We start from the raw sequence: 58,282 nt of genomic DNA on the forward strand, positions 1-58,282 counted from the left end.
AATATAAATATTAGCAACTACCTTAAACGTATGTAATTCATCATTACATATATAGGTATCTACATAACTCAGTATTATAAATCAAGTCGACCAAACACAGAAGCGGTCCTCCGAAATCCGTCATTACCGACATGTGCTAATTATAAGATGACCCGGGAGGGACGGAGGTAATCCCCAGTTTGCCGACGGCTCTGTCGACTTAGAGGACATTAAATGGTCCTCAAGCTAAACACTCGGGTCCAGAGAGGCAATCAGCTATGAACATCTTACAGGGATCTACCTGGATTGTTCGCTAGTACATTGAAACTGAATTAGATTTTTGTTTCAAATTGACAAAATAAGAAACACATAATATGTGTCATAACATAACGTCATGCTTGTATCTCTGAAGGGGTTGAGGAAGAGATGTGTATAGTATATCTATTCTTCGCCAGCTACTAAATTATGAAGTGGGTAGGTATCGAAATATTAATTTTGGCGCAATTTTTTTTTTGAGGTGCCCGAATTTTCAGCGATTCGCGTTAAAGTGTGTATTATAACTTTTTTATAACTTGCATCGTTTTGTAATATTTACCTACAGAGCAGGAGCATATTTAACCCTTTCATCAAGATTTCCCCGCATATCGTTTACTTTTTAAATCCTTTTACCGAGGCTCGTGCATTATTTAAAGATTTTCTCCATTAAAAATACCTAGTTGCCGCATAATATGGAAACAAAGGGGCATCCCGTGAAATCCACACTAGGTGGCTGGACCACCTCATTAACCAGTCAAAGGGCAAAAAGTCCTCCCTTGGCATGGAGCTTTTTGTAAAAAGGCTTAATTAGGGCTCATGCGGCTACCCTACAACCCCTGTAACTTTTAATAAATGTTCGAAGAGAGCTATTTTGCATAGTACTTACCTACCTATAGTTGAAGGTAGGTACATGGGATGGGGTGTTACGTGGTGTTTTTACCCGACTAGCCCTGAAGGAGGATAATGCATTCTGTTGATATAGCCAAGTTTTTAATGTAATGGTTAAACCGCGCCTAGGTACCTACTATTGATTTACTTATAAGAAAAAATATTCTTATTTTGAAATAAATATTAAATTCGGATGCAAATTGTTTTGCTACGATTATGGATCCATTTATCATGTGAAGAGATTACAGACTTAGAGTCGCTGTCAGAATCGAAAGCACGTTAATAATCTAATAATTATAGAGCTTATCATCATTAGGGGGCGCTTCAACTACATGTAGTTGATTCGCATAAGCATATTTCCCCCGTGAGATCTGTACCGAGCTCGTGGGAAGGTATTAGTCATTGCGAATCACTGCACACCCTATAGATAATAATCTGATAGTTTTTGATCACCCAACACCATAATACCAAGATCTTCCCCGCCTCCTGTTTGAAGTTTTACTGGTTGAGGTGTCAGGGGGAGAAATGAGATGAAACAGAGTTTAAGTTATAATGGGCTTTGATTGGGGTTCAATAGTGAATAGTGAAGTGCTTTTTTAAAATGCATAGAATAATAATGACACATTTTATAATCAGTATACAATCAGGCTGTTGCTATGTTCAAAAGAAATATGTTATTAAATTACCTATTAAGTCATACCTACTTACTATAGGTACCTATGAAATTGCCGTTTTCTAATACTAGCCAGTTTAAAGTTCGATATCTAATAGCAATAGGAATTCCAAATTCAAAGTAGTTTTAAATTAAAGTCTAGGTTAAAGCTTAATAATAAAGACTGTTTTTTGTTTTCCGTGTTTTGTTTTTCTTGAAGCATGGAAAAAATCAAGTAATGCGTCGTCGGCATATGCAAAATGGAAGTGTTTATTTACTTTCCATCTCTTTAAATCTGGTTTAAGATATTTATTTCCCATAAGAATTTTACAATTCACTTCTCAAAAATATTGCGACGAGAATACAAGCGGACGAGTTGTTGATCATAACATAACTTAGGAATACTTAGCTAGTTCACGATGCGGCAAAAATACACAGATCTGCCAACGCAGATCTGTGTATTCAACAATAGATATGGCATGGCAATCGAGTTTTGGTAGTTATTTTATTAATTTATTTGAGTAACTATAATATTTATAGATGCATTTTTTTTTTATTGTTATGTATATGTATTGTATAATGTTGATTACTTATTATAATGTTTATTAAATACGGAACCAACTACCATATAAAATAGACACACATATCCCATTATGATATGCTCTTATCAACGCCATCTGTGTCCGTAGCGACGCAAGGACGGATCATCCCGTAATACCGACTGCGGGAAAAAAGTGCCATTGTCGATTTTTTGCCCTCTACCATTGTGCCTTGTTTAATTTCATGGGGCTTTTTAAGCAAATGATACGGTTTTATCTCCGCTCATCGCTGATTGAAAGATAAACAAGTAATAGTGGTACCTGAGCTTATGAAGTTGGTATCATTTTCCGTTTGTAGATTGAAAGATAGGTTGCCAGGGTTGAATGGGTGCGGTGTAATGGTACAGGTAATGTGTAGTAAGTATTAGGAGATTACTGTATGAACGGATATCTTATTACGTATCAAATTTCGTTCTTTGCAAAATGAAACTATAAACTGGACAAGCGATGGAATCAGATCAAACCATTTTTATGATACACTTTATTGACCGATTCATTTAGCCCGTAGAATTTATCACTCTGTGGAAGTCCTAAAGTTCTTTTTTGACCAGTTTAGATGACTATAGGTCGAAATACGGTAACACATTTACCTAAACTTGATGGTAGTCTATAATACAGGAATTACCGTTCACCGCCTTAGGTGCATGACTTTTTAAAATAGTGCCTAATTATTATATTCATTATTTTCTTATATAAGTACTTTCATTAAACAATGTAATAATATATTTTAATGTGCGTCCAAAATATGTTATAACGAAACTAGATAACATTGAATTCGTTATTTTATTGTTCTAAAGAATTCAAAATCGAATAAAATCGAGTTGAATGTGCTAAATAGAGGAACCAATAATGGACAGCAGCTAAGTAATTAAGTATGTACTTAATTACGTAACCAGCCCATAACATGTGATCCTTCGACAATATCAATGACAAATGTGGAGGCTGCATTATTTATTCGCCAAATATTCTGTTCGGAACCTATATGCTCGCTTAAAACGCCTCTATCACCTAAAAATGTACATAGGTAGATAATTAAACCCCAACTAGAAAGAACCATCCGTACCGTTCTCATTATTCTTTGAAACCAAATGTAACCTATCAGTTTACAATCGTCTGCAAGAACAATCGTGGAGCTATAAAGGCGCTGCCACATTGGCGACGTATCAGCCGATCGCCGTCAATGGCGGTTATTTACATAGCAATAAGACGATAGCGGCGCTTTATCTCTCTTATTGCTGTGTGCCCGCGGCTTAAGCGGTTGCTCGACTTACGGCGTTGAAGCGATGAGCTTTGATTTATGTTTGCATTTGAGAAACGTAAATATTATGAGCATAATGAGGTATGTATTTAGACCTTGAGCATGGGTTGTCGTCCCCTAGGTTTACTTCAGCTTTCTTCTTTTTGTGTTGCTTTGGAACTGTGATATCTGAGATATGAACTGTATTACGATAAATGTTAAATAAACACGCAGCTTCCAAGAGAGAGTTTTATTTAACTTTCACCAATATTCTATAACATGGATCAATAGACGTATAACAACCCAAAATTCAAAGCGTTGTCAGAAAAACGACATAGCTTATATCTGTGTTTGTATCTCATGGTGCAAAGTATGACTGTGATTTGTGCGGAATAATGTTCATGTTATATCGCGTGGGTTGTAACTTGTATGGTCAACTGCATCAAGCATAGTGTCTGGTTTATTGTCTAAGGTAGAGAGAGATTGCAAAAGTTATCAGACTTCAGTCACTCACAAATAATACCCGCTAAAGTAACATAATTATACATCAATCTACTCCGCTACTCGCTTCCAGTCGGACAAGAACCTTATGACTTTGTACACGCGGCTTATTGTCAAGCGAAAATGAAACGGGGATGGAATCTTTTTAAACAACTTGATTTACTCATGAATGGCGAATGGCATCGTAAGAATTGATGAGCGAGTGTGGGGAACCTCGGTTGATAGCCACTTGTTTATTCCTCGCGCGATGCGGAAAAACAAAATGAGCTAATTGCAGAAACTTTGGAATGCTGGTTTGATGAATAGACTTCTTCTCTATTTTGGCCATCAGTTGACGTGTAAAATAATTTCCAGCCGCTTCATTTGTGCGTTGTTGGTATACCTATACCAAAAGTTGGACGATCAAAATTTTTTCGGCTTTTCATCGGCATTGTTTGGGAATTTGATGCCTATCCGTCAAACTCATGGTTTAGGCAGAGGAAATTTGTTCGTGGAAAAAAATTGAAACTTTCTAAACCGATAACGGTCGGCGCGATAGCCTGCTGGTGAATAGAGTTGGTTTAAAAAAGAGCAGGGTTTTATTTAGAATATCACGTGACTACGTCCTTGTAGTTCCAGTTATCAGCTGATTTTGTATTTAGAAAACGTCACCGTAACACTTTCGTTGCTCCGTGGCTTATTGTTTTATGCACGAATAATAATTGCATTTATCAATTTTAATATACAATGACAGCGCAGAAATAATTAAATAATAAACATTTTATGTACCCTTTGTAATGTGTACTCGCGAATTCAGATTGAGATATAAAGCACCCCTGACATGAGTATATTAAGATTGGTCGCACTTTTGCAGCGGATTGATACGAGGCCGGTACAGGGGTGAAGCCAAATATTAAAATAAAAATTTATGAAGTGTGACTGCTGGGGACGCGGTGGTGTGGCGAACCGATTTGTATGGTAATCTGGACGTCTCACTGGGCGGCTGTCGACAGGGTCAGCTGAAGGTCTCTTGGGGCCCCAGGATCTTGCGAGGAAATGCTAATCTGCCTATGGCTGTGCTAGTCTTTGTAAACAAAAGGGTTTTAATGATTTTACTCTAAGAGTAATATGCTTCCTAATCATACAAATGTACTTTGTTGTACCAAAATAAAAGGAAATATTTACAAAAGACTCTTTAACTAGGTACATGGCCAATGGCGGCCTTATAGCTTAAAGCAATTTCTTCCAGACAACTTTAGGCCAACAATAATCATCTGCTCCGTTGTAAAATAATGTTTTTATAAAAAAAAAGCCAGTTAATAGCGAATCGCACTCCCGCACCGAGAAAATATTCGTAATTTAGGGAGGCTGTTGAAAAACTAATTGTTTCCATATATCGACATTGGTCGCGATTCGTTTACTAATTCCAAATAAGTAAGCAATCGTAAACAAATTATATTTTTTTGTAACATTAGTGTTTTTGGTAAAATAGTAATAAAAAATATTATTTAATATATTACGTAATACTGCCGATTTACCCGAAACATTGAGTAAAGTGGACAAGCTACAAGTATAAGAATACAAGCAAGCAATTCGTTTCTAATATTAAAACAACGGATAGAATGGATGATACCTTTAAAGAATAAAGCCAGTAGTAAAAGTCTGACCGAAAAGTATTATTAGACGGAAGGATTATTAGACGTGTACTTTTCTTATAAGTTTTTTTTTTTTTTAATAAAACAGGCTACAATTAGTTTCTAATCTTAAAATAACGGCTAGAATGACTGAGCTACCTATACAGAATAAAGCCAGTGGTAAAAGTCTGACTGATATTACATTATTAAACTTGTACTTTTCTAACAAGTTTTTTTTTTAAATAAAATAGGCTCGCGATTGACCACAGACTCACCTGATGGTAAGTGACTATACTACTTAAAATACTACTACTACTTTACATTTTCTTTGACCCCGTATCCTTCATGAGGTTAGCAGCGGCTCTGTGGCGTAGCGATGGCTGGAGGTGCCATTTGCCGGTATAATTTGGGCCAACGCACGTAAAACGTCCAGATTTATGTATGTTTGTACGACACTTTATTGAATGTTGCGGGAGGGCCACCGTTTTATTGACACGTTTTACATACAATAATGCCCAGGAGGGACTATCCAGGCTTCGTTCCCAAAAATACAGATGGCGCTGTTAAGATTTAACGTGATAATTACCACGGCTCGGGTAAATAATAATAAAAAAATATAATGTAATGTATAATTATATTATAATGTATAATTATTGGAAATGTTTCTAAACTGTAACAATATTTGCATGCTATTGTTGAAAGCTGATAAGGAGGGACTTTTATGAACATCCATCTATTAATGTACCCTTTTCAAAAGCAAATAAAGAGTATTTCTATTTCTTTTTTAATGGCAGTGGCTGCTTTGATATATGGATCAGATGTGTATATAGAAATATGTTGCTATACCTACGTATATTGCTTCTCTTTATTTTGATCAGAATAATAATGGGTGGAAGATGTGTTGTCCCTAGGTGTAATAACAAGGGTCATCATTTATAACCAAAATCAAAGATAAATGATGCATTTCTCTGTTATCCATGAAATAAGAAGGTTAAACAAAGGCAACATCGCCAAAGCCATCTACTTTTTTTAGACACAACAAACGTCACAACAATGGCTTCTATACTTTGACAGACTTCATTCGTACTAAGTATTGAAGCTATTGTAAAATGTTACCTATCTACTGCCGAACCAGTCGTTCTGTCTAATACTAGTTAGTCTTATTTGGCAATACAAATCTGTCATAAACATGAATTAAGATCATGAAAACTCTCCGACTATGTGCCTATCTTGGATATTCCAGCTATTATTTTTAATCTTCTCTTGAGAGCTCAATGTAAACCTAATTAGTCTTGCGCACAATGAAATTTCTGTTTCTGTCTGATTTTCCAACCCGCGAAAGGAAAACTAGCCCAATACAAGTTAGGTCACACATCTCCAAAAATGCATTTCTCGGAAATGTGGGTTTCCTCACGATGTTTACGAGTACATGATAGTCATTTATTATCCAAACATGACTTCGAAAACAAATTCAACAATCATTTTCAATTCAATTCAATTCTTTATTCATAATAAATATTACACGTCAACAAATATTTCGATGAGTATGTACACATTCTATAAATTACGTTACAATATTTCAATATTATATTGCTATAAGCCTGTGTTGGATTCGAACCTGCGAACTCAAAGTGAGAGTCAAGCGTTTTACCAATTGGGCTACCACGGCTCCGCCAACTCCAACAAAGGTTATTTTCTGAAGTTTATATGTTATACGGAAAAAGAATATTCCAGTCAAGTAGTTAATGTCATCTGCGGCAAATCTACAATAAGTCAAAAAAAAAAAGAAATTACAAAGAATACCTAGCTATTGTAGTTCTTGTCAGTAAGTGGGCAATATAATAAGCGAGGCAGCGGGTGACAGCGACAGGCTTCGACGGCCGGCTTGTCAGTTACAATCACTCGGGCAGCGTTCCACTGTTTATAATTACTCGCATGTTCTACTATACTTCACTATTTATACCATATACTTACACTATTTATTAATTATTACACTCAAGTAAGTAAGTACAGTGTACGTAAAACATACAAGACAGGAGAGTGTGTTGCTGATAGTTTTTTGTCATTCGTTATTTTTTAAATATTTTTAAGGGACTAGCTGGTAACTATCACTAGCCGAGCACTCGTTTTAGTTTTAAATTTAAAATATGTTTATTTTTAAAATTAAGAAGTTACGTCAAGTCTTAACCTAAATAATAATTTTGTCTATCTGTCTAAAACATCAGATCATCAGATTGCTTCAGAGCAATAAGACTGCCCATTTGTACTGTTGCTAAATGTTTGTATGTTTTGTTTGTGAGCAGTAAAGTATATTTTATTTGATCAGAAGATGATTGCCGGTGGGTACTAATGGCTGTGGCTGTTTTGTAGCTACTCTTGGTTTCGATTGCTATGGTAAAAACTATTTAGACACTGGTCCACTGGTTGAGCGTTAGGCTCACGATCCGGAGGTCCCGGGTTCGATTCCCGGTGGGGAAATATCACAAAAAATACTTTGTGATCCCTAGTTTGGTAAGGACATTACAGGCTGATCACCTGATTGTCCGAAAGTAAGATGATCCGTGATTCGGAAGGCACGTTAAGCCGTTGGTCCCGGTTACTTGCTACTTACTGATGTATGTAAGTAGTCGTTACATGAGTCATGTCAGGCCTTAGGCGGCTCAATAGTAACCCTGACACCAGGGTAAAGAAGAAGACTAACTTACATTAGATAAGATGGAATGTTCCTCGGATACTCAGTAGCATCAATGTTTATGAAGAGGATAATAATAACGTAGGATTTTAGGTAATATCACGAGTTGCGAAGCATTCCCAACACAAGTACTCTAGTTACTTACTGGAAAGTCTCGACAACAAACTTCGTTACAATTATGAGAAATAAACTTTTTTATTATTATTATCACGATTGTGACGTGTTACAAGCTCGCAACATAACCGTCGAAATAAAGGTATGGAAAACTCCATTCATTTTAACATTAACTACACAGATTCCGTAAATATTTAACAAGTAAACTACTACTTCGATTACAATTAAAACCAGCATAGTGCTCTATACAAACAATTGAAAAAAAGCTAATAAGAGTAACGTAAAACGTGGGCTGATCATTACTATTGGAGAACATACATCAGCCCACATTCGCAGTCAGAATCAAAGCCGTTCGCAGCTGTATGTAGCGATGCAAATGCGGGGCCCCTCCCCTGGTGCATTGTCCCCCCTCGTCCCGCGAGAGTTTGTTTTTCGGGCAAATAGCTATAGGCTTGATAATGGCCCCGCGGATCACAATCGGGCAGGGTAAGTTGCTCTATTATTTTATTTTATTATCGACATATAATATTACTTGACTATCATTCTCGGGGCCCGTGAGATATGTGGTGGACTTTGATTATATAGGTACTGGTCATTTATAAACTTACTTAGCATTTAGCAATATACTAAAACTACTAGTAAAGTGAAAACTCTTTTGAGCCTCTTGTACTAGCTACGAGTATTTTATCTGCTACGCGCCTACCTGCTACGCGTAGGCTTCTTGCTACGTAGACGTAGCATTGTGGTTGTGGGTGTTAATTATAATTTAGCTACCTCTTATATGTTAGTTATACATAAACTGCCTATATACGTCCCACTGCTGGGCACAGGCCTCCCCTCAATCAACCGGAGGGGGTACGGAGCATACTCCACCACGCTGCTCCAATGCGGGTTGGTGGAGGTGTTTTTACGGCTAATAGCCGGGACCAACGGCTTAACGTGCCCTCCGAAGCACGGAATCATCTTACTTTTTCGGACAATCAGGTGATTCAAGCCTGAAAAGTCCTTACCAAACAAAGGACAGTCTCACAAAGTGATTTCGACAATGTCCCCATCGGGAATCGAACCCGGACCTCCAGATCGTGAGCCTAACGCTCTAACCACTAGACCACGGAGGCTGTTAGTTATACGTGGGTATTTATTTTCGTATATTTAGGCATCTGTATATAAAAATGAATAATATATTAGTTGGGGGAAGATTGTGCTCAGTAGTGGGTCGTATTTAGGTTTATTTTATGTTTATGACTTTGATATTTTATACTCAAAACATCCTTTTACCAATAATCATTGCACCACAATGTTTTGCTGTTGATGCTATGATCAATGAACCTAAAAACAAAGTAGAGCTACATCCTTGTCAGTGTCACTATACCGGAGTGGCGGATGGGTTTTGATTTTTGTAGTTTCGTATTATTTGCGTATTTATCCGCCCGCCGCCCGGCGGATACATTTATTTGCGCCGTAGCCCCCACCATTCCCCCTTCGTTCGATTGATCGCGATATCATTGCGATAATAGGAACAGCGCGATCGACGCGTCCTACCGACACGCAGCGAAAAATATGGCCGACGCTCCGAACCGTAATGTCCAAAATATTGGCCACTGCCTCGCGGGTTTATCAGCGAGTTGATTTATGACGCTCCTATTATATTTCAATAGTTAGTAAAATGGTGTTTGTTATTCTTTACGTCATTCAATTTGTGCCCTTCGTATCTTTTCCAGCAACGATGATTCGGCACTCTTTCATTATACACTCAAGAGTTTAAGAAGTTTAAGTTTAAAGTTGATTGTACTTATGTATAAAAATGACGAACAGCTCACTTTCAATAGGTTTTCTTTTTGTTTTGGAACGATTGATGATTACCCACAGATTAACGCAGACTGACCGATCCTTTCACCACGATGGCGATCCAATGTTATCGATGGCCATCGACTCGCAAAGAAGAGGAGAAGAAGCACAGATTGATAAAAATGCAACTTTGTGTCACTAGTTATGTACAACAGCACCCTAATTTCGACTCTTTGTGACAAAACTCTATTGGTTTCGTTAGATTGCTACGTGACTGAAGAAAAAATAAAATACATTGTCAACTACCCAGAAAATAAATCAGCAAAGTTGCCGCGACAAAAGACGAGGACGAACTTTGTCATGTTTATGAAGTGCGAAATGCCGCAGGCGCAGTGGTACCGTCAATCAATCTCGGCCGACTTCTGGGCACATCGGTGGCAAACAAACAAACTCACAAAACATGCAAATCGTTCCTTCACAATACAAACCTGACGGACTTCTATGTAAATTAGCTGTTTTTTATTAAATAAAGCGGCCTTTAAACGGCGATACGGTTAAACTTTTAACCAAATAATATTGTTGAATGACAGAAATAAAAAATAAGATTTGTCATGTAAGGCGCATGCATAGTTATCAATTTAGAAGTCGCATTATCCACGAGGCCGAGGGGCGAAATAAAACATTTCAATTTGGAGATCCGGTTACGGCCCCGGTTCAAATCTGCATTGTGGGTCTGTGGGACCCCATACACTAGTAGTTTTGGGTACTGTCGCGCACAACGAGCGCATTTAGATAAAATAAGTCACAACATTTCATGGCCCATTATCATATTACCTAAACAATAAGAAACTTTTGATTTCTATTTATTCTTACTATCAATTAGTTAATTGATATTGAGTAACTATTCTGTAATCCTGCATTGAAAATAAACGATTGTTGATTTGATTTTGAGTGATGTTATAAATCAACATGACATTCATTTTCTCCCTACCCGTGCATATGAAACTTACCTAAAGTGACCAAAGAAAATAATAAAACAGATGTTTTGGGCGTGACTTATTGTAGTAGGTTTGTCGCGAGTGGCATTACTATTTGGGCTATCCCCCGTTACATAAATTAAGACAACAGGGGGGGTTAAAAAGGCCACATCGAAGCAATTCATCTAAAAAAGCAATATTGCAATTTGACATTTGCGCATAGTAAATTAATGCAAACAAATGTCAAATAACAATGGGCTTAGTGCATCATCTGATAGGAATATATTTGAGGAATCAGTCGAATAAACCTACAGGGTGTCAGTGGTACCGTATCGAAAACCAAGGAGGGTGATTCTTTGAGTTAATATCAAGTGGAATTTGCCGTCACAAAATTCATGTTTTTTTATAATATTTGTATGTATTACAAATATCTACAATGCGTTGTGATCCCGCCAGTACCCGCATGTGTGCCGGGTACGGCCAGCACGGTTGGTTAGCCCCGCGCCTCCCTCCAACTAGGGTAGTTAGCTGCCATTGTCTTCAACCCTAAACCCTGCGTACTTGCCTACTGCCGGAGAGGTAAGTGACAAATTGTTGCATCTACTGTTGGAAATATTATGCGAATTTATGTAAAATGGGCCGATAATATTTTTTCGAGTTAAGTAATGTATAAATGGAGTATAGTTCAATGTTAAAATGAGTAGACATACCTAATTTAATTTACTACTTTTAAAAACAAGTTTACATCTTACATCATAAAGAGTACTTAAGTAAGTATTTAAACAGTTTTATGATTAATATTGTCTTTAGACTGTTTGTTACTCCGTTTATTATTTTTATTTTATTTTATTCGGGGTTTGCCGATAAGCAAAAGTGACTGTTCGTCTGATTTGTAGTTCTGTTTACTTTCGTATTTGGAGGTTGTTAATAAGTTTGTTTGAAGATACTTGATTACTTACCTGCACAGATATAAATATAAGTAAGTACGTAGACTTGCTCTTATACAAAAAATCGTGTGTTGGATTAAAGTAGGTTCCTTTTTTAAGTTATACGTACTTACAGATGAGAAATACGGTGACTGACTACATAAAAAAAAACACTTCATTGCACACAAATTTACAAGACGTTTACAGGATAAACTTATTCTAAGGTGTCGCTAAGAGCAATCTCTTCCAGATAACCAAATAATACAAAACAACAGACAAACAACTACATAAAATAACTTTATTTAAAAACAGCGCATCTTTTACATCTCTTTCCCAATAGATCTTTATTTCAATTCCTAGTCCAATCTCCAGTGTAGTCACAGCTTATCCTCCGTGAATGGTCCCCTAACCCTCCCCACAAGAAGAACACGGGAAACACTTAGCTGTGTTGACACTACACTTTAACGCCGAGTCTCCCGCACGGGACACCTCGGTTTGTCATTCAGAGAATCCTTAATCAAATCAAATATACTTTATTGCACAGAACTAAATTTCAACAATCAGAGATAACACATGAATACAGTACAATTAGGGCCTTAATGAATCGCATAGAAACTTTATTGAACGTGTACGATGAATTCAATACTTATAAAAATGATTTTGTTTACGTCTGCTTCAAACACTAATTGGAGTTTAAAATTGCGTTTGTTTACATATTTGATATCACACTTCTGTGTTATTAAGAACACATTATACCGTACAAACTGCTCTCAAATGGTTTTCAATGACATAAAACAAATGCAAATACTTTCGAGATTAGCATTATCTTATGTTTCTACATTAATACATAGGTAGGCAGGTAATATAACGCGGGACTACACATAATAATGCAGTGGAAGCAGTTTAACGACTGTAAGTAGGTATAATAAACATGTAAACAATGATAGGAATTAATCTTTTTTAATCTATAAAAATCTAAACAATCCACATCGTGCTAGGTGGACGGCGCCGTAGACACTCATGTCATTTAAGATTAACCCTTTAAAAAAATATACTTAAGTTTCAAAACTAATCGGAGATGTCTCTAGAAAAGGTTTAGTGCGATCTACTCTGAACTGGCGCGCGTGCGTGTATGAAATGATTGACGAATGTGGAGGAAGCAAGTGTGTCAGGATCGAAGCAAATGGAATTCCATAGTGTCTGCTTATAAATAATAGGTGTGAGTTTATGTACTTATATATATATATTTTTTTTTGCCTTATATGTAAGTTTAAAAAGTAAAACCCGACTACTGAGAAATCACGCTCTATAAAGTATGAAACAAGAAAATAGGTATATTTTCTGAAATTTTTGCAAATTGTGATAGATAGTTACACCTCATTTGTTAAATTCTGAAAGGTGGTTTAGAAGTTAGGTTGGAACAGACGTACACATATACATACATATATACACAGCGGTCAAACACATAACCCTCCTTTTTGCTTCTCCGCAGTCGGGCAATAATTCGCTTGCCAGCAGAGGTCATACACAGTGTAGGTATTGTGTGACCCAATATATTAATATTCTTAAAGGAAATATTACGAGATGCATGTTAATTATCTAATTATGTTAGGGCTACGCGTTGCTCTTTTCATTCCAACGTTGTTTTCTTATTCTCCAAGCGCGTGCAATTCATAATCAAATCTCAAATACCTAATCTACAATCAAATCTCAGATCTGAAACAAACTTCGATAGTCACAATGTATAAAACTACAATACCTAGTATAATAATACGAAACAGTAGTGCAGTATAATGAATGGGCAGCGTATTATAACCGGCTTGCGAAGCTAGTCCGAGGGGATGCGGCAAGTATGGTGAGCCTCCATGGCCAGACGCTCACCGCACTTCGGCGTGTACTGTTCCCCACCACACCACCATCTGAAACGCCTCAACTCCACTCTAGCTGTTAAACAAGTTTAGGTTCTATAGACGATAGGATAAATTCGACTTTTGCACGCCAATTTACAAAGGATTTACGATTTTAGCCCGCGGCGGCTAAGCCAGATCGCTATAACGTGTTCTTTGTCGCTTTAGCCCGCGTCCCTCTCACACAATGGCATACTTATTAGGGATTTAGTCCAGATATTAGTTGGGGAACGTCATTGTTTGGGTTTTAATAGAATCCAGCGCACCCCAGGCGGTTGGGTATACTACACTACGTTGTTTTATGTCGCGTACACATGGCGAGGTCACATGTGCTGATAAGTATTTCAACAATCAAGTTTGAGTCCGAAATCTTCGATCCTGGTGGGTTTGATTCGGTACAAAACTTATGCTATATAGAGACTTACGCTTGTTTTGAATGAGAAAGAAAATAAAGAAAGCTTTTATCATTTTTTGTTTTTGTGTAATGACTTTCTATTGATAGAAACAGAAATGTTGAAAATACAAAATTTTATTAAAGCAATCTTTTATCATCTGTAAAAGAAGAAAGTAATTTCACACCCTGAAGAAAAGATGCACTTAGGTTACGGTCGATTGACGTTCTGTGGGTAGACGCAAAACTTTTAACTGACAAGCATACGCGTAGACCTGTCGTCCAGTTCTTTCGTACCACGTATTCGTAATGTCACATGTTTATAGTTGCATGTACAAGGATGCTGCTGATGCATCCTGCTTAATGTAATGGTAAGTATACCATATGAGGTACATTCTCTTTATTTGACATTCTTATTATAGCAAGTAAAGGAACGCGCAAATGTGCGATCGTTTTTAGACAACGTTTAATTGATAGAAGATTTTTTCAGAACATAATTTAACTTTTAGACCTAAATGAATATTTATTTGACGTGACGTTTTCTTCAACTTCTTCGCCTTACAAATGGGCAGCGCTGAAAGCTCTCATTCGGTACAAAACACAATTAATACAACATAGCACATAACTTAAACACAAACTTAACTTAACTTAACTTCAACTTAAGTTCATGCCTGTGTTCTAATTGGGGTAGCCAAAATTAAATTCATCGCAAGATGAACTAAGTACCCATATCACACTGAGCTTTCTGTTAACCAATGTGATAGATGGTGAGAATTATTGTTGGGTTTAAAGAAATGCATATAATTGGTAAAGAATATAGATTTACGTTTTGTTGGTAAAGACGCAAACTTTAACAATCTTTTTTTCCTATAAAGACAGACACAAGCGTGGCTCTGTCATCCAGTTCCTTCCTCTCCCGTACGCTACAACTGACGTCAGATGTTTATAGTTGGATGCACACGGATGCTGTGATGCACCCTGCTCAGTTCGATCGATGCCCCTCGATCGCGCCCCTTATTGAAAATTATAACAATGGCACACCGCTCGGCAGCCGCCCTCTTAACACTCACTGATTTCGGCAATGTTCTGTGGATATGCCCCCGAAATATATGCGTCGAATTTGTTTAAAAAAATATCCAAATTTTACTTATCTATAACTTTCATTATCCCAATGGCAGTGGTACTTAAGCGCAATAAAAATATAAGTTTAAAAACTAAAACTCGACTACGGAAATATCGCGCTCTAATAAGTATGACAAAAGTAAAAAGAAAATACGTCTCCGAAATTCTTCTGAATAGTGATGTTTAGAAGAAGCCGTGTTTGTATGCCAATCTGTCCACAGAATTCCCTTACCAAGGCGTACGACTACAGCTGTCTCCTAAACATTCGGAAGAATTTCGGGAAAATATTGTTTTGGTTCATACTTTTTAGAGCGCGATTTTTCCGTAGTCGGTCTTTAGTTTTAAAATTTGTGTTATACTTACTTATTTGTTGTTTTTAAAATACAGTATGTTATTTCTTTACCAAGAAAGTAAGGCCGTATCCACATACACCCGCGTATCATGTGGACGTGTTAATATATCGGTCGAATCGTCCCAGTACGGAGGGCTGCAGGGATTATAATGAGGCGCGGCCCCACTAAGTATTTTCGACATGCGTCGCCGTCACCCGACAAACATGCAGGGTTCGCAGTGCAACGCAAATTACGCGCAGGCGGGTTTTGATGCTCGAAACAAACGCACAGATAGAAGCAAGCTTGTTGCGTTGTATTCTTCATCGTGATAACATGTTTTGGATAGAATTTGACTAAGCATCGTTGTGAAAGGATTGCCAATTTGCGTTAGATGTTTTGATGAATTTTATAATCGGCATCAAACTGAAAGTGCAATATGAATATCGTTGCCTTATACTTTGTTTTGTCTATAATGAAAACCTCCATAAGCGCATTTAAAAAAAAATACATTCGCATGCGTTTTTTGATAACAAAACTTCACAATAGACAAATAGTATCAATACAAGTAAAAAATTGTAGTCTCAATTTTTACGTAGATTGAAATTAATTTAAAGGAATCTAGGTTTTGTGAAGAAACAAAACATACAAACCATAATTTGATTTGTGGTTTTTGCTATAAGGCGACGGTATTGTGAAATTGGTGCTCATTTCTTTAGTTTTTCCAAAAATAAAGACGTTTCTAATTAAAATAATGTAAAATATACAAAGGAAATACCATTAAAATTGGACTTATCCCTGGCAAATAAGAAGTCAAACAAGGGTTTCACTGACTGCACTAAAAGAATACACAACGAATATACAGTGTCACCTGAGACTGTCACTTTTCTATCATACTAGTTTCGCAGTGCAGCGCATATTACGCTCGCTGTCGTATTTTACGTCCGCTGCCCACCCGCATATAAATACGGACTGTCGTTCCCAAACCGAATAGTGAGAAAAAAAACTGCACTTGCTGTGTAGGGTTTCATAGCAGGTCTAGATAACTGAGAGCTTGGGGTTTATCTAGAGTCTAGACAACTTTAGGTACTGTAGTAAAAAAGTCATACGCATGGCATGAGTCATACCTAGTGTATGATCTGTTCGCCGTTGATGTAGGTTTCAAAAACTACAAAAACACACTAAATGTTTGATTAATTGATTGATGAGTAATCTAGATAGAAACGCTGATTTTACGATAAATTTATTGATATAAAACCAAGGTACAGAGTTCTTGGAAGGAGCACGTATAAACCGTAGATTAAAGTTAATTGGGTCGATAAATTATGATTACACTACAATTTTACGCAAAGAAGTATGTCAGGATCGATGCAAATGGAATTCCATAGTCTCTGCTTACCCCGGTGTGAAATAGGCGTGAGTTTATGTATATTTACGTAGGTAAAGCGCTGACGCGAGATATGTGTGATGTATCGTAAACATAGTGTTTGTTAGTTAGTTCAATGTATATTCGTTTCTCCATGGTTCAATGAATGATGGTTTAGAAAAACGGAAGTTAGTGTTATATATCTCGATAAATTATTTAATGACATTCGATTTGATGTGCTTGTAAGGATCTACCCGAACTTTACTGACTCATAGTTCAGTGACTTCCTTGGACCTATGGTGGAGCAAAGTTGAGGAACACTCCACTCGATACATACAATATAAATATTTAGAAAGAGGAATGTATCATTGCTAGTCAACAAGTCTAAACAGAGGCGGTTTTTTTCCTCGGACGCAATGGATGTCAGCAGTTGCTGGAAGTTAACCAGAGTTGACAAACCGGCGTCCCGGCACGCGTGGAGTGTTTTTTACCCCGTGATCTCGTCCCAATTTCTCAGTTCCTTCGCAGAACTCAGCCGTCTACTAGAAAAATTCTGTTGGCAAAATAGTGTGGAACTAATTCTATTATGATGTCGCGTGGGGGCCATAAACGCGCCACAGCGCGGGCCTCAGATGTCATTAGAGGAAGAAATCCTTCATTGTGCCAGTTATACTGAGAACGTTTAAAGAATTTGTTCCTTTGTAGAACTATTGTCACATTGTTTTTAGGATTTTGTCCTTTTTGTGTAATTGTTTGGAAGTTAAATGTTGTTAAGTCCATTGTGGGCATTGTGTTGCAATTTCACGCAGTTCCGAGGCGTCTATTGGTTGTTGTCGTTGCATAGAATTAGTTCGTTTATTAGTGTCGACGGGAACCTGTCTGGAGATTGATTGAGGTGTCACTATTATTAGTCATCACCATACATTACAGTTTGTCTTTATTGAAAGTTTTACCAGGTATTTTGATGAGTAGGTAAGGATTAAGGAGTAATACTTGTTTTGAAGGAGATGTACAATCTATAAAACTTAACAAAACATAAGCTCAACTATATCCCAATTGGGGTAATCAGATGTAACTATGTAGAGGTAACCAAGTAACTATCATTAAAATTACCTCCAATACAAATACATTATAGGTAAGCTCAATATGCAACAAAAATTGACTACTTAATACTAAGTATAAGCTAAAGACAAAGCCTTTAATATTTCTCCATCTATTACAGCACATTTGCTGTTTGTCGGCGGTGTAAGGACAATGGTAGCAAAATGGGCCAGTTTTTTTTTAATTCTTACCCGGCACTAAACTGGCAATTGCCAATCTCACAAAGACATAACAAAACAAGTAACACCGGTGGCTGAGACATTGTTATTTATGACAACAGTAGCTATTCCACAATTAGGGACGGAAAATAATAAAGTACTAACTCAAGGTTAAGTTTAAATGGTTTGGTATCTTATATTAGGGGGCATATGTGCGGTTAATCAGTGAACGCCGTCTGCGGGTATGCGTATGTCTACTTTTACTATTAATTGTAATTTTTAATTTTAATATATAAATGGCTCCGATTTCTGCAGACACCTCTTAATTTTATTTTAAGTTATACCCGTTATTTTCTTATCCGCCGAAAAGGAAAGGGACGGATGATTGACAACTGTATGTGTTAATTTTAAAATGAATGAATAACCCAAGCAAATGAAATAGGCATCTTGCTGGTATGCAACCCGTTTGACGTGTGCTCTCAACTTAATTATATCGGGTTATGAGCCAATATATAATTTTAGGAGGGTTTTTAAAATTCCTGCCTAAAATTGACATGTGTTCCATAAATTTTATGCCCGTCGATTACCCTTCTCTTTCCTTTTCGGCGAATAAGAAAAGGACAGGTATAAATTAAAATAAAATTAGACGGTGTCTACAGGAATCAGCACCACTAGTAACTTAACTATGCAATTGTTACCTACGTAAACGACATCAGGGGCGGCAGCTGACATCACGGTTGATGAGGAGCATGATGATGGTCACAACCCATACGAGAGAAGAATTAAATATTTTTAAGCACCAATTCATAGACAAAGTGAAGAGATGCGTTTATTGTAGATTGCGCTACGTAAAACATTACTTAATTAAATGTTTTATATATATAAACTGCTTACATATGTCCCACTGCTGGGCACAGGCCTCCCCTCAATCAACCGGAGGGGGTATGGAGCATACTCCACCACGCTGCTCCACTGCGGGTTGGTGGAGATGTTTTTACGGCTAATAGCCGGGACCAACGGCTTAACGTGGCCTCCGAGGCACGGAATCATATTACTTTTTCGGACAATTAGGTGATTCAAGCCTGAAAAGTCCTTACCAAACAAAGGACAGTGTCACAAAGTGATTTCGACAATGTCCCTATCGGGAATCGAACCCGGACCTCCAGATCGTGAGCCTAAAGCTCTAACCACTAGACCACGGAGGCTGTGAATCATGTTTTATAATTACATTTTTAATTATTTAGCGTAAGAAAAGTTTTTGTGCATAATAACTTATTTGATATAATTTCAATTCCAAAATATTTGTTTACATGATCTAGCTTAATAAAACACTTTGATATATTATAAAGAATTGTCAGTTAAACTAATAAATATAGTATTTTTTAAGATACTGTAATTTATTGTCAGCCAAATAAATCATTGCCTCAAAAACAATAGTCTGATCAGAACACCGTACAATCAAAAGAAAGTTACCCCATAACGGAACAACGAGTCAAAACATTGGGCATTCACCCTTTTACTTTATTGCTCTCGTTGCCAGCTAACTGTCTATAACGGAACAAATCTACGTCACTGATGTCGTCCTGCGCATCCCGTTATCGCCATAAACTCTAAGTAACGGACCACTGAACCATTTTCGGGCAACCCTTTGAATAACTAATTACACAAGAATCACAATCGGGACAGTTATACAAAGAGTAACGTTACTCGTCCTTGAACGAAGAAAGTAACACAATGGACTTTCACCGTGAAAGGGTGCACTTCCTAGTCGGCTGTGACTAATCCGTTATTTGGTTCGAACTGTAAAAGAAATTGAAAATAGATGGACTTTACTGTGCATGACTTGGTCGTGTTGGCGTTGTCGCAGATATTACGTACTGACGTAAATTTAGTGGGTTATAAGTTACTTAACTAATACAGGGTGTTAGTGACATCCTAAGGAAAACTTTGAGGGATGCTTCAGACCATGATTCTGAGTTGATATCAAGTGGATTTTTCTGTCGCAAAAATCATGTATTTTTTTTTAGTTTTTTTAAATTATTTTCAATTCTATACTGATATTAACTCAGAATAATTAGCTGAATCATCCCTCTCAGTATTCGTTACGATGTCACTTACACCTCGTACAAGTACATACGGTAGCCATACAAGTAGGTATGGGTGTTAGTGACACCGTAACGAATATTGAGGGGGATGATTCAGACCATGATTCTGAGTTGATATCAAGTGGAATTTCCTGTCATTAAAATCATGATTTTTTTTTTGTTTTTTTTTTTTAATTATTTTCCTATCCATACTTTTGCGACGGAAAATTCCACTTGATATCAACTCAAAATCATGGTCTGAATCATCCCTCAATGTTTTCGTTACGATGTCACTAACACCATGTATGTATCTAAGTAATATGAGGTTATAGACGTAATAAGTAGTATCTTTGAAAACAAAAAAGCAACTAATATCTATTTTCATGAAAAGAATGATGACGTTTGATGGCGCGTTTTATATTCGCGCAAATAAAGAATCCGTGTCGTCTTGTTACGTCTGTCTTTTTTTTTTTTTTTTTTGACGTGACTTATTGTAGATTTGCCGCAGATGGCATTAACTACTTGGCCGAACAAATGGGGAGCGCTGAAGGCTCTCACCCGGTACAACGTTTAAGACAACAGGCCTGAGGGTGCCCAGTTGGGCGCGAACCTCGGCTCAGGGCGTCGTCTGAGAGGAAAAATATTTGAAAGAATTAATCGACCCTAGTGGGTCGATAGCGATAAGCGCTGAATGAGGGAAATCGTCGACCACGCCGGCGGGGTCGGTATCGGGGTCCTGAAGTGTTTGGTGTCGCGAGCTGATTGGCTGCCTCTATGGCTGTTACGTCTGTCTACATCTATAAGAAAGCTTATAAAAATAGCTAATCATAACAGAATTGTGTATGCACTCCGACCAAAGCATATCGAGACGGCCACATGACGTCGGTTGGCGTCGCGATTAGCCCGGATTACCGCTGTTTGCGCGTCGACTTGATGACATTATGCTAAGACGACACCTCAGACGTCACCCGGTCAATATTGACACATCACACGGCTCGGGATTGCCATTTCTGCTGTAAATTCAAATTCAAATTCAAATTCAAAAATATCTTTATTCAGTAGGTAACATAGTTACACTTTGAATCGTCAATTTTTACATAACGAACGTCTCATCCGCCTAAAACTACTGCAGCTTCTCACAACCTGTATAGCCGGGGAAAAGAAGCTGCAAGAAAAACCTCGGCACAGGGCCCTAGACGTTCTTTTTAAAAAAAATAAAAATAAACATAAAATATTGATATACAATTGAGTAATTTAGCTGCCTAATATCAGTTCTCAGACAGTTAATCCCATGCATTCATATCTTCTAAATAATCACTAACTTTATAATAACCTTTTTTGTGAAGTTTTTGTTTAACTACTGTCTTAAAGCAGTTGAAAGGCAAATTCTGAATGTCAATGGGAATCTTATTGTAAAAACGTATACATTGCCCCTTAAAAGATTTAGTAATCTTATGTAATCGACTGACTTGTAAAGCAAGTTTATTTTTATTCCGGGTATTAACAATGTGCCGATCGCTATTTTTTGCAAATAATCCTATATGTTTTTTTACATATATTAAGTTTTCAAAGATATATTGTGATGCCAAAGTTAAAATATTAATTTCTTTAAATTTATTTCTAAGTGACATCTTGGGTCCCAATTTGTAAATCGCCCGAATGGCCCGCTTTTGCAGAACAAAAATGCTGTTCACATCTGCAGCATGACCCCACAGCAAGATGCCGTACGACATTAGACTGTGGAAGTAGGCAAAATAAACTAATCGCGCGGTTTCTACATCGGTTATTAAACGAATTTTTTTGACCGCGAATGCTGCTGAGCTGAGCCTTTTGGACAACTTATCAATATGAGGACTCCATTGCAACTTAGCGTCCAAAGTAATTCCCAAAAATACAGCAGTATCCGTGAGGTCCAATTCCTTATTTTTTACAATAATAGAATCGAGCGGCCTACTAACATTCGATAACGTAAAATAAACATATTTTGTTTTATTTTTTTTGTCATATTTTGTACTGAGATCAACTATTGCCTACTCTAAGTAAATACATGTTTTATCCTCTATGTATATATTATATCCCAATTGGGGAAATCAGAGGCAAAAAAAACACTCGAGCTTAAAAAAGTAGGTATATTTAGTTGACTTTTATCCTGACCCCTTTAGCTGGTCCTGGGAAAGTGGTGAATTTTTATAGGCGATGAACTGGTATCCTGTAAATGCTATAATGGACTACGAAAACTGGCTGCAAGTTTTTTGCTGACGATTTGAAGCCCTGTCTACACTACTCCAAACTTTTAGTGATGTAAACACACCAATAATTTTATAAGTCATTTTTCGATTAGGCTTAACCTCCTAAGGCCTAGATTTCCAGACACAATGGTAAAACAATGGGATTTGGATTTTAAAAGAACATTCGGTCTTACGACTATAAAGCATACATGTTAATAATAGTCACAGATTATTCACCTAATACTTAATATTGCCACGAGGATCTGCTAAAAACATCCTTAAGAAAATAACAAGGTATTTAAGTTAATTTATTAATGATGAAGAACTCTTCGAGCTAAGCTAGGGTAAAACACCCCCTCTGCTTCCTTGAAAGAAATACCAATAAAAATTAACATGATTGTAATCGGCTTTATGAAACAAGCAGGGAAACTTCAGCAGATTGACTCCCTAATCTGGTCGTGAGGAAGACAAAGTCGTCCTTAATCCAACGTCTTTATTCCTACTCCGAGGATCTCAGCTATTTGGGGAACAGATTTGTGAAGATTAAACGCTTTGTTGACTGTGTTTAGCTTGTTCTTTCCTTTTTGCACAATCGTCTAGATCTGTGTAGAGCTTATAAATGTTTGGTAATTTAATTTACTATGTTCTGGTAAAATTCAAAGTCGGACAAAGGTGTAGCACACATCCAGTCAGTACAAAATGCACTATGATATGTGCAGAACGGATGTTTCTTCATAAAAAAATCAGGGTAACATTTGAGACAGATTATGGTTGCCGACACTTTATGATATTATAAGCGTATCTCAGACCAATCTTTAGGCAAAGTTTATCGAATACGGTTGAAGTTAATTTAATAGTTTTACAAAAATACAAATTCTCTTTACTAATTGACTGAAACAAGCTACCCTATAAATAGGTCCCCGACGACAATGTCCAACAGAACACGCTCGTTATATCGTCGGTAGTGGTTGTCAACGCGATTTCCCATTTCAAAAAACTGTCGCAAATTGCTTGTTATCGATCGGTGTGCGTCTCGCTGGCAGCACGGGTACCACGGTCGCTGTATGTGGGTGTTAATTCATATATGGCTCGTTAATTTTCCTTAACGCCCGCTCCGATGGGCCCGTGGCGTACTAATGAATTTCAATTTGTTGCCGCGGACGTTTCGTCCGAAAAAAAAGCAAACGATGCACTCGCCACGCGGTTAGGTTAGGATTAGAGTGAATACGATTTGCGCGGGTTTCATTTGGGTGCCACCAAAAATGTTCCGGTGCTATTTTGTCATGTGTACCTATTGAAATATTTTAAATGCCAAATTTTATTTTTTACTTTTTGTTAAGTTCACAAGGTCCAGATACGTATAAAACCCAATCCCATTGTTTAACTATTGTGTCTGGAAATCATACAAGGATGACTGGAAATCAAATATCGCGTTTCCGCTTTTGCTGTTATTACAGAAATACTCCCCGTTACCGCGTTTCCCATAACATCAGAGATACTCGCAGAAGAAAAAAATCTCGGTTCTTATAGGAATAAGTTTACGTAGCAGAAAGGTTAGCGAACTGAGCATCATCAGTATGCAAGGCTCATCTGTTAGCAAATTGAATAATGTGGCAGGCGGAGGAAAGTTATGATAATGTACTGAGTGGCTGAGGGCGACAACTTGCCGCATGTAGACACGAGCGGTCGCGGGCGTACCGCACCACTCTTTCACTTCAATATATCGAGGAGCACTTATTGAATCCTAACAGAAAAAGTAAACATTACTTTTACACGTCATTGGAAAACGTATAATATTTACTTAGGTACTTAAAATTACGGCTCCCGTCGTCATCATCATCATCAGGACTCATTCTTCATTCTTTCTTTCCAGATGGTGATGGTGGTAGTGGTGGATGGATGGTAGTTGGTGGACCTACCAGGCCGACCTGGAAATCTTGAAATAGACTCCGCACACAGGTTGGCCGAAGTAAAGATAACCTGTCCCGGTGGGGTTTTCTCATCGGATCGGACTTGATCTGCGTGTGTGGTGTTACGCCACAGACTATGGCTCATCTGATAACTTGCCCCGCGTGCCCTGATACCTGCACGCGAGAGGGGCTGATGAGTGCCACCGAGGATGCTGTTCGAGTGGCGGAATACTGGGCTGAAGAAATCTGAATGCCATCTAAACGACAAGAAGAAGATGGTGGATGGTGGATGGTGGGATGGTGGTTTACTCTTTAGTTTTGTATTTAGTCTTTTCCTGTTTGTGCAATAAAGTATTTGTTATGTTACCAGGCACTTTTTTCATGACTACTAAACCACAGGCTCTGCAGATATAAATCAGTGGTAAGGTCCCGTTCCACTTTCGTGTCGTCTGACTCGTTTCTCTGCCAATAGATAAAAAGGAGACTCTTATTATCAGCGTATTATGATGAAGCTTTCAATAAATCTTTGCCGCATAGGTAGTCAACGTGTTGACAGTTCTGCCGATTTCTATAAAATACCCTAAAGATAAGCCGCGTGGAAGGTTTCTTCTAAGTTTCTCACTGATCTTATTTGACGTAAGTATCTGAACTTTTATTGAAAGCTACGTTTCATTCTCTATATCGCCTACAAGAAAGAAGACAGATATAACAACACGTAATGAAAGCAAGCGTGTTTGCGGGACAACTGAACGCCGCGGTCGGCGGTTGCCACACCGCAAAATATGTACCGCCGGTGCCCACAGTACTGTAGACTGTAGCTTTGCAAATGTCTAGTTTGTTTGAGAAGTGAGAATGTTATTTAAACTTCTTTTTTAAAGAAACAATGGAATATTTTGTCTTCTTAGAAAATAGATAGGTAATTAAAATAATTTGATATGTTATCTTTTTAAGCTTCAATAATTCGCTATGCATTATATATTAAGCTGCTATTATCGTCTAGAACTACTAAAAAGATAAAACTGTTAGGACAATTTTTAGTCGTCCGTCAATTATTTTCACATAAAGAATATTGACCATTAACATAAAGAGCCACAATCAGTAAAGTTCGGTCGGTAACTTTACGCACTTTTTGTTAAAGTACCGTTCATCCCATAATTGCTTTCTAGCCGGTTGTTGCTTGCACAATATTTGCATATTTAACTGTAAACTGTAGGGAAAGGTCGGCCAAAAAAATGTTTTACTTTTGGGTTCCACTTTTTACCAATACTAGAGCAATAGCCGTCCCCTCCTAAACAAAAAAAGACATTTTTATATGCGCTAACAAAAATTTCGCTGTAAAAGTCGACCGTTACGATTTGCAAAAAAAAAGTGAAACGAAAAATTTTACGGCTGAGAAGTGAAATTAGGTTTATTGCAAGTACTGTTTTCGTTTATTAGTTTGTTTGGTTGTGAAAGCGGTAGTAGGCAAATACCGAGACTTAAAAACTTTGAAGTGTAGTATTGTTAGAAATACCACGATTTAAAAATAATATTGAGACTACTGCCGAACAAAAAGGTACGACGATAGTTCACAAATAAGTCAACTTTACGCAAAATACAGATCTCGAGAAGAGAGAAGTCTTTACTACGAACAGAGAGGTCTGTTTACAACACAATATCTAACATTCGAGTACATACGTCATAAGTTCATAACCCTGCAGAAGAAAGTAAATACCATAAGTCGACGTCGCCCTCTTCTTACGATAACCCTTTAACCCTTAAGTTGAGTCCATCGTAAATCATAACAAACATCTTAACCCCCAGCCGGTGGCCCGATGCCGACCAAGTAACGTTAATTGGCAACCGTCCGTGGAAATTGGTCGCTGTAGTCGCTTCCGCGAGTTAATGACTTGCCCAGTGGATGGACGAAACCCATTTAGCCGCGTGCAATTTGTGTATATGCAGGGGTTACCGCTTGGATTTGGTGATTGATGCCGCGCAGTTATGGACTACGGTTATGTTAGTAAGGTGGAGTTGTCTGAGTTATCTTACACCGTTGTTAATACCGCTAACAATAGTTATATTTCAATAGGTAACTAAAAATACGCAATCGAGAGTGAACAACGTTGTTCAAGTAACCATTTGTTTTCCAGCTGGGGGTTATGCAGGCCTTATAAGATCTATTGTGATCACCACCTTACGCTACAGTTCATCTCTAAGCCCTATCCTATCGATATAAGTAACCATTACGTCTAATCTTATATATTTTTTAGTTGTTTAATTTAGCTTGAGATATCATGAAGGTACTTCGAATCATCCAGCAATATTCTTGTTCTTGTCTATCTCGTTTTATACGTAAAGCAAAGACACACTAACAGCAAAGTCTATTACTATTCATACGTTCATCTTAGGACCAATCATTGCCCTTGGTCCATCGATGCGTTCATAACATTAGGTATGGCTGTTCTCTCGACAATGCATGCATATGATGATAGTTCTATCAACAAAATACCTAATTATAGCGCATAATGTTTCATGGAACATATTAGTATCTATACCTCCTATATTTCGAAACTTATCTGTAACAGGACAAAAACCTAACTACAAAATACCCGGTAGCTTTCTTCCTGGCAGGAATAATTTTATGACGTATTTGTTTGTGTTATTCTGAAAACAAAGTTCTCGGGTCATTTTACAATTTTTATTGCATCGTCTTTCATGTTGCCGCTTCGGGACACTTTTGTGGGGTGCTTTCTTTGGATAGCTCTTACCTACTTTATATTAGGCACAATATTACTTTACCGGTGACCATAAAGTGCAGATGGTTTACTTTACACTTTTTGGTTACAGGTTTTGTTAACCTCTATAAAAGTAATTGGGGGTCATGAACATAATTTTATAAAAAGCGGCCGTGTGATTTTCGATGCATTTTTACGTCCACCTGTGTACGTTTTGTCCGGCCAAGTAGTTAAAGCCATATGTGGAATATTTACAATAAGTCATGTCAAAAAATGTTTACATTTACTCTATATCTTATTTTAATTTGAATAAGCCAAGATTAGGACAATTGGATACTTACAGAAAATAATTCACACTGTAATTTTCATCTTTCACTCCATAACACAAAGTGAAAATAAGTATTAATTTAGGCAATAGACCTTATTCCGAGACCAACACTTTAATGTATAACCGCGTTAATTTATTTAATAAAATGTGTTAATGTCATAATTTTAATAAGCAAGTTTTAAATAAGAATTTCATACGAGCCAATTTTAACAACAATCTTCAAGAAACGTCTGCAATATTATCGTCAATCAACATCATCTCGATGAATTTATCAAGACAAATTGAAAGCGTTTTCTCGTGCTTTATTTATTCGCCTCATTAGCAGATCGAAGTGTTCCTTACATTTTGGATTTTTCCCGATTTCGACGGGAACAGGAATAAATATTAATAATAAGGGAGGGTTTGCTCTGAATTACGCGGAGATGCTGAGTGTTGACGACTCCTAATTTGGAGTAATTTACATAGATTATGCCGGTTCGCTGAGTGCCAATCTTTTTAAGTGGCTTCTTCCACTCATCTTGTGTTCCTGCCGCGGCCCAATAAGGAATTTATTATTTTCAAGGGCCCGTTTTATTTTTCTTATGTTTTTCAGTCGGAATGAGTTTGTTTTGGTGTTGGATTCGGGAAAAAATCAACGTAAGTCATGTTTTTCATAGAGACGAATTCTCATTTAGGCAAATGGAGCATGCATGCTTGCATTACCGTTTAAATAAATAGATAGGCTTATGCTGTTATGATTTTTTATTTATAGAAAATCATCACCATTCATTTAAGAGCCACGCTCTTGTCGGTGTAGCATTCTCCATGCTACTTTTTAGGGACAAAATAGGGCAGTGGTTTTCCTCATGCCTTCCGCCACCTAGTATAGAAAATCACGGCAGACTATCTTGGCAAATAATGATTATAAATTGAAGTGAAACAAAGGGAGGATATTAAGAGTGTTTAGGTGTAGAAATCTTCTACACGTTGATCTGTTTAGTCTCAAATAAAATCTAGTAATGTCTTAACTGTAAAGACACAATACATCACATGGAAGTTGTATCATAAAAAGTCACTTATCTAGAAGAAATGACCATCAGTAGTGTCCCCTCGTTTTGACTCCCGCCGGTCGACGCCGGGGCAGTCGAACGCAAATATCGCCTAATCCCGCTGCCCGCCCCCATAAGCCCGCATTATCTCGTGTTACTTCTCGATATTACCCCGTTTTACGTGCCCAACCCCGCCGCGTAAATCAAATTTATAGTCTTTGTATACCAACATTAAAATTTTATCAGCACATTTCCCTCTATGCTTTGTCCAGTAGCTGTCACCCCTGGTTAGCGGTCGAGTGGGATGACGTCACATATTATATTATTATTATACATACATATATTGGAAGTTGGTCTATAGGTTATTCTAGGTCTATTTATTTATTTATATCAGGCAGCAAGGCATACCTTCACCTAAGAATACCTAATAGATTAGATGATAGCATTTAAAACTATCAAGTAATGATTCATTTCAACACCATTGCGTATACAAATATTTATAAATATATGAAACTGATATGCTTTTAAACGCATCCAGTAATTTTGGTTGCTACATTATATATAATATTAACTGAAAAAAAAAATCAGCTTATTAGTATAGGAATGGAAGCTAGTGGACCCCAGCATTAATTCCACAGGCGACTAAACTTAGCAGTATGATAAAGTATTGTGAAATAAACGTACTTTAAAATATCCAAAAAGGAAAGATACCGTAAGTGAGGTATTTTTACCTAAGTTAATAAATCGTTTAATATATTTTATAAAATTTTCTTCGCCTGGATGTTAAGTAAGAAAATAATATGTGAAAAATCCTAAAACTAAAAAAATAATAAATAAAATGTTCCAAAAGAACGAGCTAATTTTGGAAAAATATATTATTTTAATGTAACTTACTCCGGAAAATTGCTCGGTCAATTTTTTTTAGTTTTATTGCTATTTTTTACTTAGGTACAATATAAAAATCCAAAAAAATATACAATTTCCATTTTGTTTATTGATATAATAACACAATATTATTTCCTTTCTAAGATATAAATTTAAAAAAAAAACCATCGCCTTACAAAGTATTTCACAAACTCTTATGGGTTGTCATAACCACTAACAGAACGATTTCATCTTACGACTTTGTATCAAAAGTGGCTGCAAGACGTCTACAGAATTATATTGGTTCTGTCCTCAGGCTTGAGTTTATAATAAGTATATATAAGGTGTTAGTGACGCCGTAACGAATACTCAGGAGGATGATTCAGACCATGATTCTGAATTAATATCAAATGGAATTTTCCGTCGCAAAATTCATAATTTTTATTTAGTTTTTTTTTAAATAAATAAAAATTATGAATTTTTGCGATGAAAAATTCGACTTGATATTAACTTTTAATTATCTCGTCTTTTTCAATTATTTTACGTTCCTTATTATTGCGACGTAAAATTCAACTTGATATTAACTAAAATCATGGTCTGAATCATCCCTCAAAGTTTTCTTTACGATTTCACTAACACCCTGTATAAATGTTCGTAACGTATATGTATGAAAAAAAAATTGCTTTTAAAAACTGTTTTAACTTTTAAATTAATTCATTAGCGCGATGAAAGCAAACAAAATATTGGATCCCGTTATGTTATAACGAAATCCAACATTTGCCTATCGATACCCATTGGGATTATATTTTAAAAACGAATGGGTTTTTAAATTCAATGAACATCTAATGGCTTTCAAAATGTCCCTTCGAATAGGTAACCCGTAAATTGGAACACGGGTCCATTTAGATTTTAGATTTTTTTCCCGATGTGTGGAAAGAGCCTGGGGGTAGGGATGGTTGGTTCCTCTCGCTGTTCCTCTGAAACAATGAAAACAATAAAAGCATTCGGGGCGATCTTATCGACATGCGATGTCGCAGTTGTGCCCGCGGCGCGCCGCTCGCCGGACTCTAAGCCATGCACGTCACAATACGAGAGAATGGAACACCAGTCCTACTGTAAATATAAAATTATAACACAGTTTGTTCACTGGTTTAAGACTGCCAAACTAGGATATATTTTTAATCAGTCCTTGATTTAAGTAAATAACTAAAATATTGATCACTCGAATCTCTATACTCAGAGAGTCATAGTTCATCAAGCGATGCTGTACCTCTTATTACAACCGCCATTGAGAACTTACATTTAATCTTAAGCGTATTATTTTATTATTATTATTTTTACAATATAAATATAGCAAAGTGCAAAACATAATTTTCAGAACATAACTAAATGTCTCAATACCTAAGGGACTTCATTGATAATATTCTGTGTTAAGTTGTCTGTCCAGGTTTATTTAGGTAATTATGTAATAGTTATATATTATGTCCATTATACATATATTATTATTATGAATTTTCCTGTTGTGCTTTTCTGTGTTATGTTGTCTTTTTCTCTGTATTTGGTGTCCATTGTGCTCTATAAAGTATTTTATCTATCTATCTTTCTATGTCATGTCAGAAGTCTTTGGCGACTCAATAGTAACCCTGACACCAGGTTGATGAGGTTAGTCACAACCCACAAGAAAGAAGAAAGTCTCCCGACTTTCTTGTTCGAATATTGATTTTATTGTTCGAAATCAATGATGTCCGAAAAAGTACTAATTGTAACCTGTAAAGGAATTATATATTAGATACCTATTCTCTCATCAGCTGGAGTAGAAACTTATCTACTTATTCACTTCATCTTTCAACATAAACATAAAAGCAGCTAAAAATATATAAACTTTCATAACTGAGTACAAATGAGTTCTATCCGACTAATAAACTTTTAGAAAACCTGCCGGTCAACCTAAGGGCAATCATCAAGTCACATTCCAACGATTAATTACGCAGGCACTATACATGAGCTAAATTAAAAATGCGAGTTTAAAATACAAAGGCGTGAATCTAATCCAGAGGTGTATCATGTTCGTAGGTAGCTCAATGAATGGCCAGTCCTCATTATACCGAGCTTTGATTCGCATCTACACGCGCACAGCTTATGATTCACTTTTTGGCGGACTACCCTCAAATGGGACGTCCATGGGGGTCGTGCCTCGTGACCCCCCCTCATAACTTCTTAACACAGCACAGTATTTCTAAAAGCGTACCGAAGTGTCGCGTTTTACTATGAAGTTCCCAGATACATTGTAGAGTTTCAGCTCCTATAAAGAATGACTTACCTACATATAGACCAGCGTTAGTTGTCTATATAAGTGTACTGTAATGTACATAATAATTATGTTAATAATGTATATCTGTTCAATCGTTGCTGATTATAAAGCACAATTTCGTATGTGCTGAGTTTCGGTATAGCTCCGTTTCGCCGGAGGTCCGTGTTGCTATAAGATGCTTTGAACAGTTTCTGTGCGGTAATATTTTTCAAGCCGCAACATTACGTTTTTGAAACCCCAGTAAAATAAATAAATGAACTACTCTTAGTCCGCACCTGGCTCGCACATAATATCATGTGCTATGTATGGCCACCCTATTTGGCCGTATTAAAAACCTGTGGCCAGACGCCGCGTCAGTGGCTGTATTTTGAATTTGAAATTTCGTTCCAACGAATGTTTCAATGCATGAGTGATTACACTAGTTGGCGTGTGTTCCGATATAAAACTCGCTCCACGTGTTTTTCCCTGAATAATTCAATAGATTTATGAATAATTTATGCAATAGAATAGCTGTGTAGGTTTTCAGATTGTTTGTTTGTGTTGTACAAGTGATATTGGTGGGTTTCGACAAGTTATAGGTACTTCTAGTTTGATAACTAATTATTTTTTATTAGACCAGATGATATAATTATTATAATTTTATGTAACTTTCAATCTATTACTTTTTAACTGATTTTTTCAGCCTCCCATATCTGAAACTACTTCATCAAACTACACAATTTTCTTTGACAAAGACAGCAGAAACCCTTCTTTCGCACTACAAAAATTCCTTAATTTCTTCGACACCAACAGTGCCCCAGCCAGTATCAAAGCTTGATGGTGAGGGCATGACTCGTCACCAACGTTGTTTGAGGAGTGGGCGACCGCGGGAGGGGGGCAATCAGCTAACCGGATCAGCGCGGCGGCAAACACAATTGATAGCACGACGCACTGTCCTGCACTCTACATTCTACCCGCTAGGATAGGTTTCACTGGGTTTTCAAACCTTTTGAAATTAGTATCCGTATTGTTTGTAAGGGATACCTAATACTTACATTATGGCTGTATGGTCATAGCAACGACGCGAACGTACACTTCCGACTAGGGTAGATGGCTCGTAGGTATCAACTGCCATTGATTTTTCTAATGTTTTGAGATTAGTATTAGAATTTCTGTTACGGGTAAGTAATAGATATAAACTGCACTCAAAACTCTACCCATTAGGGTAGGCAGGATACTCGTAACATGCTATTGGGTATTGAAATGTTTTGATTTTTTTCTTTCTGATAAAATGATTTCGAAATAAGTAGTCGTTACATGAGCCATGTCAGGGGCCTCTGGCAGCCCATTAGTAACGCTAACACCAGGGTTGATGAGGTTGGTACTCCACCTCACAACCCACATGATAGTAGAAGAAGAAGGTTTCGAAATGATTTCTTTTATAAATATTTCATGGAGAATTATAGAGATTTAAGTATGATGCAAACACTGTAAACAGTCTGTACCGACCGACGCAAACGTACTCGTGCAATCTAACTGCTGGTATCAAAATGTCATTGAATCTCTTGAGATTGATTGGTTTAATAGGGTCTGAATAGAGATTATCGGTAATTATTTGCTTAGATTGTTTTATCGTCGAGTCTCATAATCGTTTATTTTTTCGTTAACAACATCTTGAAGATCTTTTTACCTATCAATGTTTCTATAGTAGAGAAGTATGGATGGTAACAAAATACTATGTAATTTTTCAATTTTATATTTTATGTTGATAACTCTATAATTAAATACATATTTACATTAAAATTTACATACTCAGCACATTTACCATTATTGTACACAATATTCTCGAATAAATATAACTTTTACAATATTTACAATATTAAGCAGAAATCTTTATATAAAGGGTTTACAATAATCAGTCGGTTTGGAAATATCTTGTACAGGTTGATTAACTATATTATAATATTAAAAACGATTCCTAATATTTATGAGAAATACCTGTGCAAACAGAAATAAACCTTATTACATTCATAAGCTTGAACACATCTGCAATTAAAATAACAATTCATACTAATATCTCACATATACAATATTGCCATCCTAAATCTATATCACCTAATTCAAAAACCGTTACATTACTCTAACAATAAATATCTTTTATAAATCAATGCAATTCTGTAATACCTATACTATTTACAAGCTCATTGGTTTATCACATTTCAACTCCGCCCACTGGGACGAAGGCTACATTATTTAATATTTTAATAGAATTGGAATCAATACGGTCGCCATACTGATTTGTGTGTTGATATCGTTCCATTCGCTATTTTGGTGGAGGTTGGACTAGTGGAGAGCAGGCGGTTGGTCCTCTGTGATGGAGCCTTGAGTTCGTTCCGGTGTCGCGGCCGGTCGGCCACGGTCGAGTCCGCGGCCTGCACCCGCTTCATCTCTTGCAGCTCCACGTTCGCTGGTCTCGTCGGGTGGAATGCAGACTTCACTACTTCAATAGGCTCTTCATCTGACTCATCCGAAATCGTAGCATCGTGAGTAGAATTAATTTCAGACTTAGAATCAGCTTTCGATCGGTCCGGACTAGCATTCATCATACTTCTCGGGCTACCACTCTGTCTGCTGCTTGTTGGCGATAGTCGTGCACTAGATGTGTCCATTGATGATACGTTGCTCTGTAGATGCCTTAATGCATCATAAGGGTTGACGCCATTCTTCAGTGATAGTTCTGGCGGAAGAGATTTCAACGCAAGTTCAGCAGGATGTGGAGAAAACGGCAGAAGTCCGTTGGGTGGTAGGAAAGCTCCGGGTGGTGGAATAATACCACCGGGTGGCAGGTTGGTCATCGCCGGAGGGAATGGAAATAAATCTGCACCAGGTAATCCTACCGGCCCTGCAGTTAAAGGCGCTGCTCCACCTGTTGGCAAAGAGAGAATCTTCATTAATATTTAATTGGTAACATTACGCTCTTTGGTAGAGCTACTGGTCGTTAGATTTCCAGCATGACGTAATATGAAAGACGAGCCCCGGGGGACATCCCAGGGCACTCTGTCGATTCCCCGAACAACGAGGGTGCATAATCGTACTAAGGATAATGTACAATCTGTAGGCGTTTAAAGGCGGCTTCACCGAAAGGGATGTTTTTTTAGTGCGATATCGGGAGGGTGAGGGTGCAATATTTATCTGAACGTAGTTCTTTACGATGCAGACACGACATTCGGGTAATTCGGCAGGATACGTCTCCGTTCCTAGGTGGTATCGCGCATTATGAATGCGGAGCACGCGGGGCAGCACACGTGTCACAAAGCAGGCTGCATCTAGATACGGCCGCGCTATCTCCGCTGGACAAAGCTCGCTCGAAACGTGAAATTTTCATTAGTAGCGTGCTCAAAAGTTCTTGTACCTTGCGCGAGCTTTGATTCTCGATAGCGTGTAAGAGAAGCTAGCGCATAAAAAGGAAACGATGGAGGCGCAGATTGGGCCACAAAGAGCTCGGAGGTGGTGCAACGTTCGTTTCTCTTTGCACTTTTTCTGTTTGCAGCAGTGGCAGTGGTGCGCAGACCACTTTAAAAGGTAGCGAGGGTGGGGGGCGGTAACTAGGGGGTAATTTGGTGAGGTGGGGGCCAATATCGGCGTCGCGCCTGATTGAGGTGATTCCCGACCGTTGAATTTGATTCTGTTCTGCTTCCAATGTTATTTTTAATTAGCATTGATTGGATTCACTAATTTTGGCTTGTGTTTTGCTATATTTGGAATTTAATATTATGCAATTTTATTTATATACAGCATAAACGTTAATATTTTAAGTAACTTTTAAATATAATGGTTAACTAATATAATGGTTAAAATATAACTTTTAAATATAAGGGGGTTTCAGGTAAAGTTATGTAGTTAACCCATTTTAACAACAAATCACAAAATTATCGGTTTTATAAAATATGTCAATACTGTTCCTCGTTTTAACTAAGGAAGGCAGTAGTAAATTAGTATTAATACCGTTATTAATATTCTTTAAATTGTATCGTTTGTCATTTGTGCTGAACTAGCAATGGCGGCTGGTTAAATAAAAGTTAGCAGAGGTGTTTGAGTAGATCGCTCCTCGCGCTTCGACGTCGGAAACAAAAAGTGGCCGGTGGCGCGGTCGCCTACATTGGAATAAAATTGACTCCACACTCTCTCGAACGGGAAGGTGGTGCTTTTTTGTCCGTTTTCCGGCACCCCCCCACTTCGGGCGGACTCGGGACTTCAGCGGGTGGTTTTGCTTCGGTTCAAGCGGTGTTGTTTTGCGCTCAAGAGTAGCTTCTTTTATTTGAGCCGCTTTGCCGTTGTTCGGCCTTGAGGGGCGCTCTGCTCGCAACATGTTTTCGAGTGTTGTTTGCCAGCTACATCGGGAATTTTTAAATTAACAAATGCTGAATTATACGTCGATTGGAGTTTGGAGCGGACTTTTAACGTAAGGTTTTTCGTAGTCTTTTAGATTCTCTTTGTAACGCAAATACCTAAATAGCTAAAGAGGTCGGATTTGATAAAGCAAATGTATACGCTGGTGCCTTGAATTTCACTTGTAACGTTTTGCCTTTACCTACTATACGTATATAGGCTTATTGAATACACCATCTACCTATCAAAAGATATTTTGCAGGTAGCTATTACAGACACAAGATTATGCAAACAAACACATCCGATCCCCAAGTGTCTCACACAAAATCACACATTATCTTTACCACAAATACAATGCAATCTGCAAGTACTAAATTAACAAGAGTATATTACCTTTAACAAGTGCGGCGGTTTGTGGCGGCCTGAAGTAGTCAGCCCACGCGTAGTTGAGGTAGGCCGCATCCAGCCAACCGGGGTTCAGCAGGAACGGACTGAAGGCCCCAGGGTGTCCGTAACCATAGTCTAGAACAACAGATAGAAATTTCTTATGATTCTACTGTATTGAACAAAGGTGAGCATAGTTATAAAATCATATTGATGAATTTATGTTACAGGGAGTAAAACTTGCGGGGTGATGAATAAAGCAAAAAATATTTATAATTTGACAACGATATCAAAATTAGTAGACAGTGCAGAATTTGTTTCAAAATTTCCGCAATATTGTTTAGCCGATTTCTACCCGCCACGCGCCAGTCTGCCTATTTGTAGAATTTGTCCTTAAGTCAGCCATGTTACAAGTTTATGGGTTTAGTGATAAGATGGTAGAAATCGTTTGTGTAAGGAGCGTTCGTGAGGCGAGGTCACATCATGTCCGCAAGTCACAAAGGCGTGGCAGTAAAGGCGGCGACACACGGCATCTGTTTACCACGCTGGCCGACTATAACAAGCAGCTTGTATACAGAAACACCCGGTTTACTACTGCAATAGTCGGCTCCTCTGTGCCATGCCATTTTACGACCCTCCACCGTCACGTTGCCTTTCGCCTTTAACTAGCGAAACGCATTTTTATTTGTTTAATCGATAGCTACTGAAGACTGCCAACGTCTATTTTCGACTTTACAACGTTTTTAATCCGATCTCTGATCTGATCAGGTGTATCGACTTTTTTATTACCAGATTAAACTGTTTACGAGCACTTTGTCTACTTTGTTTGACTTCTAAACATGTGCTTCTTAGCGACACTTTTATCTTTTTCGAAGCCTGATTTTACGTAATTCTAAACAATGTACTTGTATTCGAACGTCTTTTGTTTGTAGACGAAGTGCTTTGACGTTTTTATTGCAATCTAAAATGTTTACGAAGCCATGTTTATTTCTGTAAACACAACCCGTTGAAGAGATTAGCGAGTGTTTCGTGAGAGCGTTACCCAAATCGCGGGTATTTTAAATTAAGAGCGTGATGGATGACCCGTCGCCGTCACGCGGCAATCCGGCAAGAACGCTCGACATCATGGAACAATAATAAGTTAAATGTGGAACTCGGAAATGGCCCGCTCCATTTGTTAATGCCAGTATTCAATTAAATTCAGTTCCCCGACCCTCTACATATGCGGGGCTTTAAATATCACGCGGCAAACGAGACGGTTTCGCGCTTAGAGTGGCAATAACGTTTAAAATACCTGATTTAGTTTAAAAGGGTTATTTTTGTTTGACAAAGGCATGACAAAATGCGGAGTGGTTAAGTATTCTTGACGACTCAAATCAAAAGCCATCGCGGCCAAATTGGTGCCGCTAGGACAATAAATGCACAAAAGATACGAGACATAAGTGTCAAAATAGGCATTAAATAACTGGGATGAGATGCGAGCGTGTTGTCACTCGTAAATTAATGTGGAAGAGACGGCTGCGTGTTAAATAAATGGAATCAGAGTTATGGCTCATAACCCGGGCGGCGGCGGCGACCGTATCCCATAACAAACACCGCATTTATATGCCTATTTGTGCGTCTGTCTGATTGTTCTTTGTTGTTATCTTTATTACTTTTATTGGTCCAAATTATAAACTATAACAGACGTTTATTTGTGTATCATCACTTGCCCATCTACATTTTTATCGTCGATTGTTGCTTAATAAAGACTTCAAGATTTTCATCAAAAGCGGGTGCAACTTCAGTTAAATATCAAAACGTCTTGATTGTACCAGGGACTTATTAAATCCTGGGTTAAAGTCAGTTGGGTGGTTATGAGGGTCGCTGGGCTGGATGTGGTATTTCAGCAGCCAGCAGGGTCATAAAATCCATATTTTAGAGGCGACGCGCGGGCGGGGCTTGGAAGATCAAACGCGGGTTTACGGCGCGGCCCGAGATTGTTTACATCTGCTACGCGGGCCGCCGCATCATGAAACTTGGTAACCGCTGGAGTTACAAGGGCTGCATATTAAATGCTGTAATTGTTCGGCTGTTTCACGGACTGTCGAATTGTCCCCTAAAAATGCTATAAACTTTCCGAAAAGTTGAAGCAAAGTTTTTGAACAAACTTTTGGGAGTTGCATTTTGCTGATCAAGGATGAGATTTCTACTTTCTATTTCTTACTTTCTCGTCTCCAAGGCAATTATATACGTAAAAAGTGAAACAAACTGTTGCTTCGTTTATCCATCAATGCGAGAAGTAGCCAAGTATTTATCCTCTAATTATCCGATCCGTGTTCAACTCTCTACATTAATTAGTGCTGTAACCATCAAGGCGCGCCATTGATCGCTTTATTAACCGTCTCCTTTGAAGTTTATCGCTGAGGATGTTAGTTTTTCCGCATACTGCCTTTTTATTATTGGCCGAAGTTTGGGCGACGTTTGTTTACACAGACGCTCTGGAACGCAGTGTAATGTTTTAAATAGATTTGTGGTGTCAAAACATCATGATTCGTGTCATTTGTCGATTCCGTTTGATGTGTTTAGTTACGGGAATGTGCCTTAAAACTTTTTTATGTTTCTATTGAATTATTGATGTAAGAAGACGTAAACTGTTGCGTCCAACTACAAATGTTTTGAAGCAAAATAGATTTATGTTTCTATCATTGCATTTACAGAAAACAGATATGTCGTAATAAAGAAGAATGTTTCGACGTAATTCGATAAATTTATTGTTTTTTTATTAATTGAGCGTTTATTTTGTAGACTATGGTAAGAATTAGGGTTGAAGCGATAAATATATCGAAGAGTAATCCCAATGTATGACTTTTAAATCTTACTTTTAAAGTCTAGACTCATTTTGTTTGTCTAAACTCATAAGTCGCGTGTCAAAATACTCTTAATGCGCTCTCCTGTCTCGAGAAGACAATCCAAGTTATTTTGAGTAGTCTTTACGATAATTCTCCGAGTTGTTGGAGATTAAACAAGGTAATTAATGTCTCCATGATGGATCCTCGCTCCGTTGTTCGACTGCTAATGCTTACAGGTTTATTTTGGACGCGATGCTGAATCTTGTCATAATTTTATGCCTCAATATTATTTTTTCTTGTTTGCTATATTGTTTCAGCTGCTGATTCTGATATCTGCTGTTTTTTTGTTCAACTTTTAAGAAATTAGTAAATATCTAATATTCGGATCATCATTGAATGTTGTGTTTGTGTATATTTTTGAGGATTCACTAACTCTTTCCTATTATCATTAGAGTGCTTGTGTTGTTGTGCTATTGCAACAATGTATCTACCTAGTGAATTATTATTTCCAGAAATGATATGCAAGAATTAAACTGATTATTAAAATTTGTGATATTTGAAAATACCAATTTTAGAGTTCCAACGTGTTCGTATACAAGCATTTCATAATATTCAGCATCCGTCTATTCTTATCGTGGCCGACTTAAACAGATTCGCTAGGATTATCGGATATGTTGCTGTCATGTAGAAATTTATTGGATTTTAAACGAGATTAAAAATATAACGATTCAAGTAGTCAGTGCGGTTGGATACCGCGGCGCCGCAAAATCGGTGTGACTGGCGCGACGCCAGCGCGCGCGCACCCAACTTTCAAACAATTATTTTATTGTTCTATGATGATATCCGCAGATTCGTGCAGATGGTTGCTTTATGATGTGATTAAAATTAGAATACGGTTGTCAGTGGCGAATATTATACTGATGTTCAGCTCAACGTTCTTTATATTATTTAAGACGATTTTCTGATATGCAGTCCAGGACCTTGAATAATGTTTGAAAAATAAGTAAGTTAGAAGTAGCATACTTACTTTGCTTAGTTCTAGGTTCTCTAGGTCCGTCCACGGTAACTTTAATGGCTTTGGTGTAGGTCGCAACTTGGCTGGGGAACGTGCTGATGGTGATGGTGAGTGAGAAGGACTTGCCGCGTCCACTGCGACCCACGAACCGCAGGTCGTTGAACTTCGCAACCTGGTTCTTCATTACCGCCGTGCAGTTCCTCAGCTCAGCCATCACGTTCTCGTCATTTCCAGCCTTTATCGTCACCAAAGTTCCATCTTGAACGTCATCTAATGCCACCACTTTGAAGGCCACCGGCAGTGACTTGTTGGACCTCCAGTGGCCCGGCAGCGCGGAGCACAGCACGGCCGGCGAGCCGGTGGATACCAACTCCCCGTGACTCTGCCGGTAGTACTCGTGGATGTGGGAGTAGACGTCCGCCATGCTGGGCGCGGGGGGGCTTGCGTGCGGCAGGTGCATCGACTCCAGTCTACCCTCTAAACACCACTCGACACGCCACTGAAGTCCTCAATCACGCCACTATAGTCTGTACACACTCCGAAAAAAGTTTGTAACACGCGATCCAATTCCAAACTCGCGGCGCGATAAAGTACGCGGAGCGCTCAGAAAGTTGTGCGAAGTGTGAGCGCGAGACGCCGTGTGAGCCGCGAGTGCGAGCGACTCACCACTTGTTGGGCGCGGGAAGACGCCGGGCGGGGGACTCGGAAAAATAAACGGGCGGTGGGTCGCCGAGACCGCAAGCCGAAGACGCACGACGCGCACCGAAGTCGCGGGGACGCGTACTCACGAGGACTCGGTTTCGACTGATGACTGCGATACGACGCGACTTTTTCCGATGGTCAATATTTTGCGTTCGCGCGGTCGCCGCCCCCACCCGGGTGGCGGCCCCTTCGTCTCGTAAAAAGCGGGAAGGAGACGAAGGGTGCGGGCAGCGTGCAGCCGCAGCGGGAACGAGCGGGACGGTCGTGGTCGGTTCCTGCGTTTTTATAAAAATGCTCGTCGGAGCGGGACGTCACTGTTTGTGCTCGGTTGGTGCGAGAGGGATGGGTGGATTTTTTTGAATCTCCGTGGTGACGTATCGCGAGGCGACGGTAATTAGGCCGCGGGGCGGCGGGAAACCGCGGCTGGTGCGAAAACCTATCATCGAGCTCATGAAAAATTATGAATTTCATGTTCAGAGTCGGTGGCGCGGACCGGGCGGGGTGGCACTTCATTATCCTTCTGGCACGCGAGGAATGTCGACAACGACACCGACCAGTTTGCTGACACTTTTTCATTGGCATTTATGAGAGGATTCCAATGTATCCGTGATGCTGTTTTGATTTTACCTTTTATTTTAATCTACATATTTCAGATGGCAGTTCGCCGAAAACTGTGAGGAGTGAAAAGATGAAAGGGAGGTCATTGCCCAGCAGTGGAACGATATAGGCTAGAATTAAATAAAAATTAGGTGTTGGATTTCCACGATATCTATCCGCCGCAAACCACCACATAAGTGAATATAAATGCGTTAGATAATGTTACGTATGTTATATGCATTGATTCTGAACTTTTATTCAGAAACTTTGAAAAATTTTTTGATAAACTTTTTGTTAACGATTTTCTAAAAGTTTCTTAATTAAACTCACTAGGTACCTACTAAAACTAGAATAACACTCACTTGCACCGACATTTGTTTATAATACTTACCAACAATTACATACATACATACATAAACTCACGCCCGTAAACCCAAATGGGGTGGGCAGAGCCACAAGTAATCAAAGACAACTTGCAGCCACTGTTGATACGAAGTCCTAAGATGGATACGATGAACCTTATGGTGATAAGGGATCAGCCTATCGCCCATAACACCAACAACAACAACCAACTCACTAATAGAGTAATTAAAGAATTAAAGTATGAGAATTGAGAAGTCAAACAATAAGTAAACTGGTTGACTTGGCGAAGCGGCGACCGCGTGCGGTTAGCCGCGGCGGGTGCGACCGAGACGGCGTGTGCGAGCGAGATGGCTTGAGGGCGGGGCGCGCGGGGCGGGGCGACAACTTGGACAAACTTCCACTACACTTTCCCGCGCTTTTCTCGCCGCTAGTTAAAGCGATATGCGAACTTTTTTGATCGCAGGCTTAGCCGAATTCTTTCGTAGCGAGCTTTTTCTTTTTAATCTGCGCTCTACATTTTTAAACCGGATGCCATTGTTATAAATTGAACTCATTTTAACTCAACTGTCTCAAGCAAAGTATCTAAGTTTTTTTTTATAATGTTAGTAGAATAAAGAACCATGGAGAACGCTACACCGACAACGTGCTTCTTAAATTAGTGATGAGTACTTAAATAATGTTTCAGTCTAATTTTTTGCTGACTCTTGGGGCACGCTTGGTGATTTGATTGATAATTTTTTGATGACTAGAGTAAGTATAATTATTTGATGTGAAAATAAAGGTAGGATATTTACTTACCTAACTTAACCTATAATAAGTATGTTCTTTAATGTATGGTAATAGCAAGATTTATTTATTTATTTAACAGTTTAATGTACTCAGAACAGGATATAGAAGCAATTAGACGTTAGTCTAATGTTGTGTTAACAAGACAGACGAACGGTTCAGCTTATTTTTAGTAGATATTTATTTTATTTTTCAAAACCATCAATGCCACACTTGATGCTCAATTTCTTTTTTCACCCACCATTCGCCCGAGTAACCGCATAATATAAAATTGCCCCAAAACTGTTTACTAAAGGCCATGGCAACTGTCGGCACCTTTGATGCTGTTATCTTTATTACTAAACCCTATTCTTCCTTCACTAAACAACCGCGGTAATACAACCTTGCCCATTGTCTATAACAGGCTTAAATACTTTCAAAGGACCCGGCAAAATATTAAATGTTTGCAAAAAAAAAAGATATTGAAGTTTATGACACCAAATCGGCATAGTTTTGCTTCGTTGTAAACTTTATAGGCTGACCTTACAGATTGTAGGTAGGTGTAAAATAATAATAATTTATAATTCCTACATTCCATTGTGACCATTGTGAAGGAGGCTGAAGAGTTTAAAATCTAGGTAGGTGGGTGACCTTTCTAGGTAGAGTTATAAAACAATATTATTTTTTATCAGTTTTTTTATGTTGTATATGGAAAAAGCTTTTAAAGGTAGATAATAAATATAGGAATGTATGAAGTAGTTAATATAATGTATTATACAAACATATTATTTCTAATTGTCTCTATGGCTCTTAAAAAGCAAAAATGGAAAGCAAATTACTTCATATGTATATGAGCGTTGGGCTCACGATCCGGAGGTCCCGGGTTCGAATCCCAGTGGGGATAAAATCACTTTGTGATCCCTAGTTTGGTTAGGACATTACAGGCCGATCAGCAGATTGTCTAAAAAGTAAGATGATCCGTGCTTCGGAAGGCACGTTAAGCCGTTGGTCCCGGTTACTACTTACTGATGTAAGTAAGTTGTCGTTACATGAGTCATGTCAGGGGCCTTTGGCGGCTCAATAGTAACCCACACGCTCCACCTCCACCCCACAACCCACACGATAGAAGAAGAAGACTTCATATGTATATAAATTTGGTAGGTAAGCTTTTTTTACGAAATATCACATGTTTAGTGTGTCACTTACAATATAATTAACTTTCTACATAGTTAGGTAGCTTACTTTAGTAAATTATTGGAAAGTTACTTTAGTTTAAATATAAAAGGTTTTGTGTAAAAACTTTACTAAATCATATATTGTATTAGTTTAATAATTCCCACCAAATCTGATATCAACATTTTTTGTCAAACGTCAACGTCATTTTTTTAACATTGTTAATAAGTGTAAAAAATAGAAAGTCACATCTTCATCAACGCCGATATTTTCACAGGGGTTTGTCATTGAATTTCTCTCAATTACGGCAATAAAAATAATATTGTAGGCAAACATCTCTTTGAGGACACACCGACGGCTACCGGGCGGTTTTGTGCAACCCTGCAGTAAACGAACAATGCGTTTGCGCACAATGCGTACCTTAGACTCCTTTATTTTGGCCCAAACATTGGCATTGGGGCATTGTGCGCCCTATTGTCAGCTGTTTACCGACTTTTGGGCTACATAGAAGGGCTGCCGCGGTGCGTAATGTGGAAAAAAATGTGCTTCTCAATTCGGTCGTATGAAAGGATCCAGCGACGCGAGTAAGTTACAACTTTATTTAATTTTTAAGTCCAATCTTTTGTAATTATAGCGTTAAGTGGGCCAAAAAGAACTTTAGATTAGGCCAACGTTTTAAGCCAAGTGTTGCACAAATATGAAAGGAATTAAAAAGTTATTTTCGCATATTATTAGGTATAACATCATTATAACATACCTACGTATTTATTACTTGCTAGCGATCATTATTGTTTGTTTGTAAAAAAACTATATATAATTGGCCAAAATATAATATTTTAGACAGCTTGAAAACTCTAACAAAGAATTGCGTACTTAAGTTATGTAAATATTAAGCAAAGCCGCAAAAACATATTTTTTTAACGATGGACTATTTATACTGGTAGGTCTAAGGATTACGTTAGTAAATAACTGACATGTCTTGATACTTTAAAACAGAAATAAGAGGTGGTTTATACTTAACCCTTTACCGTGACAAGATACTGGGTGCCAGTAATTGGCCGACGGAAGTGCGTCTCAACCGGGCCCAACGGTCCAACTTCAGCTGAGCGGCAATCAAGCATCGCCTTAATTGCAGCCAAATGTCGGTCGGCCCTTAATCGCCGATGAACCGAGGGCAGACCCGCTTTTGTTTCTACTGTTATAGTAATTGTTTATGATACTATAGACAGAGGTAAGCCTGTTCGGATTACGATTACGGGTACAGATTTCTTAAGGGTTAGTATGAACTTAAGTCTTACAAAAATGTGTTGTATTTCGATTTTCTCAGAACTTCTTCTCTTCTTATCGTGTGGGTTGTGAGGTGGATTACTAACCTCATCAACCTCGCCAAAGACCCCTGACATGACTCATGTAACGACTACATACTTACATCAGTATGTAGTAACCGGGACCAACGGCTTAACGTGTCTTCCGAAGCACGATTCTCGGAACTATGAAGTACTTACTCATAGGCTTGTTGTAATAGCCTAGGTTCGGTTTTTTATAATTCACTCAGCCTCAATACGAATACTTTCACTTCGCCTATGCAAGTTAAGGAAAATATCTTGCACTTTTCGAAATATTTAACAACATTACATAACATAATCTCACGAGGTGTATTCCCAATTGAACTAGTCAAAGGTACGATAAGCTGCAAAAGTCCAATCAGTTTCTTGCAAAGCAATAAATTTACTGGTTGCACTTAAGACCTCCTGGTTACATGTCGTTTCTGTAATAGACCGAAAACATCTACAAAAACGTAAATTTTACAATTATGACACCTAATAATTTCACCACTGTTTACAAATAAAATTCGCTGGGCTCAGTGACTGCATTTTTGTTCTTTGATTGTACATCCATCGCAATATGAACTGAGTAGGTAGGTATACACAGTGAAGCGAGCTTTCTATTAGACCAACTATATCGCCTTCATCGTTGGCTGTCGCCATGTTGACTAATTTTATTAACAACAGTACGCCATATTGCACGCTTACAGACCAAAGTATAAGAAGGTATTATTACAGGAATAATCTTTAATTCACTTCCTACTTACTTCACTTTTATAAAGACCACTTAAAGCGGTAGGTACTACAAAAACATATTGCACTTCTATAATGCAACATTAAGGTGCCTCCTGACGGTCCATTATGTAGGTACACTTGAGCCGCAATATTTTTAAACGTTGGGCCTACAAAGCGTGTGGAGGGTACTCAAGACAACGGAAGTAAGTACCGTGTGTAAGTTCATAATTGGCTGCTTCAATTTTAAAGGATATGTTCGGGGTATCCCTTCCGGTTGGGTTGTAGAGCTATGCACTTTTAGAGGGAACACGACAGCATGTTTAATTAATCTGTTATATGTATTACTAAAAGCAACTTTTACATCTGACTGATTTGTCTGCTTCATAGAAGAGACGCAGTGTCACGAACCACACTTTTCGGGTCACACGTTCGCTCTGCAAAATCAACCTCATCTTTTATACAGTCTAGTTATTTGCATTTTATACAAATCATGGAAACAACGTGACATCAATCTATGATACAAACATGAATTCAAACTCGCATTATTCGCTCTTTGTGAGTTTACTTTAAAGAGTAATCCCGAGCCGGGAATAGAACCCGTGACACACGACCCGTGTCTCTATTGCTTACTTAACCTACTTGACTTAAACACGGCTGGCGAGGAGTGGGTTTAATAGGCACACCCCTGCCTACCTCATTGGGGATAGAGGCGTGATGATGTTGTTGTTTTCAGAAGAATGTTGTTAGGTGTTGAGTTGTACATGGCCTAACAATTTACCGCGACACGTCGATCCAAATTTTCTCTGCTCTACACAAAGCATTGCGGGGCAAATATTGTGCAAAGAGAGTAAATCCGACGATTGCCCGCGGCCATACTCCACCCGATCAGTCCGTTGGAGTACCAAAATACAGGTGAAGTGCTCTTTTGTGAACAGGAAGTGAGTGAAAATCGGCGTTAACGGATTACTTATAGTAATTATTGTACGAAGACTATGAAGAGAAAAGAAAAGGGATTGATATTTTTGTCTGGATAAATTCGAAAGAAGATTAGTAGTGTTTTCTATTTTGGCTTTTAAAAAGTTGAATTTTAGATAGGTAGGTTTTTAAGCTGTACGAATAAGGCAGGTTTTAGACAAAATCGAGACTAACTCGGGACGAACCATCTACAGATCAGTAATCTTACTCTTATCAATGACGTACCTACTGTCTATTTTTACCCATCTGCGGCGAAGCACAAAGGAGGTGTTTGACCGCTATGTATTATAATATAAATAAAAAATATATATAACATGAAAATAGTTTTTTTTTCTTGGTTTTCTCTTCGCGCGTTGTAAGGTCAGACAGGCAGTCGCTTCTGTAAAAAACCAGACCTGTCAAATCGTTAGGTTAGGTAAGCGGACGGTGCTGATTAGGGAAGTTGATGATGATGAGAAATATGTAATAATAATAAACTGTATAAAATATCATCAAAATTATGAAACGATACCTATCTTATTTAATTTTAGAAAATAAAAAGGATGGTCGGTTGACAGGCTGTTAATGGGAAAAAGAACAAGCGAATTAAACAAAAACCCAGACGAATCAAAAAGGCATCTCAATGATTGACGTGTGCAGCGTGTGCTATCAATTTAGTTATTTCGCGTTATATACGCCAAAGTCAAAATTTTTGAAATGGTATTTAAGAATCTGACGTATGTTAAAGAAATTTTTATTCTGTCGGTTACCGTCCTTTTCCTTTGCGGTGAATAGGAAAATAGCAGATAGATATAACTTAAAATACAATTAGGTGTCTACTGGAATCAGCACCAAAACACCCTAAATCAATATCCAGGATTTAACAAAATAATATATCAAAATAATGTACCGAGCGGTATATGTGTGAAATTCCATACTTTGGGGGAGCGAGGGGGCGAGTGGAACTCATTACTGGCACGTGACACGCCGCCCCTCCACTAGGTACGTTTGCCCAATGAGTTATTGAGTGCGCCGAAAGCTCATGTGTTCCTGGTATTTATATTTGAGTCTGACTTTCAAAGAACCGAAATATTTCAGTGTAACGCCTGAAAACTATTTTGCCTTTAGTTTTAAAAATGAATACAACTTGCATGTCATGACGATATCATTATTTGTGTTAAAATTGCTAGAAAATATTCAGAAGTCATTTACTTAGTTTAGGTATGCTGCTATAGTTTGCCTACCATGATTGTGCCGCTTCCTGAGAAATAGGTTTATAGAAAACAAGAAAGAAAAAGATATTTTTTATTATTATAATTATTACATGTAGATTACTTAAATGTGCTGTGCGGCCTCTTTATCAGATACTAGTGCTCTAGGTCTCTTAGTTATGATAATAATATTAAATGACTAAAAGAAAAGAAAGTAAAAAAACATTTGAATTATTTTTAAAAACTCCGATATTCAATAAATAAAAAGGCGACGAGTCCAACCGAACACGAAGCATCAACTCGCATTGTTAATTGCGCTTGATTGATGACGCAATTCAAAACGTCAAATTATCCAGCAAATGCGTACGTTTCAACGCGACAAAATCCCACCCGCTCTTGTATTTTTCTAATTGAATCATGTGTGATTTATTATTGGTGTGATGATGTATCATTCTTTCACCGACACCCGGCCCCGTTTGTGGCCCGAATTATTGCGACGAACGCTCACAACCGTGCGATTTTTAACTGCGCCACGTTACCCCTATCTCCCCTCTGGTTTTTATTAAACTGACTAATCGATATTTGTTTTTTTGGGAATTCTGAGAAATGTGTCCTGTATTGTAATACAGGAAACATTGTAACCTTAATTGATTAAAATTAATCAGAAAGATATTACTCGTAATAATACTTACCTACTATTTAGTCCAAAATGCTAATAAGTAATTACAACTAGAATAAGTAATAATAATTACAGCTCTATGGAGCCACAAAAAAGTACCTATAAGCATATTGCTGGCCAAACATTTCCACTTTTCTAACCATTTCAATGCACTAAGGTAGACTCGCTCCTGGCCGGGTATTGTATAACACGACTCCTTTGCCTCGTCATCAGCTAAGAGTGCCGCGCGTGCATTTTCCGGCCGCCGCGCACATTGTTGCAGCATATTGTCTCGGCTACGGATGTGAGTGCAGTTGTAGTGTTATACAAGTTATAGGATATAGGCTGTAACAGTTGATATTATGGTGTATGGAAATTCCATGCATTTTGTTTCACAGTTTCCAAATAGTGGGGTTGGTATGGGTGTGAAGAAATTATTCGTTACACTTACAGGCTGTTACTGACACCGTAACGTAGATGGTTCGTGAATTCTGAGTTGATATCAAGTGGAACTTTCCGTCGCAAAAGCATAGAACAACACTAAAATTTTCATGCTTTTTCCTACAGGAAATTCCACTTGATATTAACTCAGAATCATGGTCTGAATCATCCCCCAAAGTTTTCATTACGGTGTTAGTAACAACCGTACGTACTTGTACGGCTGCTTGTACGTACTTGTACGGGGTGCAAGTGACATCATCGGGGATGATTCAGCTCAAGATTCTGATTTAATATCATATAATTGAAAAATATACATGTATTTTTTGCGACGGAAAAAATCCACTTTTTATTAACTCAGAATGAGGTATATCATCCCTGTCAGTATTCGGTACGTACTTACACCCTGAACAAGTACGTACAAACAGCCGTTTGGGTACGTACGTACGGTGTCACTAACACCCTGTATATATTTTGACGTACTCATATATCCGTGCTGTATTCAATAGGGCCCGCAAAATATTATTTGCCGCGACTCTCACCACCACTTATGTCTTCTTTTTTAATCGACACAGACGACATACCTATCTACTAATTATGAATGAACTACGTGTTCATTACTTATAAACTTAAACTTTATTTATAATTTTATTGCACAAAATAAGAGAAGTACAAATATGTTTACTTAATACTAAAAAAGTGCTTGTATTCTAAATATTCTAAACAGGAGTTGTACAGGGGTCCCCAAACTAACTATGTCTAGAAAGAATAATAAATAATATGATACGTGTTTCAATATTACTAAAAAGTGTATTTATTTTGTAAATTCTGACTTGTTCCCTCCTCCCTCCATCACGCTTTGGATATGAGGTGACTACCTATAGCTAATATTACAAAAAGAAATCCTGAAAGAAATCATGATCATATTTTCATACTAATGTTCAGTGTTAACCCATACATAGACTCACAGAAATACAACTCTAGGTTGTATATAAATATTGTGTTTACCCAAAAGCAAACACGTCGATGGTTACGGGGTGAACCCTGTAAGGTTGTCTCAAAGCGTCGACATTTCCACTCGGCAGCCCACTGACAAAAACTGCGGGTGCGGGGTGTTGGCACCCCTGCCTGGCGCGTACTGCGTCTGAATCAAACCTTATGTGAGATGAATTTATAGGGCTGTCAGTGGCTAGTTTTATATATGACAATAGTAATAAATGTTTGCTAATTCTTTTTTTTAGACTTCTGCTGTAGAAGACAATAAGTTTCGTAATAATTGTAATATTTCTTTCATTCTTGCTTCGGTGGATATTATATGTAAATTCGTCGATCTTATATAGTCGGCTATTGATACAGGCAATTTCAACTTGCCTTCGGGCGACTTAAGATTTCCGATGAAGACCAACCATATCTACTTTCCTGCAGTGAAGCGGCGTGATGTAGTATGATCTGATTGGTTATTTGAGAGGCTACTTGTGCCCTTCCGATAGTTACAGTGAGCCTAGTACTCGTAAGGTTATCTCAAAGCGTCGACATTTCTGCTCGGCCATTCACAAAAACTGCCGTTGCGGTTTTTGGCACCCCTGTCTGCGACGAGTGCTCCGTCTGAATCAAACCTAATGTGAGATGAATTTATAGGGTTGCCAGCGAAGTTTTAGTGGCCAAAATGTTACAATATTTTTTCTGGCGTTATCGCAGTTTCACGGTCCGCTTACCTAGATTTGACAAGTCCGGTTTTTTTTTATAGACGCTTCTGCCTATTTGAAGTTACAAAGCGAATGGAAATCGAAAACCGAATCATACATTTCTATGATATGTGGGTATACTTACTGTATATCAGTAATTGCATAAAAGTAACTTGTTGTTTTAATATTAATATTTTCCTCTACAGGCAGTTAAACTGTTGGGCAGATGAAACGTTCGTTATGTAAAGTGTAGTTACCTACTGAATCTAAAATCGAAATATTTTTGAATTTGGTTTTGAATTTTGAAAAAAATAAAAATAGGTTTGTACCAACCCTGCAGTAATGTGAGCGAGGCGACTCCCGCTGTGTCACCTTTGACGCGCGCCTTTGTTTCACACGCCCTTAATTATCTTGATTACCGCTCTCCGATATATTTGCAGGTAACCAATGTTTTGGTAGGAATGCTATATTTTTGAGTCAATGTTGTCTAAATTAAGTTTTTAATAACAACTATAATTCCATACTTATCACTTTCAAGGACAATGGGGTAGTCAGAACCATTATGATATCCATTTATGAACAACTAGGAACTCTTGCTATTAGCGTCCTAACGTAGATGATACATACATACATAAACTCACGCCTATTTCCCACCGGGGTAAGCATAGACTATCAAATTTCATTTGCTTTGATCCTGACATACTTCTCTTGCTTTTTGCTTGAACCTTTTCTAAGGACATCTACAATTTGTTCAATGTAGATCCTTCTAGGTCTTTCTCTGCCAGCCCTACCATCGACCTTCGCTTGATGTAGATGATAGATAAAACTGTTTGGTCAGAGATGTTACAATTTTTGTTATGGACCCTTTATGCGAAGTAAAGTACTGCTTTAGATATAAAAAAATATAAGGAAAAAGATTAAACCCACTCCAATACAGATAACATTAAGTACAGTAATTCGTAAAAACAACGGTACCCTAATCAACCTTACGAGAAGGCGTATTATTAATGAATCAAGCTTAAAACAGCAGGTTGATGTTAAACGTTGTTAATTGCTCACAACTGTTACTTAAACTTAAAAAACCGATATACCACCTGTTACAGTTACATCTACGGAACAGCTTTTTGTATTTTATTTGTTTAGAACAGTGTAAAATAAATAGCATTATTAGGTTAGCCACAGGGGGAGTATTATGACTCTATCGGGTTTTTATTATGCTGACTGTAAAATTCTGAGACAGCAGCTGACGTCTTTAAAATGGCCTTTTTATGTTTGTTGGTGTGATGAATGATTTATTGGTCACGTGATATTAATAAATAGTTATTTATGAGGATGTAAAAATTGTATAGATGGCGACAGACTGTTTGAACTTTGAACTCGATTTTTAACACACACAGAGCACACCTACTCTTTGCCTACAATGTCGAAGTCCCTTGTAATAGGGGTGAGTTTATTGCCATTAACCCGATTTTTAACGTAAAAATAAATAAAGCGAAAGTTAATGGTAGGACTGGCCGGGAAGACCTAGAAGGGCTTTCATTGACCAAATTGGAGATGTCCTCGATTGGAGATTGGATGTGTGGATTGGATGTGTCTAGAAAAGGTATAGTAAGGTCTACTCTGAACCGGTCTGCGTGTATGAAGCGATTGATGAACGTGGAGGAAGCAAGAGAAGTGTGTCAGGATCGAAGCAAATGGAATTCCATAGTCTCTACTTACCCCGGTGGAAAATAGGCGTGAGTTTATGTATGTATGTACGTCAAAATATACTTATTCTTTCATATTACCATGTATCACGATTTATTAATAATTATGTTCTTGGTATGCTATCAAACTCCATACCAGCATGTGATAAATCAGACCCGTAAAGTTGCAATCCATTTTGTCGTATATTGTAAGTTCTAATCGTAACTACGTAAGGTAGGTAGGTTTGTAGTCAGCCCCCTAACTTTTTTTTAGTTAAGATGGGTTTGCTCTTGACTTCATTCTTCCACGAGGAGACGAAAAGATCGACGGTGGAACGAGCTTACCCAGAAAATGCCTATTCACCCGTGATTTAAAGGACCCCAAGTTATAAAATAGAGGAAACACCGACGCCGGCAGCCCATTCCATTCCTTGGCTGTGCGCATTATGAAAGATGAAGTCTTATATAACTGTCTTATTACTGTGGTGTATGGTAGCTGGCCTTGTTATACTCCTTATAATATGATCATTATTAATCGACCAAGGATCAGCAGAGCGTAGCCGGCGGTCATGGGCCACTGCCCTTACCATCGACCATTCCCACTCGGTTTCATAGTAATTACTACTTGTCTCTATGTTCCGGCATTTATTTTTATTTATATGTGATGATCATATTGTTTGAATTTGACTATGGTTTTAGTCTAACTAGCGACCCGCCCCGGCTTCGCTCGGGTGCAATGCTGAGGAAAAAATTGAATTATTTACGACATCACATTAAAAACCTCAAAAATAACAGTATTTCTCTACTATTTAATGGATGTTATTATACATATAAACCTTCCTCTTGAATCTATCTATTAAAAAAACCGCAACAAAATCCGTTGCATAGTTTTGCAGATTTAAGGGTACATAGGGATATAGGGATAGAAAAAGCGACTTTGTATTATACTATGTAGTGTTATATCGCCTGCGTAGAAAGTAGGTACTCAATTATTACAGGCAGCAGGTACTCGTATGTATAGAAACTTACTTTTCTTTCCCAGTGGCTTTGCAGTGGCTTTTGGATAGTTGTATGTTGGATTAAAGAGAAAAAATAAAATTAAAGAGATACATTGTTTTAAGTTGATTTTTTTGACTCTTTAATAATAATTAAAACACATAATAACGAGTTCTTGCCGCGTTTAAAATAGGGATTATTATGTGTTTTAATTATGATAATAACCGCGTATATTATCATAATTAAAACACATAATAATCCCTATTTTAAACGCGGTAAGAACCCGTTATTATGTGTTTTAATTATAATTAAAGAGATGTCAGAAAATTGGCTTTTGATGGACAAGAATGGAGAATGCTACACCGACAAGAGCGTGGCTCTTAAGTTAATGTTGACGATACGTCTGATTGAAGTGACGCGGAGACTTCAACAGTTTTGTGGTGGATATATACAGATTATACAGTATTAGATTATGAAAAATTATCATAAGCTTTAAAGTAAATACTTATTTCTTGGTCGTTATTAATTATGTTTTGTTTGTTATCATTTTATATGAAAAACTGGATATGTAAGTATCTATCTGTCTACGTACAACATGGAAGACAGTGTCGTGTAGTTTATCGCACGCGATGTCGCGGCGAGCCGACACCGCAGCGCGCGTTGTGTGGTAGTACGGGAGGAGACTACATTATAAGTACCTAGTTCTTTTTATTTTTTTATATAAATATAATAATTTTAACACGTACCTATGTATACCTAATATATAAGCTTAGGTATTAGAATTAGTAGATTTTTCTCTACTTTTATCTTCGAATACCTACACGAGCATTATGTGTATTGACGTTGTCTCCTTATCATTTATTACTTGATGCTACCGTCATAACTGCCACTATGTTTACAAATGTGTCTAGATACTAAGGTAAGTTATACTGAATTGTCTCTATTAGTTCGGTCAAAAAGTGAAAGCCAGCTGACACTTACCTCAAAGAGTCTCTTAAAAATCGTCTTCACCACCCAGTCTACGCATCTGCGAAGTCAGCTCGCGATCCTATCAGCGCCGTCAATTGCCCGTGCCAAATGTCACTCCCCCCTCGCGTTTTTCACCCCCTGCCTCGCCTGCGGGGTGCGGGGCGAGCCACCAGCATCTTATCTGCGACAACGCGCGTGATCGAACGTTTCCGCTGATCCCGCGAGACAGATAGCCGAGGTGTGGATTCAGTGGCTTCATTCCATCCTCGTGAATGGGGAATGGTAATCGAATAGGTGTAGGGAAATGTGCGTAGTATGTGTTCTTTTAAGCAAGTTCGTTTTTTCTTTGGTTGTAAGTAGGCTGTCAAATTATTATTTTTGTGCATAGCAAAATTTTGTGATACCCGACTCCACGAGTAAGCACATAAATCCTTACTTTCGAAAGCGAAACCACAGATCTTGTACGCAGCAAGTACCAACCACAGCCTACAAAAAGTCTACTAAATTAGACAGGACAGCCAACCTCTATTTACAATATGATAGGGAGGATACTTATACAAATATATAACATTAGACAGATATAGTCAGTATACTTATCACATCTTCCAAGTAACCACAGTTTTCCTATACAACTCTATCTTTAAAGAACGTATATTTGTAATGAGTTTATGCAAATATCCGGTTATATTTATCTTGTTCCATGAATTCACACATGACAGCCGGCCCGAGGAGCCATCGATTATGGCCCGTCTAATTGCCAACAAAAACTTCGGCCCGCGCCTAATGAGCCCATAAACTGGAATTACACGCTCCGTTAGCTAAACCGTTTCTGATACACACGATATGGGCTTCGAGACCACCTTTTGATAACTTATTTCGACGTCTTTGTACCTACTTATTTTTCTGAATATGTTTCGTGAAGCCGAAACGGAGCATTTCTAATGACTCCAGAAGGCCTAGCACGCTATGTAAGTGCGACGCGACGCGACGCGAGATTAAATATGACCCTTGGTACACGCGACTACCGGGATATCCGCTAATTTTTAAAGATGTAGCACTCCAAAGGAAATATTTTATAATTGTATATTGCTTATAAAAGAGCCAAGAAAAAAAGGAGAAACCTATTTTAATAAGAAATGAGAAAAAATATAGTTTTTAACATCATCTGTGAGAAATTATTGTGTGACACACTTTTCAAATTAGGAACGAGTAACCTTGACTCGACTGTCAAATTTGACAACTAGCGCTTTGACATTTGCTCGTTCTACTCGCGCAATTAGCGTGCTAGGCCTGCAGAGGTGCTCAAACATGTCACCCTTAAACAAATACTACACTATATGTAGGCTAGGGCTTAGAGGTGAATATAGTGGAGTGCATAAGGCAGCGATCACAATAGATCTTACAGGTCGCAGTGATACAGTGCATGAAAACACATGATGTGTGTGATGATGGGATGTGTGTGTGTGTGTGATGTGTGCAGTGGCAAAGCCCCCAGCTTCAAAGGATGGTTACTCAGTAGGATACCTAAGTTAGACACTATATTTTGTACGCTAAACTTCTAGGAGAACCAAGGTGCACGAATTAAAGCGTATGCACTCTGCACAAATAGTAACGAACAAATTCACATTGCGTACGATTATATCCCAATGGAGGTCGTCAGAGGCACATTAATTGCAAGATGAACTAAGTGCCCACACCTTACCGAGCTGTCCAGACCAACGTGATAGGTGGTTAGCCGTATCGCCGTCTATAATGGTCGAGCCAATTGTGTTAGTGAATAGTAGTGTAAACTTGGTGAAATCTAACTCAATTTGAGTTGGTTGCGTCCAAATAAAATGACATTACGACTATCTAGCATAAGCTCCTAATAAAAACACTCATAAACATAAACAGCCTATACACGTCCCACTGCTGGACACAGGCCTCCCCTCAATCAACTGGAGGGGGTAGGAGCATACTCTAGCACGCTGCTCGACTGCGGGTTGATGAAGCTGTTTTACGGCTAATAGCCGGGACCAACGGCTTAGCGTGCCTTCCAAAGCATAAGTAAATAAATATAAAAAGTAATAGTCTCCTCGGTCTTTGGGTAGTAGGATAAGGGCTGCGACGTCGGTAGCGATATCAGCCGATAAGGATTCAATTTCGATCGCGCGCCGCGACGCGACCGCGCCACCGCCGCGCCGGTTTACGACGCTCCCGCGGCGCGCACTGAGAACTGCCACGGTGACTTTGTGGAACAAAAATATTATTTATTTGCAAATAGTTCTATTACTGCACCAACGGAACAATCCAATGCTTACAGCAAACATAAACTATGACAAATTACAAACTTGCATACATTTCCCGCTTTTGCCGCAGTGGAGCAACGCGGTGGAATATGCTCCATACCCCTTCCGGTTGATTGAGGGGAGACCGGTACTCAGCAGTGAGACGTACATAGGCTGTTTATGTTATGTATAACATTATCTAATAGGAAACTTAAACCTTATTTTATTTGGTTGAACAGCCTTTTACTTATCTTATGTGTATGTTACACATTAATTGCAAAATGTAAAATATGAAAAAGAAAAAGATGAAGGTAAGGAAGAATCCTAATCACTTGTGCTGTTCCTATATACCTGACAATAGCCCAGCTTAAAGAAAAAAGGTAAGAAGAATACAGAAAGCTGATTCCACTTTGGTTGTCTCCTCTTTTTCATCTAAACAGGATATGAACCTTGTGTTAGTGCATTGCAGTTTTGTGAACTTGTTGGGCGACTAAGCCACAGTCAGAGCCACAGTTTTCAAGCCACCCGATACATTCGATCTAGGTTAACGAGTATAGGTACTGAAATACTTTAATCTGTGGATCTCTTAGCCTTTATTTGTTCTTAGTTTTATTTGTTAGTCTAGAAACAGTTCCAAAGTAATCTGCTTGTGATCTGGAAAGTCAAATTAAGATTTTCGTCAATTAATTATATTCAACATGGCAGTAAACTGTGAAGTGAAGCGAGCAAAATATGGCCTGGAGCAATCCTCCAACGAACTACGAGTATACTGGATAAAACTGAAACTTGACGAGCGAGAATTTCATTATATCGTTCGAAACCAAAGGGATGCTATCGTTCAAAAACGAAAAAGCGTTTCACCGCATTGCACTGTGGTTAGCGAAAAACGAAGCTTGCAAAAACTATCATCCGCCCAGAGCAGTGTGCAGCCGCGACTTTATAGCTGCGATAACGAAGTCGGCGCAGATTGGAAACAGCTTTACCCGGGACGATACCCGGCTATCTCCCGCCCGCGTAACTTCACCAGACCCGGATAAAAGGAATACCGGCTCATTGCACTTTAGTTTACTTATGAATATACATACACGGAAACGTCAGTTACGCAATTGCAATGATTGCATAATCGGTTTGTAAAACGCGAATTGTCAATGTTTATTTGGCCGTGAATCGGTTGCTCATAATGCGTGTTTCCGATAGCGAAGTCGGGACGTGGCAAATGCCTCGTCAATGCCGACATAATAACCGACTGCAGGCTGCTGCACACAGATACAGCGATCTGCGTTAATCTGTCAGTTTGACGAAGGTCACGAGATCG

The 58,282-nt window shown here is 38.1% G+C and overlaps 1 protein-coding gene across 1 annotated transcript; it reads right to left on the reverse strand.

Annotated features, from left to right (window-relative positions):
- Positions 1 to 33,645: 33,645 nt before the first annotated feature.
- On the reverse strand, positions 33,646 to 41,243 carry LOC126373574 (segmentation protein Runt-like). Its single transcript, XM_050019745.1, has 3 exons — positions 40,457 to 41,243; positions 36,608 to 36,736; positions 33,646 to 34,751 (listed from the first exon to the last, which is right to left on the reverse strand). The coding sequence occupies exons 1-3, from the start codon at positions 40,902 to 40,904 to the stop codon at positions 34,102 to 34,104; spliced, it is 1,227 nt and encodes a 408-aa protein (XP_049875702.1). The 5' UTR covers positions 40,905 to 41,243; the 3' UTR covers positions 33,646 to 34,101.
- Between the last annotated feature and the right edge of the window lie 17,039 nt (positions 41,244 to 58,282).

This window comes from Pectinophora gossypiella, chromosome 16 (genome assembly GCF_024362695.1).
Source record: "Pectinophora gossypiella chromosome 16, ilPecGoss1.1, whole genome shotgun sequence".
NCBI lineage: Eukaryota > Metazoa > Arthropoda > Insecta > Lepidoptera > Gelechiidae > Pectinophora > Pectinophora gossypiella.

Bases quoted from the DNA above. Each gene is read 5' to 3' on its own strand.
- LOC126373574 (XM_050019745.1), bottom strand. From the start codon at position 40,904: ATGCACCTGCCGCACGCAAGCCCCCCCGCGCCCAGCATGGCGGACGTC. The intron at 36,737-40,456 runs GTAAGTATGCTA...CTGTTGTTCTAG, and splicing joins AGAACCTAGAACTAAGCAAA to ACTATGGTTACGGACACCCT. The intron at 34,752-36,607 runs GTAATATACTCT...CTTTGCCAACAG, and splicing joins AACCGCCGCACTTGTTAAAG to GTGGAGCAGCGCCTTTAACT.